At 41.4% G+C, this 72,089-nt stretch overlaps 1 protein-coding gene and 1 pseudogene across 1 annotated transcript; one reads left to right on the top strand and one right to left on the bottom strand.

Annotated features, from left to right (window-relative positions):
* Positions 1–26,040: 26,040 nt before the first annotated feature.
* LOC141430886 (uncharacterized) lies at positions 26,041–27,965 on the top strand (the record flags this gene model as incomplete). The annotated part of the gene is made up of 1 exon (XM_074091751.1): positions 26,041–27,965. A coding segment is annotated over one exon (543 nt), but the record flags the coding sequence as incomplete, so codon positions are not given.
* Positions 27,966–50,593: 22,628 nt separating this feature from the next.
* On the bottom strand, positions 50,594–52,628 carry LOC141431405 (potassium channel subfamily K member 6-like; annotated as a pseudogene).
* Between the last annotated feature and the right edge of the window lie 19,461 nt (positions 52,629–72,089).

Here is a 72,089-nt window from a genome sequence, read left to right as displayed (position 1 = left end):
AGTGAGGAATCAATGCGAGCACGCAAGCGAGGGAGCAAGCATGCATGCAAGCCAGTATGCAAGTAACCATGCACGCAAGCGAGCATGCAAGCAAGCATGCAACCAAGTATGCAAGCAAGTATGTATGCAAGTAACAATGCATGCAAGCGAGCACGCAAGGAAGCATGTATTCAAGCAAGCATGCAAGCAAGCATGCAAGCAAGCATGCAAGCAAGCATGCAAGCAAACATGCAAGCAAGCATGCATGCAAGCATGCAAGCAAGCATGCAAGCAAGCATGCAAGCAAACATGCAAGCAAGCATGCAAGCAAGCATGCACGCTAGCGAACATGGAGGCATGTTACCAAGCATGCATGCAAGCAAGCTTGGAAGCAGGCATGCAAGCTTGGAAGCAGGCATGCAAGCATGCAAGCAAGCATGCAAGAAAGCATGCACGCTAGCGAACATGGAAGCATGTAACCAAGCATGCATGCAAGCAAGCATGCAAGCAAGCATGCACGCTAGCGAACATGGAAGCATGTAACCAATCATGCAAGCAGGCATGCAAGAATTCAAGCAAGCATGCAAGCAAGCATGCACGCTAGCGAACATGGAGGAATGTTACCAAGCATGCAAGCATGCAAGCAAGCATGCGCGCTAGCGAACATGGAGGCATGTTACCAAGCATGCATGCAAGCAAGCTTGGAAGCAGGCATGCAAGCTTGGAAGCGGGCATGCAAGCATGCAAGCAAGCATGCAAGAAAGCATACACGCTAGCGAACATGGAAGCATGTAACCAAGCATGCATGCAAGCAAGCATGCACGCTAGCGAACATGGAAGCATGTAACCAAGCATGCATGCAAGCAAGCATGCACGCTAGCGAACATGGAAGCATGTAACCAATCATGCACGCTAGCGAACATGGAGGCATGTTACCCAGCATGCATGCAAGCAAGCATGCAAGAAAGCATGCACGCTAGCAAACATGGAAGCATGTTACCAAGCATGCAAGAAAGAATGCACGCTAGCGAACATGGAAGCATGTAACCAAGCATGCATGCAAGCAAGCATGCACGCTAGCGAACATGGAAGCATGTAACCAAGCATGCATGCAAGCAAGCATGCAAGCAAGCATGCACGCTAGCGAACATGGAAGCGTAACCAATCATGCACGCTAGCGAACATGGAGGCATGTTACCCAGCATGCATGCAAGCAAGCATGCAAGAAAGCATGCACGCTAGATAACATGGAAGCATGTAACCAAGCATGCAAGCAGGCATGCAAGAATGCAAGCAAGCATGCAAGCAAGCTTGGAAGCAGGCATGCAAGCTTGGAAGCAGGCATGCAAGCATGCAAGCAAGCATGCAAGAAAGCATGCACGCTAGCGAATACGGAAGCATGTAACCAAGCATGCATGCAAGCAAGCATGCACGCTAGCGAACATGGAAGCATGTAACCAATCATGCAAGCAGGCATGCAAGAATGCAAGCAAGCATGCAAGCAAGCATGCACGCTAGCGAACATGGAGGCATGTTACCAAGCATGCATGCAAGCAAGCTTGGAAGCAGGCATGCAAGCATGCAAGCAAGCATGCAAGAAAGAATGCACGCTAGCGAACATGGAAGCATGTAACCAAGCATGCATGCAAGCAAGCATGCACGCTAGCGAACATGGAAGCATGTAACCAAGCATGCATGCAAGCAAGCATGCACGCTAGCGAACATGGAAGCATGTAACCAATCATGCAAGCAGGCATGCAAGAATGCAAGCAAGCATGCAAGCAAGCATGCACGCTAGCGAACATGGAGGCATGTTACCAAGCATGCATGCAAGCAAGCATGCAAGAAAGCATGCACGCTAGCGAACATGGAAGCATGTAACCAAGCATGCAAGCAGGCATGCAAGAATGCAAGCAAGCATGCACGCTAGCGAACATGGAAGCGTGTAACCAAGCTTGCATGCTAGCAAGCATGCAAGCCAGCATGCAAGAAAGCAAGCCAGCGAGTATGCAAGCAAGCAAGCAAGCAAGCATGCAAGCTGGCATGCAAGCAAGCATGCAAGAAAGCAAGCAAGCGAGTATGCAAGCCAGCAAGCAAGCATGCAAGCGAGCATGGAAGCAAGCAAGTCTACAGAAATCTAGGCTATCTAAATATAATGATGTAGAAAACTTATCTGTTATAATTAAATTCTGGTGATGATGCCGCATATGATGAAATTATTAATTTTCACTACCTAATATATCAGAACAGATTTTTTTGGGTACTTTAAATATATATAATATATATATTAATTTCACCAATGGTATTAATTTCACTTTGCCATTTGCGCAACACAATCCAGCGGCTTCATTTTTGTACTTCAATGCCTTACAATATGGGCAAACTGAGTTCATAGATCCAATAGCAACGCATTGGTAGGCAGGCACTGTAGTCAATTGTAACATTGTAATTGAAAGCAGCTCGATTGAAACTTACAACATTATTAGCTGCATTCAGCTCATTACGCTCTGCACTGGTTTGTGCTATCCGAATCCTTTCAATTTCATTTCGCTCTTGACGTTGCTGGGCTGTTCGATTACTCTGATAATTAGCTTGGTTTGTAGCATTTCGAGTTCTTCGACCCAAATTGCTTCGGTATAAATAGATTAAATCAAAACACAAAATAAATCAACCAGTCAATGTAAATTGAGGAACGTAAACAAATTTGTTTTTAAATAATTTATTGAATCAGGCGTTACTTTGCGGAGGTCCATATCAATGAACTAAAATAATTTCCTTGCTCACCCGCGACCTTACGATAGCTAAGCTTATGCAAAATATGCGTGTTCATGCAGTTCATCCACCTCCACACTGTAAGAACACACACAAATCACACAAACCCATCCATCACCACCACCACACTACACTCGTAAGGTCGCGGGTGAGCAAGTAAATTATTTTAGTTCATTTAAATTTGTTTTTGTTATTATTTAGTAGGTAGTATTAAGGTACTCATGTCATAAAACTCATTTACTCGGCAATCTTCGTTCCACTTTAAACGAAAAAAGTAGTGTACGAAAAAAAATGGAAGAAAACGTCCCTATTTCAGACACTATAGGTCCAAACATCTTCCAGCCAAGCAAGCAAGCATGCAAATGCAAAATAAGGGGGATTAATAAAACAAAACGCCTAAATAAAATTGAGTAGCAAACATTCGCATCACTCCGCATTTTACTAAAACCCACAGGTGATGCATTAATTACCGCACTTCCATACTCGCATTTTCTTTTTCCCAGCAATTTTTCCAGTTTTTCTCTTCATAAAAACCTTCCCTAGACTTTAACGATGATATGAAAAAAAAAATAGCTGAATTGGTCCAGCCGTTCTCGAGTTTTGCGCTTAGCAACACATTTTACGATTCATTTTTATTTATATAGATGGTAAATTACACGCACACATATAACACACATATTGGTTATTAGTGTCGCACAAACGTAGCTACGGTACACGATTGAGCTACAAACTGTCCTCGGAGAAACAGAAAAAAATCGTTTTAAAAAAAACTTAATATGAACCGACTTCAAACAATAAATTCTGAACATTTTTAAAGGAGTATTCAGTCAACTCTGCACAATCTACCCAAAATATTTTCGGTCACGTAACTTTGGTTTCATACAAAAGTCATAATTTGTGCAAAATTCATTTTGAGTCGCCGTGTCCCGGTCCCGCGCGGCACAAACTGGACTTTTGTATAAAACCGAATGCGGCAGAAATAACGCGAGTCACAACTCAAAAAAATCACGCTCGTGTTGCTGCACCCTTATTGCCAATTAAGGTTTTTGAAGACGACTGACATTAAACCTAAGCGTGGTAAAGAGATTTCTCGGTCGACTATTACAAGTCCTCAGATACAGTCAGCCAGGGTTTCGTGCAAGACGATATTCGTGATTTGGAATGTGCAGCAAAGCTTCGCATTGGATTTTGGTGAGTGCACTTTGAATATCCTCCAACAGGTATTCCCGATACGACTGTAGAGTCCAATTATACTAGCCCTAACTCAAAATTACAAGGTTAAGTCTGTATAGAAGCCGTGGTGGCGTAGCTCATTAACCACTTCAAAGATTTTGTAAATTCATGTGCAAAATTACATTTCAAATTTGCAACGAGCTTTACGGAGAAGATATTTTCTTAAAGGATCATAAAAAGAAAGAAAAAAAACAAATTTATTGCCACAAAAAAATACTAAAATAAAATAACATACATAGAGGTGCAATAAGGAGGGATGTTTTGAATTTTCCGCGGGATAGAGAACGATTCCCGAACATTGGCGACCGTTCATCAATCATCGTACTTATTAAGTGACGTTTTATGTCAAATAAATACTGCACTTTTATGCACTTAATTAGTTTACGTATAACGACTGACAAACGTCACATAAGTAAGTAGTGTGTGACAACGCTCTACGGAGCCGAAATTAGGCGAGTCTCTTTCCAAAGACCGATGTACCATCTTTATAGCCGGGTACTGTACCGTATATTTATTAGATTGTGTCTTCAATAGCTACGATAGAAGCGACCTCTCACATGTGGCCAGCCTTTTCGGAAAGACCATCATAGCCAAAGAGAATGCGCCGCAAGAAACTTGCCAGAAAGTAACTTTTATTTTTTTTTGCGTTTTCGGTCGTTCTTTATGTATAATCATTATGGTTGTATTCAAATCTAGGTTGAATGGGCATTTATGAGCCTATTTTTGTGTATATATAATTACAAAGAAAATACATATACATATGAATCACAATAAAACATTAAAGATTAAAAATTAAATTAAAAAAATACAAGGACGTATGGGGTATCAAAACAAATGAAGGGTCCACGGAAAGAACATGCCTAGTCACTTTTTTTTAAATTGCAATTTTAACTTCAAAATGCAGAGCTCCCAAAGTACTATGACTTACCATTGAATTAAATAATCTGGAAACAATATATATATTTTTTTTTATTTTGATAACTCAAAAAGTTGCTTAGGTGACTAGACACGTTCTTTCCGTGGACCCTTCAAATGGGGATGGAGTAAATCAAAACATTAAATGTTAGACGATAGATATACGTTCAGTGGAAATGTAGAATGCTTCCACCTTCAAAAAATACTAAGGGTTCTCGAAGTATCGTGATGGAGCTCGAGAGCCCTCCCGGCGCTCCACCTGGCGGCTGACGATTGGGCACTTGAGCGCGCCAACATAAAGAATGATTAACCACTAGATAAAATATCAAAGATCTAAAAAGAAACGCTTGAATAGTTTTTCTAATTCAGTATGACGGTGATTACATTGAATTCGCAGTTTAATTATAAATAAATATCACAGGACCATTAACCTGAAGTAAGTAATGTTTCTATTAGGAGCAATGGATAATTTGGTCTGCTTTGGACCAACCAACATCGGCTGGGTGTTGATGAGTATCAATAAATTAGTGCGTATCTTTTATATTACGATGTGTGTTATAATTACAGCCGTAGTGCCCTAGTGGTTTGGCCTATGGCCTCTCAAGTAGAGGATCGTATGTTCAAATCCGGGCTGGCATCTCTGAGTTTTTCATGTAAAATTTACTAAATTGACACCAGTGAAAGATATTTGAATAAATAATACGAATTTTTGTTCACGGGTCTTGGATGTTTAATATGTATTTAAGTATGTATTTATCTTTACAAGTATGTTTATCCGTTGCCTGTGTCCATAGTACAAGCTTTTCTTAGTTTAGGACTAGGTCAATTAGTGTCAAGTGTCCCATTGATATTGAATTATTTATTTATTATTTCACTCAATGGTGTATATGAAATTCCCAATCCACATTGGGCCCGCGTGGGAACTACAGCCCAATACATACTGAGAGGAGGCCTGTGCCCGGCAGTGGGCCGTATAAAGGCCGAAATGATGATGATACAGAGTCACTGTTGACTTTCCTTACCAGCTCCCATTTAGCAATGTCCTGTAGCGAGCCAGTAGCCCGGGGCCCTCCGCATCGATCGAGGACCCTCGGCCCGCTGTAATCGTGTTACGCGTGAGTGTCTCGCGTCGAGTGCTAATACAGGTGGACAAACGTTATCGCCGGTAATCAAATGACTGTTGCTACTCGTGTTTTAGAGAGAGATGAGAGATATATCGGTGACCGACAGAGCTTGAAGAATTTGTAAGTTGATGTGGTAATTGGCAGGTCACGTCGCTTTAGCAGATAACCATTAGGAAAGAAAGTTTTTTAAGTGGCCATCATGCATCAAGTGGAAGATGCGGCGTCGTCAGGACTCTCACTAGGTGAGCTGACAGCTTGAGAGCTGGTTGTCGGTTCAACACCGGATATTTTCCAGCTGATGATGATGGTAGAGATTCACATAACGCCGGACAGTGTCGTTCCTACCGTACCCCGGCTCAACATTTCTTGAAGAGAACTACCCGCAACCCGCAATACCAAGTGTGTATAATTGGTAGAGATTCAGATAACGGCGGGCCGTGTGGTCTACCGTGCCCCGGCTTAACATCTCTTGAAACCCGCAATGCCAAGTATAATTGATTAACATCTGAGCTCAGTTTCTCTTCTCGTTCATAATTCTAAGCGTGTTGCTGAACATGCAAGCATGCTAGACCATTTAGATAAACGAACATGAGTGCTAGACAAGCACTGCAAAATATTTTTTCACTCTCGCATCGTCATCAGTTCACCTAGGGGAGGGTCTAGCGTCTCCAGTTTGAGGTCACCACTCCAGAACTTTATATCTTTCGTACAAAAGTATGCAAAAAGTATGTAAGTTATTTGTGGCATTCCTAAGGGGAAGCCTTTGTTCAGCACTGGACGTCTGCCGGCTGATGATCATGATACAAAAAGTAAAATAGAAGTTTTAATCGTTCCCCGTCCGTATCACAACCCTGCTCTAGCGCGGTGTATTGTGAAGTTTAGCCTATTATTTTGTGTTTATTGACACTCAATGTTTCAATGGAGCGTGGTTCAACAAACTTGTTTAAAAACATTCTGCATACTGTAGCCGTTTTGTGACGCGCACGCATATCTAACCCGACATGACCCCATTCGACCAGTTTAGTCTACTCCAACCTGCTACAAAATTATGCAAGTAGCATTACATTGAAGCGCTCGATTGGTCACTTCAAACTCATTCTCTTTACGACCTGGCAATGTAATACGATTTTTTCTTGTTGTTCTAAACTCGGCTTAGAGAAGTATGAACTTCCAGAAGTTAAATTACTCTTCTCTGCATACTTCTCTAAGCCGAGTTAAGAACAACAAGAAAAGTAGTGTAAGTACTTCAAACTCATTTTTTTACGGCTGGCAATGTAATGCGACTTGCACTATGTTCTTGCTGTTTTAAACCTGACTTAGAGGTATGCAGAAAAGAGTATATTGACTCCTGGAACTTCTGGACGTTAAATTATTCTTCTCTACGTCATCGTAGGCTCTGAGCAAGTCCTGACGCCCGTTACTTGAGCAAAATATACCACTTCCTATTCAGGGTTTATTAAATTGTGCATTAATACAAATAAGTAAAAAAGTTGGAAAAGCCCCGACTTTGTCACTTCAAAGATCAATATCTTAAAAACTGCTAAACCGACCTTTCGATTTCAAATTTAAAAAAAAAACGCATTTAAATCAAATTAAATAATTTAAGAGCTACAGTGCCACAGACAGCCACGCAGACAGACACGCAGACACACATAGTGGTCAAACTACGCTAAAAACTCTCCGGTGGCGAATGCACCAGTCCCAAAACGCACTATTAGTCAATACACTCTAATTTCGAAAGCCCCTCTTCTCATAAGAAACTAGGCCCAAAACACCATATTTCCAAAAAGGCTCATTCTCGATTTACACGAGAACCATTGAGAACTAGTCCCAAAATACACCTTTCCCAAAATACCCCAAATTGTGTTCACCTGTAAGTGGCGTAATACTTCATTCTCATAATGCATAGTTCTCAAAACACTCTAGTTCCAAAATACCCTATTTTTTTTTCTTTTATTTTCGAATGACTCTTTGAAATTGCTTTCAGCAGTAACCGTTACCCGTTTACCTTTTGAAGTTGATTAAATTATATCTAAATATATTAGAATTATTTACCTGAAACACAGGGAATCCTAGTTCAGGCATTTCTTGTAAATATTTCTTTTACAGTATGTTTTAGTTCTTAAGTTAAATATGATGTAAAATGAGTTTTTGAATAAATTATTATTATTATGATTATGATTATTATAAACTTATAACACCCTGGTGAGCAATTCCCAGATGAGTCGGGCATGCTGCCGAGACCGGCTCGGCAGTATTCTATGAGCATTCTCCGCCTCCCCCGAAAAAAAAAAGACTTTTAAGACCCCTCTTTTTGTGTCGGGGGTTAAAAATTAGGGTGCCCGCAACGTGAGACAGTGTTTACTTTTGACCCTGGAAGTATACAGTTGCTTGAACGACTAATTCTGTGTCATGCATGCACATATTATTTGAGATGTCAACACATTATTCATCCATTAACATACGACAATAAAATTATAGTGAAGGGGCTCAATCCTTGGAACCACAGCTGTGAAAACAACTAATAAAATGGAAATAAATTTGAATTTTTATTACGAGTAGGGTTGGCAGTTGGAAGTACTATCTCTAATTTTAATTTATTGGCTTCATAAATCAGACCCTGACACAGTCTGATGTTTTAGCCGTATGCAATATTCCAGCAACTTGGTAAATACTAATGTTTGTCTAAGTGAATTTCGCTGTTCGGTATTCAGCATATAAAGTAATTGATTGTGTATCGCAGCTCCGCTCTCAGCCAGTTAGTGTATCATCCGACTAATACAGTTTACGGTCAAGCTCTTCTCCTTGTCTGCTTCATATTAACCTGCTCTTAATTGGTATTATTATCTGCGTTCCACTGCTGGGCCTCCTCCTCACCTTCACATCTTCCTATCCCGAGCTATAATTGGCCAGTCTCTCAGCTCCGCGTCCGTGCGGTCAGTGCCGGTCATGCGATACCACCACGTGGCTTTGTGATCTTTGAGGGTGCAGTCGGTAGACATGCCCGGCTCAGACCAGATTAACCTGCTCTAACGCGCTCTTCAACTTTACTAAAGAACCACATTTCACACCGTGAACGCTAAACTTTTCAGTAACAGAGAATAGCCGGCGACACAATCACTGGCGCCCACTGCTACAAATACCACATATAACATGCTGACGCGAAATTTTCCATCCATTAATTTTCCAAAATAATAACTATTTTATGTCCTTTCCAGAGTCTCAAACTGTCTGTATACCAAATTTCATCTAAACCAATTCAGCGGTTAATGCGTGAAGAGGTCACAAACACATAGACAGCAAGTTGACAGAAAGAGGTACTTTTGCATTTACAATACCAATAATTACGAGAATTGTGTCAAAGCATTTTATTACTATAACAGGGGCACCTACAGGCACCTACATCATAATTGCAGCAGTAAAGTCGATCCTTAGTTCAACGTTCAAAGTTCAGAAATTAAGTGGACGACTACACACAGGAATGAGAACATTAAAACATTTCCTGCGGGACTGCTCAATTAACAGAGACTCGAAGCGACAATGCGCTCATGAAGTGGACAGTTTGTAGCCGAGAGGCGAGGCAAGGCGAGGCTTATTGTGGCGACGCCGCCCGCCTTTCCGAACTCTCGCCGATCGGGACACTGATTAGAATCAAAAGTTTTTTCCAGTTACACAGGTTACTACTTCTATAGGTTCTCAATTTTACAAAAACTATCGCATCTGCCGCTTCGCCGGCTCCCTCGGCTCGCGCTCTGTACGATCACAGTTCTTCCTAACCACTCCTCCTCGCTTTACTCGTCGTTTTACTTAAAGGCGACCTTCTTAGTTAAAATTAGTTGGAAAGATTAGGAATCTATTGAGTCGGGAGTCTGTTGTGTTGAAAACCTGGTCAGACGAGGATCTGTAGAAATGGAAATCAGAAAGAAAAAGCTGTAAAGTTGCAAACAAGCTAAATCAATTTACTGAATCAGGCGTTACTTTGCGGAGGTCCATATCAATGAACTAAAAGATTTTCTTTAAGACGTATTAGTCTAACAACTGGTAGCATGGTGTACGGTTGTGTCACTCTGAAGATGAGCTCTGGTTGAGTTCGAAATGCGTCAGTGTAGTGTGGTGGTGGTGATAGATGGGTTTGTGTGATTTGTGTGTGTTCTTACAGTGTGGAGGTGGAGGAACTGCATGAACACGCATAATTTGCATAAGCTTAGCTATCGTAAGGTCGCGGGTGAGCAGGGAAATTCTTTTAGTTCATTAAGCTAAATCAAGTCATGTTAATCCCAGTTAAGCCTTGCAAAAAATGCACGTTGCATTACATTGCAAACGTAAAGGGAACGAGGTAAGAGAGATGTTACTTATAATGCAACTTGCAACATACGGTATTTGACAACTCCTGAACTTATCATGCCTTATAATATAATATGCCTTAGCTTTTGCTGGCGGCTTCGCCCGCGTGGAATTCGGTTATCGCGCGCTGTGCATTTTTCCGGGATAAAAAAATATCCTATGTCACTCTCTGGCCTATAAACTATCTCTATGCCAAAAATCACGTTGATCCGTTGCTCCATTTCGACGTGAAAGACTGACAAACATACACACAAACACACACACTTTCGCATTTATAATATTAGTATGGATTATGAAAATATAGATATACAGACAGTTTAGCAAAGAAAAAACTTAAATCGGTTAAAAATTAGATATTAGTGATTTTTTGAAAAATCGATATACCTGTCTCTTTCTCAAACGCTTTCCTTTATGCAGCAAATATGGCGCTATTTGTGTGTGAGTGTGACGTCACATGCAAGTATGTCCTTCTCTGTCTGAACTTGAATTTCAAGCATTTATTTTTTTATTTGTAAAGGTAGCTTACAAATTGTTTTTCTATTCGAAACAGGCATTGTGTAGTTTTAATTTATAAAACATATACAAAATAGGCAAATACCGTATTCTTCTTAAAGGGCCTTAGCTGGGCTTTAGGACGATTCGATTTCGAGGTATTTGATTTTTTTTGGTATCCTTTCGATATCGTGAACAAGGTGAAGTATGTGAAAGAAATTGTTACTGCTATTTTTCATTGCGATATTCTATTTAATTGAGGTAGAAAGGTTTTACTTTAAACAATATTATTGGGTATACACGACTAATAACAATCTTCTCAATAAATTTCAGCTCTAATGTAGCTTCCATACATATTTTATTTGGCTTTATATTACGTAACTACGAATAAGAATTCATACTGCAATACAACATATCAAGGAATGACGAGGCAGTAAAGGTCTAGCAATCTAGGGTAAATCATTTTATTTAGACGCTAAGTTTAGCTATCGTAGGAATCATTTTCCGGTGACCTGTCTTAACTTGATCCTCGAGGTGACAGTGTAGGACTTGAGACTTTAGGTGGTAATGATACCGCTTAGTTCTGATCGGTCGTTGGTGTTCGATTGCCTCGGGGCCCGCGCTGCTGCCGAGACTAACTGACTGCCAATCGTGAACGAGAAGCGGAATCGGTGACCCATTTATAGAACCTGACTTACAGGAATACTGAATGGTGATGTTCAGTTCGTACGAGCTAAGATATGTTAAGTAGTTAATTGACTTTTCCTGTGACTTCGATCACTTGAGTTGTTAGATTAGAAGCTTGGATTATAATTTCGAAATTTAACTATACTCGTAGATACCAAATGATTGCTATATTTTTTTTTAATTTTATCAAACGTTTATTATTTGAAATAGGTGATATAATGCTTTGAAATTATAGCAAATGTTATACCAAATGGAAATAAATTAATAAATGCTATATGGGTTATGTTATTACATTACACATCCCTAAGTAAAATACCACATAGGCGTTTTTACCCTGATATTTCCACGGGAACTGAATAAAATGCTAACCGCCAAAATTTCAACCGCTTGGATTAGATACATGAAATTTTGCGCTGCTGTTTTTTATCCAACGTTGATATAATTTCTGAGAATTATCTCGGGACTTTTCATAAAACCCCAAAAGCCGCGGATGTAGGCTAGTTTATAATATTAGTACATAAAGGGGCTGTTTCACTACTGAATGACTAATTTAATTTGACGGATAAATTTAATGTGATGCCGTCTCCGTCATTTCGAACAAAACAAACAGAGACGGCACCACATTTATCATTCAATGGATGTTGAATCAGAGGGTTAATCCTCTAAACAGGCCTAACAAGCAGTTTTTTCCAGACCCACACCAGTGAGATTACATATACCAAACAAACGCGTAATTACATAAAGCTATTAAAATGAAACGAAACGGGTTAAATATTTCATCAGTCCATTGAAAACTTTTAACGGCTATAGGATCACAATTACACCCATTAATTTGCTTATGACCCGCTGCGCGCCGCTGTTTCGCACGCAAATAATTCGAACAGTATTTATAGCGCCCATCCATCCCCGAAGCGCATAATGGCGCAAAGCCTTTTATATCTGAAGTATTCACGCGTTCGAATGTAACATTAAATGAACCCTTTGTAACGTCGGTAAAAACGTAACCATTATCTAAATGCGCGGCGCGGGCGCGGCGCGGCAGCTCGCGGCCCATTTGTGCGTAATGGACGCGCGCCTTAACATCGTTAGCGCGGGTGGCCGCTTCCGAAGCTCCGTCGATGCAGCCAGTATGTTTGTTACTGGAACTTGACAGTATAAAGAACTATGTTAATTTTAAATATACATACAGTACAGTACAGTACATCCGCACGGGTCCGCGTGGGAACTGCGGCCTAAGTCTTCTCATTCTAAAAGGCTTGTGCCCCGCAGTGGAACGTACTTATAATAAGTATAGGTACCCATCACTTCTATAATCAACTAGAGTTGCACGCGTAAACTGTTCCATCTAGTTACTAGATATATAAAAACGTAACTATAATTACCTAGAGCAAATGTACTTAAATCTGGCAAGCGTACTATTTCCGTAGTGTTCGACTTGATAAAATAAATGAAAAAAGACGCATTTAAATTTGTGTTTCATTAATTTTAAGATGTAAAATTAAATTTCAAAAATACGTAAACTTTGAATATATTTTTAAGAGTGCGGTGAGCTCTAAACTAAAATCACCAGTTTCTCAACTATGAAACTGAAATGCGTCCTTTTGAATTAAGACGGCAGAATATTAGTAGGTCATCGCCACATTTCTAACTTTCCCGCTGCCAAAGAGCACAAGTTTTTATATTTTTATACGTTTATTTTAAACAAGCATTAAGCTAAGTAAAAATATCTTATTAAAATTAATTATCTCTTATTTTTTTCCTTTATCTTTGACCCTGACCTTTCAGCAGCTCGCATATCCCCGGCCAGTCTAAACAAAGCTTTGCACTAACTCGCTTTATATCGCCGTACGTGCCCGTCTCCCATCTCATTCAGTTAACCGAAGTTCAGCAATGAAATAAAGTTTTGTACGAGCTGTTAATACCTGCGAAAGTTTTCATCTTAGCAGCGTAATGAAAAACTCGCGAACTGCTAACTTGTGATGGAGGTTTCGTGTCGATCTTTCAATCATAGTGTTTATCGGCTTCGTTTTACAATTATGATCAAGGATCACACTTTGATTAGGACCATTTTTTGCGACAGAGAACTTGTCAAATATGTAACTGAAAAAAAACCTTTACAGGAGAGTTCGGTCACACTATAAACCTATTATAACCTAGTGGTTGAGATTCTAGAATTGTATCCCGATCCCGAGAGTTCCTAGCTTAGGTGTGTGTTATTCCAGACCTTCCAAAGATATAATACAATGCAATACAAATATTCATTATTGTTCACCAAAAGCAGTACAGACCTAATATTACAAAATTAAAAATAAACAGGTAGACAATAGGCGGTCTTATCGCTAAAAAGCGATCTCTTCCAGACAACCGATTTCTTAGAAGTTAATAAATATGAACAGAGATCTATATTATACAAAACTAGCTGTTGCCCGCGGCTTCGCCCGCGTGGAATTCGGTTATCGCGCGCTGTTCCCTCAGGAACTGCATTTTGCCGTGATTAAAAGCCCATAAACTATCTTTATGCCAAAAATCACGTCGATACGTCGCTCCGTTTCGTCGTGAAAGACGGACAAACACACAAACACACACACTATCGCATTTATAATATTAAGGATGTCTTTCTAATTCTAATCCGTCCAGCAGTTTCCGCATGAAGGAATAACAAATTCACATACCTACACATACACGCACTTGTAAACTTTACAGTTTAGCGTACATCTTTTCTGCTAACCGCTGGCTCTGAAAGAACTAGTCGCTTTGAGCACCACCCCCTGGCGCGCGGCGAGGGGGGAGTGACGCGACACTTCCCAGGCGGAGTGTTAAGTTATCAGGGTTAAAGGCGTTTTTGAGCGGGAATTAAAAGTCGCACGCCGCGCCATTGTGCCGCGCGACAATGCCGCGGCGCCGCGCGCTAATATTTTTCATTTTTTACGAGAATAAAGACATTATTGTGTTACGGAAATGATGGTGTAAGCGCCGGGCGGGAAGACGGAATTTTTGATGAGTTGTTATTACTTCATAACTTGCGTTCGGCCGCCCTGATTCCCATTGTTAACTGACCTATTAATTAAAGCAGCGGCGGTAGACCGTCCGCTCCAGGAACGAATTTACACGAATTCTACCTTTAGTGCTATCTCGTAGCCAGATTTGGCAGCTGGCTACGAAATGGGAAATATGCTTTCTCATCTTATAGCTAGCTACCAAATGAGAACGATTTTTTCATCTTGTATCTAGCTACCACCTAAGTACTCACGTCTATTGCCCCTCGGAGCAGCGCTAAGTCTAAAAAGGTGTTTCCATACAAATTTATAGGGAATCAAAACCTATAAGATACTTCCATTAGTCCTAGAAAGGTATAAAATGTGAGAAAAATCTGAAAATATTTTTTTTATTTTCTGTCTGTTGTCAGTTACTAATCTAAAATAACAACACACTGTATTTATGTATTTTGCTTAGGAACAGACTGCTAGCACTATTCATTAATACCTACAAATTTTTAATAAACACTCGGTACAGTCTAACTAGCACTCGACTGCTTTTTATTTATTACGCAACACATTCGCCGAAATGACGTCGTGTTTTGTTAAAATCAGCCGCAGAACTTCGGTTAACGCCCGACCAATGTTCGGCAAATGTGTTGAGAATAATTGAAACAGCATTGTAGGCATCACGGCGAACTTCAGTCGCGTAATTGCGCCAAAGTGCTTAGACCCTCGCTCTCAAATCGAACAATTTCTTGCTGAACTGCTCTTGTTAAACATTAGAGCTAACTTAGGATTTTCCGATTGCAGTTTTATATGCATAATGTAGTAGACATCTTGCAAACGCAAGAACAAGTCTTCAAAAGAAACATCTACACAGCGAGCACTCACACATCGCCGGTGAACGTGGGACTTCTACCACCACACTCCGGTGGCGAGCTCCATGCCGGGCACATGATACATTGCTGCTTTGGCGAGGTGGAAATAAATTTGATAATCAAATTTCTCGTACTCGTGCAGCAATAGATGGATAAGCTTGTCTAATGATATGTTTCCAAGTCGGCTGCTAGGATCTGAGCTCGTTATAGGAGAGCCGTGGGTAATAACGGATATAGTCAATAGCGGTAAGTGAAAAGATCCCACCTTATTCCAGCGCCGCAATCTGCAATAAAATATACGACTTGTTTTGGTTTTTACATTTCAACATTTTGTTATTGGCTAAGTCTATTACATTTTATAGGAAGAGACTAAGAGCCTGTCTCACCGCTAATTATGAAGTTCGTGTGAGTAACAAATGTGATGTAGTCTCTATTTATTGGAACATACATAACAAACAAACACGGTATCACGATATCTGTCACATAAAATTTATCAATGAGTACCTAGTGAAACAGTTCTTAAAACTTAAGTAACAGTATACACGGTGATTTTCATTCGGTGATTAAGAGTTTAAAAATAATAATAACTAGCTAAAATTGAATTCAACAGGCGAGGGCTTAAGCAATTACCCTATTGTTTAATTAATCATAATGAATTACTCGTATGTTATTGAAACCATAAACTATCGGATACATGGTTATCCTACATTAATTATTTTAAAGTGAAGTAAATATCGTCTGAAATAAAGTTCAATTTATTTTATTTTTTATATATCTATGGGGAATTCCCCGTAAGTCGTAGATCTCTCGCGTTACACGTCACTGACAAGGACAAATTAACGCGTGAACATACACTTAGTTTTCTTTAATAAACTTTTATTTACATAGATTTTCGGGCTCGCAACGTTATGCTAGAGAAGTTTTAAACCCAGAACATTTAGTACCGACTGTACTTGTTTTGTTCCGCATGCAAAGAGGACACCAGGAGTACAGACAATGCGAGGAGCTCCGCGGGACAAAGCCGCGAGATAGCGCCTTCCTTATCAAGCGCGATTGTATTGTTACTACTTTCACAATTCGTACTCGATTTAGCAGTAGCGGAGCGACCCTCTTGTTTGCAATAAATGGAAAAGGTTTTGTTTTGCGTAGACAGTACAAAAGCTACAAAAGTCTTCGCGGCAGTCTCTTGCACAGCCACTGTATTCTGGGATACTCTCCGGTTTCACATAGAAAATGTTATATATCAACTACTATCTGTCAGTGTTTCGTCACTATGCAATAGATAGAACGCTTCCCCACAGGTATCATTGACATATTTAGATAGAAATCCGAATTTCCCGATGGAAAACCATTTTGCACTACATCTGTCTCCTTCTTCTTCTTAGTGGGACACTCTTGTCAGTGGTCGAGGTTGCGCACACGGAGTGATGTTCGGTGGGTCGTGGACTTTTTCCAGGACAGCCCTCTTAGCAATGTGCTTCCATTTCTGTCGGTTAGAGGCGTTGCGAGTACACTGGACCATGGTTGACCATGGTTGGACGTGCCCTCTTGCCTTCCACCTGCCCCTGAACCACCAATCTCTCCATTGAGTTCTCATTCCTGGAGATGTGACCAAAGAACTTCAGTATTCGTAATTGCACAGTCGACGATGCCGATCTTTAATATGAAGCTCTTTGAGGATAGAAACATTGTACAAGCTACATCTGTAGTGTGAATATTTTCGTCAGCAATAGACCGCTTGGTAGATGGATGTAGCGGTTGTCAAGCGCCATGTCGAATGATTTCCGAAGTGACTCAATAATTATCGGTGATTCTATCATCACCACGCATCTTTAGTCTATTCGTCATCATCTCTACCGATATATCCATACAGTCACGCTATAACCAATATCTAACACAACAAAGCATAGTAAAAGAGAACAAGTACGCACACTCCGACCCTTTAGGAGACTTAACTGCCTACTCCGGCGCAGAGCTTAGGGTTGTCGATGTCTATTTTAGATTAATTGATTACCTACCGGCAAATAATTTTAGTATGAAAGTTAACTTAGACTTGTCTAGAGAATAAAGATTCTTTGCCGCCCTATTATTATTATTATACTAAATATAAAAATATTGTTTATAAATTCGCCGAAGTGGTGATGGCGACTGTGTACATACTACTCATGTTTCCTACACATAATACTATAACTATATTGTTTATAGGTAGGTAGGTATCTATTATTATTTTATGTTTCCTTGCACGAAATTATCACACTATACTTATATACTACTAATTTACAACTATACCTAATACAAAAAATACGTAAGTACGAGTACGCGAACGCAAAAGGTGATCATCTCGCGAAGCGAGCGCAAGACGAGCGAGCTAAAGTCGAAACGCACGGCGCCGACGGCAGCGCAGCCTTGACTAAAGAAAATTTAATCCTCCTTAAATTATCAATGTGTGCGTGCGGCGGGTGCGTGCGTACCGGCGCCAACCAGCGCGCACACATTTAAGCCGCGCGATCTACTTTTGTCCGTAGTGAACCTACTTGTGCTCTTTTACTGCAAAAAGGCGTGCGTAAATATCTGATACGACTCTATTTCTAGGGCCGGTAAGACGTGTCAGATATTTTTGTGATAGATATAATTAGGTTACTGTACCACTGCAGGGCACCTCTCAGAATGAGAGAACTAACGTAGTTCCCTCGCGGGATTGCAGATTCGAATCTTCGCCATTATGTTCCTTCACAGTAAAGCTCGTGGTGAATCAAATGTAATTTGGCACGTAAATTCCGAAAAGCTCAGAGGTGCAAGCCAGGATTTGAATACACGATCCTCTACTTGAGAGACTATAGGTGAAACGACTAGGCCACTAGGACTCTATTAAAATACTAGGCTGTTGCCCGCGACTCCGTCCCCGTAGAATTCGTTTATCGTTCTCCCGCGGGAACTGTGCAAATTTTCCGGGATAAAAACTATCCTATGATCTTCTCCGGGACTAAAACTATCTGTATATCGAATTTTTATCTAAAATATTTCAGCTGTTTAGACGTGAAGAGGTAACTTACAAACATTCCCATTTATAAAATTAGTGGGATTTCAATCCATTTCCAGCGCTTGGACTTTAAGCCGCTGTCGTATTCGTATTGAAGATCTAACACACTCCTACACAAGTTATCAAGAAGCAAAGCCGTATTACCAAGAAATAGAGTTGAATTTGGACTGTTAGTGTTAGCGGTTGGTATAATTAGTGAGAGCAGCCCCTCGGATCGCGGCGTGTCGAGGACACGGATCTCACGTCGAGGGCCCACCGAGAGCGGCAAGGTCGCAAGTGGCGGCGTCTCCGCCGGGGATGGAACCTTATCGAACGTGCTAATGCGGGGCTGAGGGCCCTCGTGTACTACGTTGCAGTTGTTCGCTGACCAAGCGGCGACTGGGTGTGCGGATTGTATCGGGGGACGCGCTTCGCTTCAGCGCACTAAATTATGTATTCAACGATGTCTAATTTAACTGTCTAAGTATTTTATTCAATCAAACACACCCACTTATTATACCATATATAGCGAGATGTCGTTTACAAATTTCTTTGTTTTTTAACGCCTAATTCAAAAAAGGTGTTATACCTAAGTTTGACTCCAATGTCTGTCGAACAGTCTGTCTATCTGTCTGTGGTATCGAAGCTCTCAAACTAGGCTTTCCAGTTTGTTACATGAGCGAGTTTCCTTGATGGTTTTTAAGCTATGTTTCATTAAAATCTGTTCAGCTGTTTTTGAGATATTTACACTTTGAAACGACAATCTCTGACCCATAAACTATCTCTATGCCAAAAATCTTGTCGATCCATAACTCCATTTCGACGTGAAAGACGGACAAACATACAAACACGCACGCTTTCGCATTTATAAATTAGTATGGATTTGTATTAAATAAAAGTTTGTTCTTTACTGCCCACGTGAAACATATTAATCATCCAAGACCTGAGAACAAACATTCGTATTATTCATGCAAATATCTGCTCCAGCCGGGAATCGAACCGGGGACCTCAAGCTTCGTAGTCACGTTCTCTATCCACTTGGCCATCCGGTCGTCAAACGGTGGTCGGTCGGTATTATTATATTATTACTACAACAAACTGAAAATTGATTTCGGATTTTGTTGTAAAGACTAGTATTGTCTGGACACAAATCAAATTTTATGACTTAGTGTATTGCTGTAAAAGTTATAAACTAACTTTTGTTAACTCCAAAAATTTGTACACTCAGTCTAGCCATCTACGATAAATACGAGCGAATATAATGAGCAAAAATATTCTTGTTTCCAAGAACCCATCTCCGCTCTCATTGCCGCAATTTGTGTACATTTACATAAAAATATCCTCTCGCGCGGGAATATTAAGCCTCGACTTATGTCTGCTTATTATAATTAAATTATCAATGGAGCTCGAAGGAATAATGAACTGGTAACGAGGGCCGGTGGCGGAGTGGCGAGATAGCCGTGCCGAATGCAGACGTGCCGAATAATGTTTAGCCATCGGGTGGATTCAGAAAGCACGACTACAGACGAAGTGCCAATCATTGGTAGTGTTCAAGTGTTCATGCACTTTATAGTCCCTGTCAATTGAAGTTCTATTGAAGATAAAATCAGACATGAGGAGGACAAGGGTCACCAACAGCCAAGCGAATTAGCTCGTTGAAGTGGCAATGAGTAAGCCAGTTCGAATGAAGACCGTGGATTGGCAAGCGCAACGTAGAACGTCCACCAACGAGGTGGACGGATGTTTCCTTCAAGCTGAAACGCCTGGACGGATTTTGATGAAATTCGGTATGTATATAGCTTGACGTCTGGATACAAACATTGGCTACTTATATATTAAATATTAGATATTAAACACGGCGAGCGACGGCTGTATGTTGCCTCTGGTATTGAGAAAATGCTATCTCCGAGTAACTTTCAAAAGGTGCCCCGGTAAAAACATGAAAGATAATGGTCCCAAGATACGCTCGGGCTTAACATTACACAACTCATTAGGTAAATAAAGTGGTTCCCCTTGTTTACGCATATTTTTTTGTCATAATTCTATTTTGCATTATCTGTTGCCCGCGGCTTCGCCCCCGTTGTATTTTTTCTGTATTTTCTTCCATAAAAACCTTCTTCTGACAGTAACAAACACAACAAAAAAAGAGTTAGCGAAATCGGACCAGTCGTTCCCGAGTTTTGCGCTTAGCAACGCATTTTAAGATTCATTTTTATAGATAAAAATAATCTGTTTACAGTTACAGTATTTATTTGTGCCGAAACTGTTTTCGTATAATTATATTACGTTGAATTCTTTTACGCATAACGAAAGTAAGCCGAATGGGCTTTACGCATAAATTAGTTACGCAGAAAGTTATTTACTAAAGCTTTTTATTACCTAAGCTTACTAACCTAAGCCATACTACTCTGGAAACTGTAACCTAATTAGTAGTGGGTGGCAGTTATTTTATAACGCGGGGACATGACATGTAGATTATGGTTTGTTTTTTAATGCGGGGGCTCCGCACTCAGAGACTTCGCCTTCCCGTTCCCCCTTTTTATGCCCAATATAATTATATTGTTTTACCATTTACCGATTTTATATGTACCATTACTTACACTAATCAAGAAATGGTACTTTATTTATTTTCGAACTTATTATGTTTAAAAATATTATGCGTAATTACTGGGATTTTTACTTTAATTACTTTAGACTACCAAACTCCTTTATAGATATCACTAGCTTTTGCCCGCGACTTCGTCCGCGTGAAGTAGTAACTTTGGAAAGTATTTAATTTATTTAGGGCACCTATTCTGCCAATAATAGCACATAGAAACTTCTACGGTTTACTGAAAATAACCTATTTTAATACATTGCTTTATATCTAAACTATTTTTTTTTGTTCTTCCATTCTTTGGTAAAACATAAATATTTTGCGGGTAGCCACATTTTAGCAATGCTACGTGTATTCTACCCTGCCAACACAAAAGGACTAATTCTTCATAGTGAGCTCTTGAGTCTTGACATCTTACGTCCTTTATTGTAAGTTAGGAGGGTAGGATTATAATTAAGACGGCATTCTTACTAAGCATAGCTACACATATTTCCGATAAATATACTTGTAGCTACCTTTTGCTGGTAAAGTCTATAGTTCGGGTTGTGTACTGGGATGGAAGAGATGCACAAAGTAGGTAGCTAATATTCTTTAATAACACACATGTATGTTATAAGAAAAGTTCAGAAGGCGGGCTAACCAGGCGGGAGTCGGGGCGCGTTGGTAGGCGCGTGGCAAGTAAGGTGGTTGTGTACCGACTGGCGTCCGTTGGCCGCGGGCCCCGCGTGGTTAGCTAAAATGCTGATCACACAATATGTGGCAGGGGTGTCGCCACATCACTCCCCCCCTTCTTTGAGAAAAATAAAATGTATATACAAAAAAAAAACTTAGCCAAAAATAAAAACAATTGACAACTTGTAACCTCTTTTCATGACTGACTGTACTCTTATATTGTTACGGTAATGCTGATGCAAATAAATCGACGCTGCGCTCATGTTTACGACGTTTGTAATATGATCGCTCTGTGCCCGCGCTGACGCTGCTCCACTGCTATGCAACGTGACTGGGCTGGAATGCGGCGCTTGTAGGTCCCGCTTGATCATGCTCTGACGAGAAAGTCTTCATGCCATACGCCTTTGCGGCTGTAATGACTTCATGAGCGACCTCTGCGTGTAATGGCATGACTCCCTGCGACGACACTCGACGGTGCAATGAAGATCCTCTAACCACACGCTTTGGCGGCTGTGATGGCTTCAAGATGGATTTCAAATGACACGATGTCCGGCGGCCATATATAACATCCTTTAACCACACGCTTTGGCGGTTGTGATGGCTTCAAGATGGATGAGAGGATGAGACGACGTTCGGCGGAAATATTTGCTGATGTAACGCTATGTGTATGTGTAAGATTGGTCCGGAACGGTGCTATCTTGCTTTTGCCGCTATCAGATAGCAGTTCGGTGGTCTGACTGCTCGACTGTTGAGGCTTTTACTTCTGAGGTCACTTTGTGGTTTCACTGAATTTAACCGCCTGGTTAGCTCACAAACGAATATAGTTAGCACGTGTTCGAAAACGGGGTCACCACTGTAACTACCTTTTGCTGGTAAAGTCTATAGTTCGGGTTGTGTACTGGGATGGAAGAGATGCACAAAGTAGGTAGCTAATATTCTTTAATAACACACATGTATGTTATAAGAAAAGTTCAGAAGGCGGGCTAACCAGGCGGGAGTCGGGGCGCGTTGGTAGGCGCGTGGCAAGTAAGGTGGTTGTGTACCGACTGGCGTCCGTTGGCCGCGGGCCCCGCGTGGTTAGCTAAAATGCTGATCACACAATATGTGGCAGGGGTGTCGCCACATACTTATAGTCAATTTGTTTCGAATTCCTTACAAACTTTCATCCCCATATTTTCAAGTATGAAAAATGTCGAAATTTGAAAAGAGCTGGAACAAATGGTTTTTAGGGTTCCGTACCTCAAAAGGAAAAAATGGATCCCTTGTAGAATCACCTTGCTGTCCGTCCGTCGGTCTGTCTTGTCGCTTTATCCCGTAAACGTGCGGAGTATGTATCGAGTTGAAATTAAACCCTAAACTCAGGTCAATAGTCCCGGAAGCTGTGAAAAAATCGAACTTCTAAGTTAACGCAATCAAAAGCTACAGTCATTAAAAAGGTGTTTCCATACAAATCGCCTAAACAGAAAAAGTTATAGGGTACTTCCGGCTGTCCTAGAAACTTCAAATTTTGTATAAAGGTAGCTCTTATAGCAAATTTTATTCCCCTTATAGCAAATAAAGTAAGAAAAATCTGAAAATCATAATTTTTCATGTCTGACTGTCTATGTCAATAAGCCATCTAAAATGACCCCACATTGCGTACATTTTGCTTATGAGCTTAGAATAGGCTCTGTTAACACTGGATATTCATAAATACCTATGCACGGAACCCTTGATGCGCGAGTTCGAGTCGAATTTAACCGTTTTTTTTTAGTCTCTATCGAATACCTACCACAAAGATTCATCGATTTATCTGTGATAATGACGACGTTCCATATAAATTTTCATCTCCTATTTCAGCCCCTCGCAGGTAAAATTTTCAAAAACCCTTGAAAGAATACCTACTTATTTATTTTTCAAAGTGCCCAAATGCCAAGTTTCATAAAGAACCATTGATTTATCTTCGACAATGTCGACCTTCGTATAAACTTTCATCCCCTATTTCACCCCCACACAGGAAGAATTTTAAAAACGGGCGAAAAAATATCTGTTTATCTCTTATCACGTGCCCAAATGCCAAGTTTCATAAAAAAACATCGATTTATCTTCGATGATGACGACCTTCCATATGAACTTTCATCCCTTATTTCATCCCCTCACAGGTCGAATTTTCAAAAAAAGCTCAAACAAATAACGACTTATTTCTTATTAAGTGTCTAAATGCCAAGTTTCATGGTTTTATTTTCGACAGCGACGAACTTCCTCCATATAAACTTTCACTCCCTATTTCAACCCCTTAAAGCAAATTTCATCCAAATCATAAAAAGGTTATATATTACTTTTACACTTGATTACTTATCTGCTCTACCTCGGAGGCTACTACAGTACTTAAAGATGTCATTTAGATGTTTGCGACTGCGACGAGACCTAGTATCAACTTAGTCGCGCAACGTGATCATTTCCATCTTCTCTTCTTTAACTTAAGTTAAGAGTTATACTCTTGTCAGTGGAGTATCTTCCACACATTCCTCCTTTGAACCATCCTCTGGACCTCTTGATACGACGCGACGCCGACTTTCTCCCTATCTGATTATTTCCATCAATGCTATATTAATTCTTACAAGCCGTGGGTCGCGCGGCTCGGCCGCGGTCGCGGTCGGCAACATCGCAACGCCTTAACTATCACACTATCCACACATCCTCGTAGTGTAATGCTAGAATAGACATGGATACACTTAATCACAGAGCGGGTGGCCGCCCGAGCGGCAGTCCCGTTCTCGCCGGCTTGATTTATCGCGACGCGCGACGCTCTCCCCATCCAATATTTTCTACACGAACCATAATGTTTTACTCTAAGGAGACCTACCTCTTGTATTTACAAGACAGTATACTCGTACCTCTAGTTACAAGAAAATTGTGTCGCGCTAGATTTGACCGCGAATTCGTCGCAGATTAAAACTTTGTCGTGAATCTTCGTCCTCTTTTTATAAAACCGGCTAAGCGTGGGTCAGATACACGATTGCGGACCAAAAATTTTTTTTTATGCAAATTGAATTAAATTAGGGATTAAAAGGATTAGGAAGGGAAGGGGCCAACAAACATAGAATACCCTCTGCATAGATTTTTCTTAGAACAGGGCTCTGTCAAAACTGGAAATTATAGACACGGTTTATTAGTCGTAAACTCTCGATATATACGAGTCCAATTCGCACTTGTCCGATTTTTTTACTCTTTTGAGTGTTGTTTTCAAAAATATGTCAAACATTGGCCACGAGGTAAATGATACACACAGGCACTGATGTATTAAACTGCACACAGGCAATGGCAACAGGCCGCTCGATCAACGCTCGAATTTGATTGGGTCACTACGTCGATGGCATTATAGCACTTGCAGCGACAGCGAAGTGAGGCTTTTAACGGCATGCGACAGAGGGCGCTGACTGGCATTAAGAGCCGCAGCGTGTGGTGCTTTTTGCAGCGATGCAGTTATAAAAAACCGGACATGGACATGGAGAGAGAGCGATCCGTACGATAAAATAATTTAATAATAATATATTGTTACGTTCGTGGGGTGGGTTCGTGATTGAAAAGCACTTTTAACACCGATGAATAAATAAGAGTAGGATTTATTTTCACACTGTTACTTAACTTTACAAAACACTTAAAAACAGTTCACAGTAATTTCGCACTCTAAAACTCACTTACAAGTCGCTTTGATTCTCTTCGATGTTTATCGCTCGGTATCGCATTCGAAACTCTCCTCCGCCGCAACCTCACCCGGCTTATATACCCCCGGTGAATCGGTGTCATCGGATAGAGGGTGGCCTGAAACGGACTGAAAACATGTTTCAGGCGCCTGAAAACAACGGTAACTTGGGTGAAATTGTGATAAATTCATATGTGATAGAGCATCCTCTGAAACGGCCTGAAACCGTATTCCAGCCTACTGAAAACGCCTCCAACGGGTCGAAAAGCATGATCAAAGTTTACCACCTAACCCACCGCCGTAACACTATTTTTTCAGGCGCGCTTATAGAAGAATTTTCGGTATTTGAGGGGGTGAAGCAGACGACGCGGTGGAGGCGAATGCGGGGCGCCTCGCGCGTCTGTCACGCAGCCCGTTGACGGCCTTATTCTGTTTGTATCCGTATTCTGGTTAATGTAAATTCCGGATTTTTCCTTAAAATTATTATTACACATTTTTTTGGTTTAATTAAAAAAATCTTCGTTTAATATGAATAGTCTTGGTAATAAACAAATTATTTATGCCTCTTCATGCCCACAGTTTCATTTGTAACGTAGGTAATGGATAGACATTTAGACTGAATAGGTCGATAGATGGATATGATGAAAAGGATATAAAGGTAAATCGTTAGAAAATAAAAATATATATTTAGAGAAATGCAATAAAGCCCTAGAGGAAAGGGTGCAGGAGCTGGAGACTCGAGAGAAAGAAAAAAACTTGGAGATTCACGGACTAGACACACAAAGTAATGAAAACACAAAATCAATTGTACAAGAACTCGCACAGAAATTAAATCTAAATCCAAAGGATGTGGACGACGCGCAAAGGGTAGGACAAGAAAAACCGGACATTACTAAACCTAAAATTGTTTTGGTTAAACTTCGATCCAAAACAGCTCGCGATAGCTGGCTGCAAATAAGAAAGCAAAGTAAATTAACCAACAATAAAATCTACAGCAATGGAAGCGATAAGCAAATATTTATCAATGAAGACTTGCCGCGGTACAAACGCCAACTGCTGTGGACAGTGAGAACTTCACTAAAATCGAAAGGTTTTCAATATATTTGGGTACAAAATGGTAATATTCTGGTGAAGAAAAACAGCGAAGAAAAAAAAATCTATAACATAAGATCGGAAGTTGATTTAAAGAGGATTGACGAATGCAATTGATTGATTACCTTGTGCATTTGGCGCGTCGGGACACACTGGGTCATTTTGTATTAATATTATAATGTTCGATCGAGCTGAAGTGTTTTCTACTGATTTTGATTACAGAAGGTATTATAACATGAAATCATTAAGTAAGGATTTATGCCAAAAGGAGTGCATTCACATTATTCATTTGAATATTAGGTCATTGCGGAAACACTTCAATGAACTCTTGGTGATATTAGAAGAAAACCAGTATAAGATAAACATAATAGTATTAAGCGAAATAAATATTAAAATGGAGGAGCTATCTTTTTACAACATACCTGGATATAATTCATATATACGAACAAGAGAGACTGAAAGGGGCGGAGGCATATTAATATATGTAAAAGAAAGACATCATTTCAACGCACAAAAATTAAATATGGACGCGGTAGAAATGCTTCATGGCCAACTAAAAATGGGAAAAAATGCTCTGCATGTAATCGCTATATACAGACCCCCTAGTAAAAATAAAATATCGTTCATGGAACAACTAGACAACGTTTTAGGACTTATACCAGCAGCGGATAGCATTATTGTGATCGGAGACACAAACATCGATTTATTGGGTGATGTGATTAATCCTACTACCACGAAATATAAAGACACCCTGTGTGGTTCCGGCCTGCAGTGTGCAATACCGAGCACGGAGATAACGCGCGAGGCGATTGTGGACGGGCGGCTCGACGCGTCATGCTTGGACCATGTGTGGGTGCGAGCGGGACGAAACATCGGCGGCCTACGGTCCTACGTACTTGAGGCGCACGTCTCCGACCACCATGCTGTCGGTATAGTACTGGACATGTGCGTAAGTGATAACACAAAACTAAACCATATTGATAGTGCGCGAGAAGTTATTAGCGAAAAACTCTTAAAGCAAAAATTTGACGCGTATGATTGGTCGTCATTTCTTAGTATCACATGCCCGCTTACGATGTATCGAAATTTATGTAAAGTATTTAACAACTTTTATAAAGAAAGTACAATTGTTGTAAAAAATAATATAAACAGTAAAAGAAATAAACAGCATTGGATAGACAAAGAGTTGCATTTAATGTTATTACGTAGGGACTATTTATTTAGAGTATGGAAGTCACAGCCCAAGAATATGAACAAAAGGCTAGAATATACAAAGTTTAGAAATAAGGTAAATAAATTAGTAAATGAGGCAAAAGATAAATATAGAAAGTCGGAAATATTAAAATGTAACGGAGATTTTAGAAAAATATGGGCAAATATTAATTCATGGCTGGGCAGAAGTAAAGCTAACTTAGATGATGTTATATTAAGATACTTGGGAAAAACAGAAAGTATTAGTCGGATATGTACAAATTTCTCGAACACGTTCACACAAGAAATAAGGGAAATAAAACATGTTTGTGATGTAAAATTTTTAGATAGACATAAATATGTGAAACCGTGTGATGTAAGCTTTAGATACAGAGCGGTCAGCGCAGCAGATGTAGAAAAAATCATAAATGAGTTGTCGAATGAAAAAGCACCGGGGCTAGATGGTATACGGGTAAAAGACCTTAAATATCTGCGCGGTTGGGTATGCCCTATTATAGCTAAACTAATTAACGATAGTCTCACTCGTGGTGTTTATCCTGACGTGCTAAAGAGTGCAATTATACGGCCAATATTTAAGTCTGGGAATCATCTAGATTACGCAAATTATAGACCTATCGCTATTTTGTCTGTTGTAGATAAAATCGTAGAAAAAGTTATTGTCGGTCAAATCAGTGGATTCTTAGAGCGTCATAATATACTTTCAGATTCGCAACACGGTTTTCGTAAAGGTCGCAGCACTGTCTCGGCTCTAACGGGGTTTGCCGACCATGTAAACAAGTGCTTAGACTCGGGTCAACAGCTGATAGCTCTATTCATAGACTATAAAAAGGCCTTCGATACTTTGGATCACGATATTTTACTACAGGCAATGGATGAATGTGGAATCCGTGGCCCCACGAACAAGTGGTTTAAAAGCTTCCTGACGGGCAGGAAAATACGCACGAGCATCGCGGGGGAGACGGGGAAAGAGGCGGCGGTGGAGCTTGGAGTGCCGACCGGATCCGTTTATGGTCCCGTGGGGTATGTGATGCATGTCAACAGTGTCTCAAATGTGGTGAAATGGTGCCGAGTATTCATGTACGCTGATGACATGTGTCTAGTGTATGCTGCGAAGGATATAACGGAGGTGCGAAGGTGCATGCAAGAGGACTTCGAGAATATCACTAAGTGGGCACATGATAATGGAATTATTTTAAACTTCGAAAAAACCAAATGCATGCACATTCACTCGCCGTATAACCAGGTTGCAAAAAAGGTGACTAAAGATAATTTGGATATAATAGGGCATACATACGACTGCCTACATGCAGACAAAAATAATTGTAGTTGTGCTGAATTAAAATATGTGGAAACATTCAGATATTTAGGTTTAAACATTGACAGACATTTTAACTGGAAACCGCATATTAACGATGTGTGCAATAGATTAAGATCTGTGCTAGGCAAATTCTACCAATTAAACAGAATATTGAGTAAAAGAACACTAATGGTTGTCTACTATGCTCTTGCCGACTCACTTATTAGCTATGGTCTGGTTGTGTATGGGAGAACATTCAAAACATATATAACAGATATAAGAAACTTACAAAAAAGACTGATAAAATTTTTAGTTAGTAAAAGGATTAAGAAAGACTGCGAAAAAGACTATGATAAACTATTTTCCTTATGTAAAATTCTACCCATAGATAAAAAAGTCACATACCTTTTAGGATTAGAGCATTATTACAGTGATATGTACAAATTATTAATTAGTAACAAATATAACACAAGGAGTGTAAGAGAGAAAAAGCTCGTACAGCCAAAAATGAAAAACTATTATGGTAAAAGATGTTCACAGTACCTGGTACCAAAATTATTTAATAAAATTAGCTTATTAAGACAAAGTCCTAAACTAAGTAAATCTATGTTAAAGATCAGACTCAAAGAATATCTTCTAGACTTGCCTTGAATGTATACCTTCTATGTAAATACCTGCCATTGCGAATCTGCTAAGTACCTACCTACCTAGTTTATATTATAGGATAAGTTTGATAGGATAGAAGTGCATGAAAACTGAGCGCGTCTCGCCATCAAACGTAGCAGTTTGGCGAGAATATATAATGTGTAGTACCTAAGTTGTAATTTGAATATATAAATAAAAAAAAAAAAAAAAAAAAACAATACAAATAAGGAAACATTTTTGAAAATATACATATAAAAAAATTGCAGTTGTAAGTATTGTGTAAGTATATTTTAAATATTTTCTAAAATTGTAGTTTTCACTACGTACAGCGCCTTAAATTCTGTCACCTCCTCCCACCCAAATTACTTAAACCACAAATATCTTTCTCTTTCTTGAAAACTATTCTGTTTTTTTATTTTTTTATTTGATACTTCACACAATATAGTGTACATTTTTTAATCATTAAATTACCCAAGTTCCATTAAGTAATGAATACCACAACTCAATGTAGCGCACACATAGTTTCAATGCTGAAGTTGTATCGCAGTGGTTTTTTTAAATAAATAAATAAATAAAAATAAAAAGACATTTATTGCCACAAAAAAAAAAATACACTGAACATAACAAAATACAAAAATAAAAAACAACCGACACGTTACAAATATGTGGCAATAGGCTCAGGCTCAGCATTCACATGCTGCCGGTCGACAACCGGCGGCGCTGATTTTCAGCCTGCGCCCGTCTCGCGGCACGTTTAACACAGTACGGGAAGGGTAAACACACAAAAGTATTTATATATATAAAACAAAAAAAAACAAACCATTAAAAAAAAAAAAAAACACGTAAGGGAGGTTTAAAAAAGAAGAAAAATGGGAGATCTGGCAATTCTGTTCTAAGAGACATTCCTAGCGGGTTCTTGTGGATTTTTTGGGGTAGCATCCATTTCCATCTAGGTTCCAATTTGCACTGAAATTAGCATCCTCCTAATTTTTTCCTTGAAAACTGGGAAAGACATGTTGGTTCGCAGCGGGGGAGGAAGATCATTCCATATCTTAGAGGCACGGAAACGAAAACTTCCTCTAAACCCCACGGACCTATGTTTAGGGATGATAACTTTGTTGGCGTGCATGCTCCGGACACCCCGGTCGCGTCCCGCCCTAGGCCACGTAAACTTGTCATACAAGTATTGCGGTCGTTGTGTATATATTATTTTATGCACCTGAGTCGTCAGGTGCAAATCCCGTCGGGCCGACATATTCAGTATCTGTCTCTCGTTCAAGTAAGGCGTAACGTGCGCGCGCCTGGGCACCCCAAAGCAAAATCTCATGCACGCATTTTGAACACGCTGAATAGCTCGCGCCGACTTTGCCAAGAGTCGAGGCCCGTACACCGTATCACAGTAGTTGAACTGAGAGAGAACCAAGGCCTCAACTAGTAACTTACGCACCTCTTCGGACAAATACTGTCTCAGAGAGTAGAGGACTCTCAGTCTGTAGAAGGCACTTCTTATTTTTAAGTTTACGTGTTCGACATAACGCAACTCGCTATCCATCACAAGACCTAAGTTTCTGGCTACATCAACTCTTTCAATAGATTCCTGATCCAGTTCTATCCCTGGATCCATTTCCTTAAGTTTCTTGCACTGATCTTTTGTGCCCAGTATCATATACTTTGTCTTGGATGGATTCAGTACAAGTGCGTTTTTTAGCGACCACTGATATATGGCGCTCAGATCCTCTTTGACCAGGCGTTCCGCAGCTTATCGATTTCCACAATTTTCATATGTCACAAATCTGTTTTTAACCTACCTATCTTAACCCATTTTCCAAGATTATACGTAAAAAATATCCTGAAATAGCGCAAATGACATATTTATAATAATATCATCCCATATCATCAACGCCATAATATTAATTATTGCCATCCCCAAAATCTGCCGGGAGATAGATTTGTCATAGTCAGCAGGGCTACTACGAAACTCGAAGTTCGTGTAGTAGTGCGGTCCCTCTCGCTCTCGTATTAAATAGTATAAGTGTCAGAGGGACCGCACGACACGAACTTCGAGTTTCGAGTTTCGTAGTAGCCCTCCAGGAGTTGTGCAGACAGTTAATTTCTTATTTATCTTTTGGTGTGGTGCGCCACGGAGACCATATCTCTGCCCTAATACGCAAGAGCAACAAAGCTTTTTACTCAAGGCTCAGCAATACTTGTGTAGCAATCATTGTGTAGAATATCCAATAATTACAATGTTTCTCCATTGCTAATACGCTGACCTGTTTTTACTTCATTCAATGACGCCCAATGGCCCGGAATTCACAACACCCGCAGACCCGGGAACCGCCCCAATGGAGTTACTGGCCCTGCTGATTGATTAAAACGGAACATTAACATTTAAGCCCCGTAAATACACACACTTAGTGTAATGAGCAGCGCGGCGCGGCGGCGGGAGAGCACTGGACGCGGGTAGTTGGTCGCAAGCGGAGTACCTACAGCACGGCCGGGCAAGTAGCTCGGGCCTCAAGGACAGCATACGATTAGCTAGAATATTTGTGAGGAAAGCTAAACCATGTTGCTGCAATGCTTTTAGGGTCAAGTATTTTTCCGGCCTTCTTTCGCTTGAAAAATAAAAATACAACCAAAAGTACTTACCACCAGAAAAAATAATAATTCAGACGCTTTTCTATGATTTCACCTCCCTCCGAGGCATCATCAGTGGATGTGGACACTCCGACAGTCAGTTGAATAATGACCTAAACCTACTAGCGGAAGAACAAAGTAAAAAGTTATAGTTCACTGATACATCATCATCATCATCGTGCTGAACAAAAAGGCCTCCCGCTCTCACTGATACGGCTCCCCTTTAGGTACAGGTACCTCTGCATAGTAACGCCTGTATCAATCAATTATTCATAAATTTATCTACATGAGTTCACAAAAAAAAAATCGCTTTCAATATCCAGACACGGTATCAGAAGCTCTAATACACAGTATACAGCTTACATTACTCGAGCTACGCTGAAATTCAGCAGACATATTCCTTGTGACTTACTCATTTATTTATTTATTTTTAGGTATAAAAATGAGAAGTCACAACTACGGCGATATATAGACTAGTGAATATTTGATGTTAAACGTTCTGTAATGGCTGACGTACTCATACGGTGTAACCGCGCTACGTGCCTCAACCCTCTCAGACGCGGTAGAGCTATATACTCGTAGAGCGAGTGTGGTGAGCCGTGTTTTTCCAGATGATTGCTGGTCGCGCCGCGGCCGTCCCGCGCGAGCCGCTTGCGATGCGCCGCACGCGCCGCGCCGTGCCCGCCCCACCACACAGAAATAAAGCCTGCCTGTAAAGCTGCCTGTCCACTGGAGCGGAGCGAGGCAGCAGAGCAGTGAGCGAGATAAAAATCCACCAATTTGGGCTCCACAGAAACCCAGGACGGGAAAACGTAGTGTAGGGCGTCCTGACGCACGGTGGATGGATGACCTTAAGAGGATCGCTGGCGGCGGATGGATGCGAGGGGCTGAAGACAGAGTGTTGTGGCGCGCCATGGAAGAGGCCTATGTCCAGCAGTGGACTGCTGTAGGCTGATGATGATGATGATGAGAAACCCAGCGTTACTGCACATAATGTGCGGCAACACATGCTGAGTGGAGACCCTTTTTGGTATCCTGCCGTGTCACCAAGTAACATAGTTTAAGTGCTAGTTTTAGTCTTAGTTTTAGGTGGTACTTATGAAGCCAAAATAAATCTTTCTTTCTTTCAATAGAATCGCATAAAATCTCTGCTCTTATTCAGTGGACAGCGAATTGGTAACTAGCTTAAAAATTCATACAAAACCGGCAAGCGAGCGAAAACGCGGAGCGAGGAAGAAGAGCGGAGAAGCAAGGCGATCACACGTCAGGCACTTGCCTTTCAACACCTACGGAAAGATTATGAGCTCTTCCTATTCTAAAACCGGCCACGGTACGGACTAATTACATGCAAGGGATACACACGATGGCGTTTCTATTTCTTCTTAAATATTTGTTCTGTGGCATTCTCACGATTCGGCCGTACCTACAATACCCGGCAGACGCGACCACGCCGCGCGCGTGACCGCTTGCGGAATGCAGAGGGTACACTGGCTTGTCCACACAAACATTGTGATGCAACACTTTTGTAACAAAATTCCAAAAAATATTACCGCTCCTAGGATGCATAAGTGTTCCTAGCCTCTGGAAAAATATAGAAAGTGCATGTTGATTTGGGTATTTGTAACATATATATAAGGAGGAGGATTCATATATAAGGAGCTTGCTACTCTATCGTATTGGGTAACTGTAATGATAGATGTAATGTTTATTAGAAATAAATAAATAAATAAATAATAAATAAATATTATTATGTACCATCAGCCAGCTAAGTGGTCTATCAATTTTTTAACAAGTTCCTATCAAACAAATATGTCGCTAAAGTCGAACTTTCAAGTTGACAGACACGTCAATTGGCATTATTGTTTTATGACATGCAAACGATTATCAACTTTAGGGTGGTAGACCACATATTTGGAAGATGGTGCAAAGTCTAATACCGATCGACATTTAAAGCTGCCGTTCCTCGATTCTTTGGACTACGACTATCGAAAAAAAAAAACAACAAAAATGAAGAATGCGTTTAACCACAATCAACCCTGTTTGTAAGCGAAGACATGGACTAAGACAAAAGGAAATACTACGTACGACAAAACAAGGAATGGAACCTGACATTAAGACCATTTGTATAGAAAAAAACCTTGTTTTTGCAAAAATCTTTATTTTGAATTTAAAGATGAAGCATGCTTCAAAAAACTTCACTTAGCAAATCATTTTAAACACTATAATATATATGTACTTCGTGTGTGTTGTGCCACGGTCAGGGCCGCTTATTTATGCCGCGCCGCGGGCCGCTCTGCCATGCAAATGAGGCTGGACGAGCCGCGTTTATTTATAGCGGGCCCGCGTTGAGGCGCCCTGCCGCGCCCCCGGCGACTTGCCGTTTATTTACTGCGCTGCGGTTACATGCACGTTACATGTATCAACGTTGAAGGGCTTAGTTCACACGATGTCAGTGAAATCATGCCAGTAACATGACGTTGTGGCGCTCGATAGATCACTTGTATGTAACTCGTAATGTATAATAAATAATACTGGCAAGATTTTACGAGCATTGTGTAAATGCGCTTCGAACGCGCTTTCACTGACGCAGAGTAAGTAGAATGGTTATGTATTAACTTAACCTTGTTTTTTCACTACCACACGTGCTAGAAATAAATTGAAAACTGTCACAGATGATTTCTAATTGAGAGGTTTTAAAGGAACATTACTCAATATTTATTGAATAGGAGTACAAATCACCCGTTGAGCAGCTAGCGAGCGAGTGCGCTGTTTATAGCGCAGAATGGACGGTAAATGGCCCGCGCGTGATCGAATCAATGTAGGTACACATCGAATATATCGCGCGCCGCAATCTCGCGGTCCCGTCGGCCGCGCGATCCAATCGCGTGCTTTTAAAGCTGCTTCGACTTTGACTTTGACGCGGGTGCGACGCCGCGACGCCGCGCGTCCCGGGGGAGGCCTTTGACGACGTTCTGTGTTATTTTCATACGCGCCGCAGTGGGCACGATAAATACAGTAAGGGCTAGAGCGGAGAGCCGCACTGCGAATTTTCACCGCGCGATATTTATTCGCGCGAATTATATTCCGTGCTTTACATATAATTTCTTTGCGATTTTTTTACCGCTAGTGCGGATACTCGTATAAGATTCAATGTGTTACAGAATTCCGAGAAAAAAACCGCACGGTGGAAATTCCCAGTGCAGACAGGGCCTAATCGAACCGGCGATTTTCAGGCATGATTTCGATATTTCTGCTGCGACGGAAGTTCGCTGTGGTCCTTTTTTTGTTTCTTTCGTATTTTCTCTATTTGACAAGTTAGTATAAAAAAGGTATTGCCGTATTGTCCACATTTGTGTACTTAGCTTATTAAAATAGACGCTTTTGTTGAAAAAAAAAACTTCACGTTAGTAGGACAGCGTAGTTTGAACGTCGCTAAAGTTTCTTTACTTAAAGTTACTTAAAGTTTTCTTTGTTTTGTTTTCAAAATGTTACACTGATTATTATTAGTATTAAATGTAAAATTATTCATAAACATTAATGTAATATTGATTAGGTATAATTTAATTATCTCCGATTTTATTTATTGTATAATTATTTAAATTCATAAGTAATAAATTTGTATGCTGAAAGGCAAGACATGAAGGACAGGACATGAAATTATTGAAAATCTATATATTCAATTTAACAATTGTATATAGGAACTCATGCTTGACATATAAATTATCTTTATCTTTAGCGGAAGTTAATTTTAGCATCTTAATCCAAATCAATATAGTAATAATGTGAATGTGTATGTCTGTTTGTTTGACGGATTATAATAAAACTTGGTATAGGACATAGGATATTTTTATCTTTTAAAATTGTAGTTAGCAGACGAAGAAGGGAGCAACAGCTAGTTACTATTATATTTTCTGTATGACCGCCGCTGACATAAGCATATAGATACAGCAATAAACCGGATTTACAATGAGCAAGCCATTTTCAGTCCAATGTCGAATAAAATCAAGTGTCTTGCGCTTGCCTCGCTAGGCGGCTCTCTCAGTGGGAACCCTTTGGAACCCTTTGGCCTTTCGTTTTAGTTAATATTGATATTAATATTAAATTTAGGTTAGTGTACTGCATCGCATTGGAGTAGTGTGTCAGCGACCCACTTTGTTTTGCATTTTATATCGCGGGTCAACCGCGGCCCGCGAACCCCCCCCCCCCCTACCGTACCCCCTGGCGTGTCGCGCTCAATGAGCGGCGTCTTCAGGTCAGGTGGAGCACTCGGCCCTGTCCTTACTTAGGGTGTGCTACTGTCGAGGTGAGCGGAAACGAACGAAATGAAGACATACTGAATCGACTAATCACTTTAGCCGAAATCCACATTCGACACGATGTTATTAAATATAATATACTGAAATACTTAATAATCAAAAAAGAGCAAGTGGGTCACCTAGTGATCAGGATGCAACCTTGCATCAGAGGCGTTGCCAGCTTGGTGCCTTCTCTTACCTCATGCACCAGTAATTTCACAAGCTATCTTAGTCTCGACGCCGTACGCCGTAACATAACAGCGCAGACTGCTGCTTGGTAACAGGATTCGTCAGTAAAATGGTGGTGGTGATCCGGACTAACCTTGTACAAGGTCCTACCACCCGCAAGCATTCTAAAGCTTTGATAGATCTCAGTCAGTCAGATCCTTCTACTAATGTAAAGTATTAGCCGGTAACAAAATAGATACGTTTATTTTACATGTACTTAGGCGCAAAAGCTCTTTAACGAATCACTTTTCTATACTAAATACCAGCGCTTTCGGAAAGACTATAATTGCCGAAAAGAATACGCCGCAAGAAACGTGTCAGAAATTCATTTTCTGAAACAAGTTTTACGAGCACGGAATAGATTGTACAGTGTACGTACATTTTTGATCCGGGTGTTGCGTCTAAATTTAACTAAAAACATACCGCATCAAGTATTCATAAAGAGTTATTCCGCTCGCTCAGACAGGCGCAGGGCGACCAAATCGGCGACTAGTGGCCGCTCGCGTATAAAATGCATGAGGCTTGACCCTCCGATATTTCCCCGAGTACGTCGTTCACACCAACTCTAACAAAACTGCAATACGTTTCTAGTGGGGCGGTGTAAATGCCGGCCGCGGTGATAAACCTCCCGCAGAATCCGGGGCGCGAGTTGCCAAGTGCTTCAATCAAACACCGTTGTATATTAAATTTAGAGTGTGATTTGTAGAATTGTAGACTTCCTTGGAAGTTAACTTTGCCGCTAAGTGATTGGATGGGGCCCAACTTATTGAAATGCAACCTCTGGCATTAAAGCTTGAGTTACAGCGCGGCGCGCGGCTCGGAGCGCCGCCGGTATTCCCCGCGCGGTAATAAGGGTCTTTTGAAAGGTGTGAAAAATAGCCTACGCATTTACAGGCCCCTCGGTATTTGTCTCTTTCTAACTAATAATCGTAAGTGCGTTAGGAAAATTGGTGCAGCACGTTATACGTATAATTTATAAGTACATTGGCACCGAGCCGAGCTGTAAGTTCTTTTTTTTGTTAAATTGTTTTTATGAATTATTGTCATTGGTTGTTTAGTAAAAATATTTTATTCACTAATAGTGTAAATTCTGCTTCAAATTTTGATGATTCATGGGTGAATGTGAAAATCACATTAAACGTATTTTTAACAGAATGCAGGCTTTCCTCTTCTCGTAGAAAATGTCAAAGTTTATTTTTTTAATTTGAAGCTAAAGCTGAAGGTTTTCAGGTAAACGCGTAGTTCCCGCATCAAAGTGCGTACATATTGCTTTGAACAGCCGTATTGTTCGTGTTTCAGTCTCGAGTGTATTTGCTCAGGAATGCACAAGTTCGTTATTACGTTTGTACGCCGCAGACCCCAGCACTTGCTAGCTACGGCAAAACAGTTTTGCTTCAAAGCTCCGTTAGCCAAACTGCGAAGGGATAATTATGGCCTACAGATGCTACGAAAAATCCTAACGATCAGACTGCACTGTTCATTGGGTACCGTTTATCATATCGTGTGTTTGAGAAAACTGTACAGTATTGTACATTTTTTTAAGGTAGTATTTAAACGCACATCAAAAACAGTCCTTTATTATCAAAAAAAAATCCGAATTCACATCAAAATTACTAATTGCACAGCAAAACACTCCACACAAAATATTACGTAATAAACTGCAAATTATATTCGTGGCGTACCACTATTTATCTTAAATTAAAGCTTTTTTATTATTGCACAGCTAATAATGACTAACGCACCTCATTGCAAAGAACTGAATTTCACAATGTCAAGGACTTTAATCCCTGACCCACACCCACCACGAAACCATTTTACAGTGAACGTCATAACTGACATCGCATTAATTAACAAAGAAAATCGTAATGACTTTTCCTTTGAAAAGGTTCCGCAGTGGGTCAGGAATTAAAGTCCTTGACTGTACAACAGCGCAGTGAAAAGAAATACGGTTTTTTTTTACAAAGAGCTTATAAAAAATAGGAGTAACATTTGTCGCAGACCGTAGTTTCCCGTTATTCCCGAACAGATAAATCTCGGCCCGATTTGTGAGACGACAGCGTCCGCGCTAACCTGCGCCGTATATTACAAAGCAGGGGGGCGTCTGACAGTGATGCCAGAGCTGTGGTAAAATCCACAGATCTACGAAATTTAAATCTATAGAAACTATTGAGGAATGTACGAAATATCAGACTATTTTCATAAAAAAATACTAATTATAATAAGTAATAATTTAATTAATTTAATCAGACAATTACATCCACTTTGTTAGTAAAAAAACATACAAATAACTTATCAATCTATTGTTAGTAAAGTTATAGTTAAATTAATATAAAAATTATTATAGTTTATTAAATATAAACTATTTCAGCAGATACCTAGGTTAATTTGATTGAACTCTCGTAATATTATTACTGATTCTGTGCTCTCGTGTAAAGATTAATTTCAGAATTTTCGATTCGATACCACGTAAATAATAAGCACTGATTTATAACGTAAATAAAAATACTCAAATACCGCACTAAAAAAACCAGAAAAATAAAAATATTCACAAGTTTACAACAATCCACAAAATCGCTACACAGATTTACAAAAATCTGTACTGGCAACACTGGGCAAGCTGAGAGACGTTTATATATAACCACGTCGTTTAGCCATTGTCATCACGATCTCTTTAAAATATTTGTATTTGTATTAACGTATTTGGAACTCTTTGATTCGATGACCATTGTGTTTATAATTATTAAGTTGTTCGAGCTGTTTTTGTTTGTCTGTCTGGAATTGTGTTTCGGTTGAGCTCATTCATCAGATATCCCGCGGAGTTGATTCACAATGGACGTGTCTGCTGTCTGGTGACGTTAACTGAGCTTATTGTTGTGTGAATCAACTCACGCGTGGAGCAGTTAACACTGATAAGGAAAGCTGTGTACGCTTGTGACTAAATTATGACAAGGAAGAGTAGAAAAAAGGAACAATATTTATAGATAGTAAGATCTTGTACAAAGCTCTCCCTGGTCGTTACCACAAATAACTCTATCGTGCTTAGAACAGCACTGCTATGTTCTGGCGTGGAAAGTGAGACGAGGTACTCTGTCGCCTCTAGACCTCTAGGCTAGTAACGTAAGCAGTAACGGTATCTACAAACCGTGGAGCCGTGTAATAATACATAAGGGATCCCTGTATTTTATTATAATAATTGTGTCTGTGTTTCACCGGTGGTTTTCATTTAAAAATGTGACATTTAAGAAGAAAAGGCGTCTCATTTTAATTACTCGTTCATTATGATCATACACTTAACACGATAAAGTCTTCGGTTAGGTAAATGAATTAACCTTCTTAGTTTTTTAGGGTTCCGTAGCCAAAATGGCAAAAACGCAAACCCTTATAGTTTCGCCATGTCTGTCTGTCTGTCTATCTGTCCGTCCGTGGCTTTGCTCAGGGACTGTCAATGCTAGAAAGCTGTAATTTTGCATGGATATAATATGTAAACTATGCCGACAAAATGGTACAATAAGAAACACAAAAAAAAACTGAACTGAAAAAACCCTGTAGTGTGGGGTATCGTTGGATAGGTCTTTTAAAACCGATTTTTCGATTCAGTGCTTTGTTTACGAAATATTCAACTGAAAAGTGAAATTTTTCGCATTAAAATCGAGCGTTCCGCCCCCCCTTTAAAATCTAAACCGGTAGGTGGAAAAATTAAAAAAAAATCAGGATGGTAGTAAGTACATCAAAATTTCAAAGAAAACTATAACGGCTAAGTTTGCTTGAGAATTATTATTATTAGTAGTTTATATTTAGAGTTTCTAGAGTTTATAGTTTATTATTAGAGTAAATAGCAGCCTAAGGTATAAAATATACCTAAACTTGGAATACTCCGAACAAAATACGAAATCCGTAGAAAACTATTACTTAATTGTTTCGTAATGGCTACGGAACCCTACTTTGGGCGTGTCCGACACGCTCTTGGGCGTTTTTTTTAACTCTTACAATTATACAACAGAAGTATTAATCGACAGTTCGAAATACGAAAGCTTCGCGCTCTATAGGTATTACGATGTTGGCGCCCGCAACCCGCAACCCACGACCGCAACCAGGGCGCGCGACCCACTGCTCTATTCTGCTTATACAACAAATAGATACGCAGTGGGTTGCACGACCAGAGGCCGTATTGCCTTACGTTTTTTATGCTCGCGATCGCCATCAAATGACAGTTTTTGTATGCGAAACGTTAAGCATGGCGGGCTCTGGTCGCGGTCGCGGTTGCCAATATCGGAAATAGTTAATTACTGTTACTACACTTTGCACATAAATGAGCTTGAGCTTACATTATTATTTACGGCGGTTTCATCGTCGCTAGTAGGGACTAAAGCCGCGTCCTATTCTCAAACCCTCGCATACTGCTGTAGCTCTACTTCTTTCTCTATTATTCGTCATAATATCATTTGTCAACTGTCACGATAAATTATCAAGAAATGGTTGACACAAAAAGAGCGAACTTCGAATGTCGTTTGCAATCCTATTGCTGGTAATATGTAAATAAAATGTTCAGCGACATCGCGGGACCGGTTTCGTTTTTCCACGGATTTTTCCATCAAATCTCCGTTTATCAAATAACCCCCGTAATGCCGGAGGCTGAAAACGAACAGGAAAAAATAGTTCATGGGAAAACGACGTTGGGGCCGCGGCCCGCAGCGGCCCCGCCGCGCCATCCCTCACAAAATGCGGTGGCAGGTGCATTTGTAGTAACTTGTAATTCTGTGAGATGGCATTGTCGTGTGTAATACCGGACGGGTGATATTTTCACAAGACGCGACTCAACGGACGAGCTTCGACTTGGCGCAAAGAAAAATGCTTTATTCCAGCCGAAAATAAATCTACACTGACAAGACTGAATTTTTTGTTAAATGAGAGTTTTATGAAAGTGTTTCAACATTGTTGTTTCGTAAACTAAATTTGCTTCTGATTTTTACTTTTGATAGAATTCCGTCGAATGAAATTGAAAGAAAACACTTTGCAGAGCGTCTGCGGACACGTAGGGCCCGGCTAGTTACTTGCCCATTCTGATTATTACTATTTCGTTATGTAAGTAGGTATTATACTATTTTTAGAAGTCTGTGTGTTAAAATCAAAAATGGAACTTTGTCGTTGTCCTTCTGTATTTTTTTGTATTAATCTTTTTTTTTAACTAAGTGTCAAGTCAACATTACTTCTAGCTGTGCTTTGTTTGGAAAATACTTATCTTTTTTAGGGTTCCGGAGCCAAAATGGCAAAAACGGAACCCTTATAGTTTCGCCATGTCTGTCTGTCTGTATGTCTGTATGTCTGTCCGTCCGCGGCTTTGCTCAGGGACTATCAATGCTAGAAAGCTGTAATTTTGCACGGATATATAAGTAAACTATGCCGACAAAATGGTACAATTAAAAATTCAAAAATAATTTTTTTAGGGTACCTCCCACAGGCGTAAAGTGGGGGTAATTTTTTTTCTCACCCAACCCTATAGTGTGGGGTATCGTTGAATAGGTCTTATAAAACCATTAGTGGGTTGCTAAGACGATTTTTCGATCCAGTGATCTGTTTGCGAAATATTCAACTTTAAAGTGCAAATTTTCATAAAAATCGAGCGTCCCCCCCCCCTCTAAAATCTAAACCAGTGAGTGGAAAAATTTGAAAAAAATCAGGATGGTAGTAAGTATATCAAACTTTCAAGGAAAACTATAACGGCTAAGTTTGCTTGAGAATTATTAGTAGTTTATGAGTAAAGTATGAAATATACCTAAACTTGGAAGATTCCGTATAAAATACGAAATCCTTAGAAAATATTACTTATTTTTTTCGTAATGGCTACGGAACCCTATTTTGGGCGTGTCTGAAACGCTCTTGGCCGGTTTTTTATTCGACTGGACGGCAAACGAGCAAGTGGGTCTCCTGGGGATTTTAATGCAAACTTTTTTTCTGGCTACACTTTTGTTGACTGCACTTGCATTCGATTATAAAATCAACCTGCAAGACTTTAAAATGGTTCACAAGAGCTTGCATGAATAAATTTAATGAAAATAATGTCACTTGTCTTTATCATTAGGTACTGTCCCGTTCTTATACAGGGGCCTTGATTTTGTAAACATTATAAGTATAATTTATATTTTTTTTTCATCACTATCCCAGCCTGTATATGCGTACATCATACGTCCCACTTCTGAGCACAAGCCTCATCTCCGAATGAGAGTTTTTTTGGTTTTGTTTAATCGTACTTATACTTGCCTCGTACACATTAGTCGAGTTAGGTAATGAAGCAGCAGAAGTGGATGAGCGGGTACGGTGCGCAAAATGATTTACACACGTATCTACTGCCAAGGGAATAAGAAAATGTTTAAATAGATCATTTTGAGCACCACAAAATTTCTACTTCTGCTGCTGACTGTAGTCAGCCTCCTCCTCCTCCCAGGATTAGCCTCTTTGTCCAAATGACGGATTCAATAAGCGCATTCCTGCGCGGACGAGGGTCTCCGCTGGAATGCGGCACTCGTTTGACGCGGGCGCTGCCGGCATCACCCCCCCCAAACTGAAGCCTAATAATAGCACTTTAGCCGTTCAACTGGAGAACGAAGAATCTGCTTGCAGCCGCTTAACATCTTAACAGGGAGCCTTGTGTTCATACGAGCGAGAAGGAATCTAAGAAGTGCACCTCTGTTTATCTTTAACTCTTCAATTACATTTTGGATCAATAGGTACCTAAATACATAAAATTTAAATTAACAAAAATTTAAAGTCGAATGTGTATATAAACCCATATTTATTTATGTTCGGTTCATTATTGTCAGGATAAGGTTTGTGTTAGCCTGTAGTCCCACAAAAAATAATAATAAATAAAAAAACTTAAAAAAAAACAGTTTTTTACCCAAACGGGGGTCAAGCTACGGAAAACCAGGTAGTATAATATTATAATTAAAAAAATCTATGGGTACAGTATTATAGTACGATTGTTTATTTTTATATCTTTGTTTGCCTACAACTTTAGAGTATTTAATGGTTCAATCAATTCCATTTTATTTTACATTCCAGCATTTACCTTCTTTGATCTTCAAACGGTATGTTTACATTATAAATCTAGGGATATTTCCTTACTAATGTTGTGAAGGTAATGGTGTGAGTGGTGAGCTTGTCAGCTCATACGCAGTTATTTTCGCTCGGCGCTGAATGCCGAGTTAAGTTTATGGCCCGGTGCCCTATGCCGGTGCCTATCCATTGCACCGGCGCTAAGCAGCTTTGCGGGGCAATGTGGCGGCACTGTGCAGGCCCGTGCAAAATTGAACTTCGTGTCTTGCCGTCCCGCTCACGCTAATATTATTCACTACGAGAGTGAGACGGTACGATACGAACTTCGATTTTCGAATTTTGTAGTAGCCCCCTGTTCATTTGTGCCGTCGTGCATATTGCATTACGGCGGCGACACGTTTTATTGCGTTGAGTGAGTGAGTGAGCTGATCCGGCCGAGAGGCGGCTCAATGTTATGATAAGTAGTCGTCGCGAGCGTTCGTGGTACACTTGTGCACGTCACTTACGGACTTTTTTGTGCTCAGTGTTATGACATAGTTTTTGTGCAGGGTACGTATTATAATGTATAAATTTAAAATACATATCGGTTGAAATACATACAGTTGAAATACCGAAAATTATAAAATATAATGCATCAAAATACATAAAGTTATTTGACATAAGTTCTAAACGCATAAGCTTGAAATGCATAGTGGTCAAAATATATAATGGTTACAACGCATAATGGTTCTTAGTCATATGGCACAAAATGCATATTTTCATAATGTATACGTTCAAAATCTATACAGTATGTTTTCTATAATGGTTCTAGACACTGAATTTTCGCAATTAGAAATGCATATAAGTATTACAATTCTGGCACTTGTTTTGGTCATAGTTGAACCTAACACGCTCCTCCTCGCTACGCTCGTCGTCGCACCTAAAGTTACTATTCAATTATTGATCAGACTTTAGTTTAAAATGCAAGGTCTTGTTAGACAATACCGATTACGATCAGTCGGTATCTTATAGGTTAGGTTAGGTTAGAGTTTTGTCCAGGCGCGAAGCGCCTTTACTACCCTGAATAGGAGCTCCGCGAAGCGGAGCTCCGTCGACTTGTCTTACAGTCCTTAATTTTTCAGAATTTTACATGTAAATACAACCTAAGTAGACTGGAGATGAAGATGAACCTAGGCATTATATAGTATGTATTTTGACCATTATGAAAAACGTACTATAGGAATTTTAATTGTTATTTCTTTCAACTATTATATATTCTGATTGTATATATTCTGAACATATACATTGTGAACTTAGTCATTTTAATTTTATGTATTTCGACCAGTATGAAAAACGTGCTTTATGAATTTTGATTAATATTTATTTAAACGATTATATTTTTCAATTTTCGTTATTTCAACTGTATGTTTCAACCGATATGTATTTTAAATTTATACGTTATAATACGTACCCTTTTGTGCGAGTTGTGCATTATTTGATGTAAGCACTAGCCGTTACCCGCGATTCGTCCGCGTAGAATTCGGTTTTCACTATTCGCTGGAACTTTGAAATATTTCTGAGATAAAAACTATCCTATGTCGTCGGGACTCAAACTACCTGTATACCGAATTTGACCTAAATCGGTTCAGCGGCTTAGACGTGATGAAGTAACAAACAAACAAACAAGTAAACAAACAAACAGACTTACAAACTTTCGCATTTATTACATTAGCGGGATCTGGGTACGGTCAACGACTTTAACTCATGGTGGCCCATGGAGCCTTTTCAAAGGACAAGTCATTACGATTTTCGTTGTTAATTAATGCGATGTCACTAAATGACGTTTACTGTGAAATAGTTCCATATGGTGGATCATGAGTTAAGTCCTTGACCATACATTAGAATAGCACTTGCATAAAGTGTTGGTTGAAGTACAAACCGAGTACTTACTGTTTAATCAAGTTTCTAACACTACTTTTAGAAGGGCATAATAAATACTCCAGAGACATTCTTTGTGTCAAGCTCTGGTTTTTTTAAATAATGCTGGAGTCTTGCGTTTGTTGAACACCACAATATTATAGTTGGCAATATATAAAACAGGATATCAGAGTTTTATGCTTTAATCTGTACGCCATTTCACATTAAGCAAATGAATTTCAAACTAAACAAATGGATTACAGATATTTTGAACTAAATTTCGATATTTGAATTACCTTTTTTACCCGTGTGGTGTCGGGTTAGATTAACACCTCTCCATTTTTTCCGTGGATGTCGTAAGAGGCGACTGAGCGACAGGCTAGCAACCTGTCACTATTTTGTACCGTTTTTGTCAAACTTAAAACCTAAAATTGCTAAGTGGCTCCGAAGCGGTAGCGTTTTGTGCGCTCTGCCTACCCCATTTCCCCTCCCCCTTCTCCCCCTCCATCCTCACCCATTAGCCCCCTTTTAGGCCGGCAACGCACCCGCAGTCCTAATAATGCTGTAGGCGTCCATGGACGGCGGTAATTAGGTACTTACCTTACTTGCTTAGGTATAAAAAACCTGATAGTGACGTCCAATTAGGCCAATTACCGTCGACAAAGGTCTCAATTTACCAGTGGAGGCCGTGGCTCCCGTTTGATGACGCTCCAGTTTCCGTCGTGTGGCGCGGTTTGCGTATCCGTGGGGGGAGGGGGGAGGGGGTAATTAATACCGCACAGCTAACACAGCACGGCCCGCGGCCCACGCTGACTGAGCCCTGCGTAAGGCCTTCCGCATACAAGGCTACGCTAAACTTCTATCTACCTGTCGATTTTAGTTTAGCAGTCATAGAACTTTGTACTTATCGTAGTTTACGCACTATTTAGATCCGATTTCACCATTCAATTTCAAGCTGACTTGCACAGATCCGTTCAGGGATAAGCCTGTTTTTGTGTAACCTTTGTGTAATTTTCTTTTTGTACAATAAAGCATAAACAAACAAACAATTAATTCTACGACTAGGTACAGTCAACAGCACCAATATCTAACACAACAAGCGTGCATAAATATCTGATACGACTCTATTTCTAGGGTCGGAAGGACGTGTCAGATATTTTTGCACGCTCCGCTGTGGCAGATATTAATGCGGTGACTGTACTCCAGTCCGTATTTTTACGGATTCGGGTCGGATTCGAATCGTTGTAGTGCGTAACCGCTCTTAGCGCCAAAGATGGCTCAGAACACTAGCCTTCACCCGCGGTTTGGCTCCCGTGGACCAGTAGATTCATGGATACCAAAAATTACCTCGTGGTCTAAATTTCCAAGAATACTTGTGCCAAATTTCATGCCTCCATACTTCTTCATCATCATCAACTGATATGGGATGATTCCAAGCCTGTATATGTCCCACTGCTGGGCACAGGCCTCTCAGAATGAGAAGGCATGGGCCGTAGTTCCCACGCGGGCCCAGTACGGATTGGGAACTTCATACTTAGCGGTTGAAAATTCTGCATGAGTTTAAAATCAAATCGTTTATTCTGTAAGTATGCCGCAAAGGGTGCTTCTACATACACGTCACTTTTTTAAACTACCAGTGGTTTCGAAAAGACCATCATTGCCAAGAAGAAAGCGCCGCAAGAAACTTGGCAGAAAGACATTTCGTTCTCCAAGCTAAGGCGATCATACAACCGCGATCATACCGTAAGAGTTAATGGTTCTTGAACACGTGATAGAGGATTTAATATACATAATTATATGGATATAGATAAAATATTGTACTTATGCAACTGTACGTAATTCGGCCTTAAAACACTCATGTGACCTATTATGAAAAGCTACGCCTCGTTTCATAAACCCACACTCGTGTTTTAAGGACCCCTATTACGATACAGTTGCATAAAATACTATCGTTTCGTGGTATTTAAATATTAAAACTTATACAAGCAGCATTGCGGTATCATCAATGATACCTATTTTAATTCAAACCTTCTCTCCAACGTCCATAATCTCGCCGCGGTGCTTCCAGTCGCCGAGGCTGTATTACGATGATATTTACTCACCGGTTCTAAAGCTCAACAATTACTTAACATTTAGTTCCTCACTTACAACAGAACATGGCGAAAGTTAGAATATAATAAGACGAGGTAAGGTTTATATTGCGTTGCATTTCATAAAATCGAGATGTCTGTGTTGAAACGAGAGCGACGGCCTGTAATGAAGTCCTTTCAGATGTCCGCGCCACTTCGCAGATACCCCCCCCCCTCCTCCCTTCTTCTTCTTCTTATACCGCAGATATGTCTAGCGGATTATATTTAACTCCCCTCCGCAGATTGCGATACAGAAAGACTATACAACTACCCGTGAAATCCTTTTTCAGTCCGACCAAGTGGTGCTGCATAAGAACTTTCATTGATTTACAATACAATGGCTTAAAACCGAAAATGCGTGTGCTCGATACAGCTGCCTCCGCTCCACTCCCATCAGTGTAACCATGCCTTTAAGGCCGATGCACACTAGATGCGTGTGCGTGACGTGAGACGCACACGCACCTGCAGGGCTACTACGAAACTCGAAACTCGAAGTTCGTGTCGTGCGGTCCCTCTGACACTTATACTATTTAATACGAGAGCGAGAGGGACGGTACGACACGAACTTCGAGTTTCGATTTTCGTAGTAGCCCTGCTGTAGTAATGTATGAAACTGTATAGAAACTACGCACGTCACGCATCTGGTCTGGCATCTTTCTGTATTATAGAAAGAATGTATGAAACTCACGCACCAATTCCAGCGCCACACGTCACGCGCGTCACGTCATTATATACCGAAACTTCTTTTATATATATAGATGAGATCTCCGGAGTACCTGAGCGCGGCTCACAAAACAGATTGCTTCGCGTCCCCGATTGCCGCTTGTCGCAGTCACGTCGGTTCCCATTCACGGCAGACACTACAGGACTTAATGATTTGTTTGGTTAGCTCAGCTGGCGTTGTTAAGTTCCAACCGAACTATATTCATTACTAGCTATTGCCCGCGGCTTCGCCCCCGTTGTAATTTTTCTAAATTTTCTTCCATAAAAACCTTCTCCTGACAATAATGAACACAAATAAAAAATTATTAGCGAAATCGGTCCAGCCGTTCCCGAGTTTTGCGCTTAGCAACACATTTTACGATTCATTTTTATTTCTACAGAGAGATGGTAAGTTTACGAGAGCCAAGTAAGTATTTGTTATGTATGAGCGTAATCAGGGACTCCTCTGCAGAATGACAAGAGACAAGTAGTCGTTTGCGTATCAGCTGATTTTAGTTGGGCAAAGGTAGTTAGCATTTAAAAAAGTTCAACTGATTCCGTATTTTAAGCAGCGTTGTGGAGAGCATGCGATAAAAACGGTGCGCATACGGTGCGTCACTGCGATTCTGTGCCGTCACCGTTTTTTAAGCAGCGGTGTGGTCGCACCTTTACATTGCAGCGCTCGATTAACTACTTACTACTCGGTCGCTTCACGGCCTCGCAATGTAATGTGATTTGTAAGATTTTTCTTGCAGGTCTAAACTCTGCTTTACGTCGCAATAATAAAAAGTACCTACTATATATTAATGTTGACACACATGTGAGAAGCGACGCGTAGTAAAAATTACTTGCTAAGTTCGTATAAATCTACCAGAAAACTAAGCACTGCTAGCGCGCCTCACGTTTGCTCGCTCTATTTAGAGTTCCGTACCGTTCCATTTACATTGCCAAGCGCCGTATTTCATACCAATGATAAATGCATGTCATAATGCTCTGAACTTATAGGGTAGGTTTATAGAGGGCCCTTAATCGGCGAAATAAATTTATAGACAAAGTTTGGCTACAACTCAGTCGGCAGCGGACGACAGCTGAGTGAGTTGTGGCCCAACTGTTGCAGCTAGTTCTGTTGATGCTCAGTAGGCGCTGCGAAACAAAGCGCGAGATGTGTCAGCGGGTCGCCCCCCCCCCCCCCAGGTGGCGGGCGGACGGTTTACTTTCAGCGGACTCCCGCGGCTCGTTCAGTTATTTAGCGACCCGGTTTCTTGAATGACGAGCACAGCGCGACTGCATTCAGCGCGCCTCATTGTGGAAATACTAAATGACATACATTTTGCAGGAAAAGCAAACTTCAATCCCGAGCTCGTCATCGTTCAGGCGAGCGGCCGAAGGAGGTATTTTATTTCGCGTTCCGGCCGAATCATTCCGGACTCATCAATCACTAGGTAGGTAATTCTATAATAGAAATCTGGGGCGTCAAAACACCCTATCCGTCGGTCGGTAATTATCGCGTCCCCGTCGCGACTGGCAGCCGGAGAGGCGGTCGGCCGCACCCGGGATGGTTCAATAAAACAAAGTGTCGAATGTAAAACTTTATATTTAGTATATAACAAATCCCCCCCAACGGTCCACCCCCGCGCATCGTCACATGAACACGTCGTGCTGCGGCGCCGGCGCCTCCTCGAACGTGACCACCTTGTCCTTGGGGCCCCCCGCCCCCCCGCCCCCCCGCCCCGCCCCCGCGCCCCCGCGCCCCCCGCCGCCCGCACGCCCAGCTCGCACAGCTCGCCGCCCACCGCGCTCAGGTTGAACTCGCTCAGCGAGCGCGGCACGAAGTACTCGACGCAGGCGCCGCCCGCGCCCGCCGAGCGCCGCCCCGCCCCCCGCGCCAGCGCCCCGCCCCGCCCCCGCCCCCGCCCGCCCGCGCGCCGCCGCGGCAGCGACCCGAAGCGCGCCGGCAGCGCCTCCACGCGGAACGACACCTGCGGCCGGCGCTCGGGTGCGGGGCGGGCGCGGGGCGGGGCGGGCGCGGGGCGGGCGCGGGCGCGGGTCAGGAGGCGGCCAGCAGCGCGGCGCAGTGCACGGCGGGCGCGCGCCCGCAGCGCAGGCCCCTCAGCGCCGCGCGCAGCTCGTCCCGCAGCAGCTCGAAGGCGGCGGCCACGACGGCCACGCCCACCAGGATGTAGGCGCAGCAGGCGGCCACGGCGGCGTCCCTCGCGCGCGCGGCGCCCGCCTCCCCGCGCGCCGCCGCCGCCCCCGCGCGCCTCCCGGGCCGCAGCGCGCCGAACCCGATGGTGGCCAGGCTCGAGAACGAGAAGTACGCGCCGTCCAGCAGCGACCAGCGCTCCGTGCGCGCGAACAGCGCCGCGCCCAGCGCCACGTACAGCGCCAGCAGCGCCAGGCTGAGCGCGGCCGGCACGCGCCGGGCGGGGCACGCGCGCGCCGCGCCCAGCGGCCGCAGCTCCAGCGCCGCCTGGAAGGGCGTCCGCTTGGGGGCGGCGGCGCGGGGCGGGGGCGGGCGGCGGCGGCGCCAGGCGCGCCCACAAGCGGCGCGCGCCGCGGGCCAGCGCCGCGCCCAGCGTGGCCAGGTACAGCAGCACGAGCGGGATGCCGAGGCCCGCGTACAGCACGGCGGCCGCGCGCCCCGCCGCCGACGCCGGCGCCACGTCCCCGTGTCCTGCGCACGCGCATCGTCTCACTTACGACTCACAAATTTTATAGCTCTGTGATAGTCGAGCTCCACGGCGGCACCTGTGTGCTGAGTTACTTTGCGAGAACAAATTCGGAATACGGAAATTTGCTTAAAAAACTAGTGACACCGACACGAACTGGCTCGAAAAAATTGTAATAGGCGAGTTAGTTCTCCTGCGTTTCATGATTCCCAGATAGTATGAGTCCCAGCTTCTAAAGCTGTGAAGCGGTTCCGTCGTCATGTCTTCTACGCTATCAATATAGACGGACATATTGACGAACTGAAATTGATGTCCTCGCTATTTAAAGACTATGTTGGTTCCTTAACACGCTTGTCGCTTTTGTTAGCATAAAAGATATGGTGGTCAAAACGTTTCACCGCCAGTACCCGTCAACAAATTACGGTATTAGTTATCTTAACTAAAGGTCAGAATACAGATTCCAATAGGAGACATGTCAGATGCTGATAAACCAGCATGCCAGTTGCTTACATTCTGTGTAACAATACACATACCTACCTGTAGGTAGTCGACAAGCACGCATAACTCCCTTCCAACTCTCCCATGAGGGCAAAAAGCACAAGAGCTAAAATCCCTGGTATGCTTTATGGTGGACGCGAGCTACAGGCAGAATTTCGATACGTAGCTTGCTAGCTAGCCAGTTAGCTCGTTTAGTTTTTTTGAGTAGCGCCTACTTTTAAGCCTTACATTATTTAATTGTCATTTTGCAACGCATCCACTCGAGCAACCTGAGCTTTGCGCGTCGCCCTAACCCTTCTGCGTAACTGGGAGTTAAGTTTTTTCACCGCGAGCAGAGCCAAAATTTGCACTTTCAAAGGACCATCAGTCCGAGCATCTCGTTTAGCGCGCGAGGACGAGAGTATTGGTTCGCTTTGTCTGAGACTATTTCAAGTCGAGGCAGTTCAAGTGGATACGTAGCAATGAGTTCGGTCGCCGCGTACGGTGGGCTCACCGATAGTGGTGATGAGCGTGAGCGCGTACAGGAAGCTGGTGGAGAACGTCCAGTGGAAGCCGTCGTCGAGCGCGGGGGCGGGGCCGGGGGGGCGCCCCGCCCCCGCGCGCAGCCCGGCCGCCAGCCCGCGCTGGAAGTCCAGCAGCTCTTGCGCCGCCAGCCGCGTCCAGTTGTCCTTGTACAGGATGTTGAGGTCCTCCGTCAGCGCCCAGAGGCGCTCCACGGCGCGCGCGCGCAGCCGCCCCGCGCCCGCGCCCCGCCCCCGCCCCCGCCCCCGCCCCCCGCCGCCCCCGCCTCCGCCTGCTGCGCGCCGCCGCCCTCGAGCGCCAGGAACAGGAAGCCGCCCAGCAGGTTGTAGCCCAGCACCAGCGCGCACGCGGCCAGGCAGGCCCGCGGCGAGGCGCCCCCCCTCCCCCTCCCCCTCCGGCTCCCCCTCCGGCGCCCGCGCAGCCGCCGCAGCAGCGCGCCGGCATCTCACCGCCACCGCATGGCGCCGCCACTCCTGGCGCCGCGTCCCGCGCCTCGTCCCTCCTGCGACACACAGCGCACCGTCACACGATGACCCGATCGAATAGAACGAAACGATGGGACGAAATTAAAGTTTTATTTCCCTTAAACACAGTATTAACATATATTATTATGTTATGATATGTATTGTATTGTATATTATAACGATACTTAACATTAAGTACATAGTCTTGAACTGTGAAAGCAGCGTTTTACATCTAAAAACAGCTGGTCTACGAGTCTGAGTAGTAACTGGTCTAAATAGCAACTGGTTCTACGTAAACTGTTTTTTGTTGAAAACTTGAAAAAAATGGGTTTAGTCAAGTTAAAGTTGCGTCAAGGTTCAAAGCGCCTCAGCCACGCGGAATAGGACTGTAAATAAGTAGTTACTTAGACCAGCTGCTTTTGAGACGAAATAATACTGACCCCTTCTCGGTTTTAGAACGATCTCTTCCAGGTAACCCATTACAATGGAAAGAAAGTAATTAATATAATTATGTGATTGTAGGTAATTAGATACTGGGTAGACAATACAAAAGTGCGAAAATCTAATCATCATCAGCATCATCATGTCAGCCGAAAGACGTCCACTGCTGGACATAGGCCTTCCCCAAGGCTCTCCACTCAGACCGGTCTTGTGCTTTCCGCATCCACCGCGACCCCGCGATCTCAACCAGGTCGTCGCTCCATCTTGTTGGAGGCCTAAATAGTAAATTCTAATAAACAAAGTAAACTGCGTAACCGCTTCGACTCGGCTCGAACCGTTTCTCGACTTCTTGAGCCTGATTTTCTACATACTTGTAATTATATTAAATGATATTATAACGGATAACTCACGTCTTAAACCGAGTTTAGCTCGACATGTTTCGCACGTGCGTGTTGCGGCGGCCGCCGAGTCGCGTGCTCCTGAGAGGAAGGGCTACGAAATAGCCCGAAACATGTCGAGCTAAACTCGTTTTAAGACGTGAGTTATCCGTTACAATATCATTTAATATGAGTGAGTCTCACGGTAGTTTCATGTTCAAAATACTCGTTTTTATTAATTACATTCAGAGAGCCGAGTTCTTTCTGCCAAAGCACACACTCACGGCGGCCGGCGGCCGGCAGCGATCAAAGCGAACAAACACGGCGCGATCGCCGACCCCCGTAATTGCGGTGTAAACTGAACTTGCCGCTTCATTATAAATGTTGAAAAGTTTTCTTTGACCGCGCGGCGGAAGCCCGCAGCCGCTGCAGCCGAGACAAAGTAATCATCCCCCGAACTCCGCAGGAAATGCTAAAACATAATTCCCATTTTTGGCTTCATATGTGTAGAGTTCGGAGCCTGCGAACCCCGCCGCGCGCTTGCTCTTGTGTAAACGTACCCTTATATAAGCATAAATCTACAGTTGATTGCCTTTCGACCCAACTGAGAATCATACGAGTATTTAACACTATTAAGACACATTTCGACTGGTAATCATTTTGAGAATTCATTATAATCTTCAAAATATTTCAATTTCCTTTCACTCAAAAATAGGCGTCTTTATTCGATATTCTTTTTCAAAATCTTAAAAAATGAAATTAGGTGCCCAGCCTAGATCTCTTACAAAGTATAAGTTTTAGTATTCCATGCCCCTCTTCGCGTCCTCGTAGATTGTTCCATGTCAGTTTTGCTCGTACCACTCGTACTAACTACACTGAACACACTTTTCTCAGACGAGTCCCATTTGCGAGTTCGCTTGTTACTCTCAAGAAATTAATTTAGTCAGGCAACATTTTGTATAGTGTTTTTATCAATATTTTATCTTTCACCAAACGGCCTACGTCCAGCAGTGGACGAACATAGGCTGATGATGATGATGAAACCTAGTTTTGTTGATTTTTAATTTATTTAAGTAGGTACTCACATTAGTTTTAAATTACTTTTAGTACCTATCAATATTTATGAACCTCGAGATTTTTATATATTTTTTTGGTTTACCTGTATACTCATTAATGTATGACTGTATGTGTTCTTAAAATAAATAAATTTCTTGAGAAAAATAACAGTGAGTGTCCAAAAGGAAAAAAAAACTTATAAATTTCATTCTCTGTGATTTAAGAATACCTGCTCAATAACATTAATTGACAGTTAGTTTATCTCAACAAAAGTTTCACTATAATTACAAAAATTATAATAATGGAATTATGGACCTTAAAATATGTACACGTCTGATATTTAAATCAATGAGATGAAATATTAGGTGGGTACTTAGGGAGTTACAGTGACAAATTAAAACGTTTGTTGTGGTTTGTTATTTAGTCCAACATCTGGTAGTATGATGTACGGTTGTGTTGCTCTGAAGATGAGCTCTGGTTGAGTTCAAAACGCGTCAGTGTATCGTGGTAATGGTCATAGATGGGTTTGTGTGATTTTTGTGTGTTCTCTTACAGTGTGGAGGTAGAGGAACTGCATGAACACGCATATCTGTCATAAACTTAGCTTATAAGGTCGCGGGTGAGCAAAGAAATTATTTTAGTTCATTGATATGGACCTCCGCAAAGAATTTCCTGATTCAATAAATTATTTAAATCAATGAGGTTGCTCTCACACCAAGAATTATAGTAGTCTAAACCGGTGGCTGGAAATATTCGAAAAAATTCAGTAAATATATCAAACTTTCAAGGAAAACTATAACGGTTAAGTTTGCTTTAGAAATATTAGTAGTTTAAGAGTAAATAGCAGCCTAAGGTATAAAATATACCTAAACTTGGAATATTCCGTACAAAATACGAAATCCTTAGAAAAATATTACTTCATTTTTACGTAATGGCTACGGAACCCTATTTCGGGCGTGTCCGACATACTCTTGGCCGGTTTTTAATAGACCTTTTTGATTCACGACCACGACTTTGACGCAGTACTTTGGAGGCGCAGCGCCGCGCCGCTTAAACATCGATCAATGAATGAGAAATAGAAACATTTGTTTAACCATTTTATCTGCCATGGTAGCGGTCGTGATTAAGCCACTTTTACAATGGATTAAGTCTAGAATATAAAATCTATCTTTAATATTACCTAAGTGCTAATCATATGATTTCACCGTAACCCACAGAACCATAACCGCGACCAAAAATACTGACAAACATTCAGTGCCTGCCCCAGCCCCCTGTTCCACCTATCCCTACCGCTATATCCCCCCTGATAGAGATACGTGGAACATTGTTCCTTTCTTCGCTACCGGTAGGGATAGATGTAGAGTTGTGAATAGCGCTCATATTCGAGGCTTAAAGACTCGAACCCTTAAGACTCCAGAGTCTTAAAGACTCGACTATATTTGACAATTAAATAGGTTTATTTTATGTGTATGGATGCAAGATACCGTCTTTGCAGTCGTTAAGCCTCGAGAGTCTTTAGCGTTGGAGTCTTGAAGCCTCGAAATTAGCATTTTTCACAACACTAGATAGATGGAAATAATATGTCCACTTATCCCTCCCAGCCCTCACCGGTAGGGACATGTGGATTTTTTTCTAACCATCCATACTAGCTAATAGCTGACCGTGTGGTAGGGACTTGTGGACTTAACCATTGTTTTGCTGAAAAGGTGGCCCCAACCTTGTCCTATTGTAACCAATAAAAAGGTGGCCCCAACCTTGTCCTCTTGTAACCAATAAAAACCAACCTTGTCCTATTGCAATGAAAAGGTGGCCCCAACCTTGTCCTATTGTAACCTTGTCCTATTGTAACCAATAACCTTGTTTGTAACCAATAAACTTTTTTCATTTTTATTTTATAATTTGATGAATGATCTAACACTCAATTCTTATAGTTTCTATGTCATTCATCACATCAGTGATGACCTAAGCATGTAAAAACTTCGATTGATACGGTATAACCTGCTGCACGAGCCAAGGATGGGCGCTGCTGGATGAGGTGGGGGGGGGGGGATAGTGCGTTGCCTCTCGCGCAGCTCCACGACCGACTGCTCTATAAATGGTTTTTGATGACACGTGATGCAGTGCAATACTGCCTCACCGAAATGCAATTTCGACGATATGCGATATGCAATTGAATTGTCTTTTAACCATTTATAATTTTCGATTGTGTGTTGGCAGTTTGAACTTTAGGGCCTTTTAAACTATAGGAGTGTCCAATTGAATCTAAATCCAATCGAACGTTTAGCCAAAAAGAGAAACATACCTACACGTACACTCACAAACTTCAAATCAGGTCTTTCGAGTATGATGACCAAGAATTTCATCATCACCATCCCAGCCAATTTAAGTATGTCCCACTGCTGGGCACAGACCTGCTCTCAGAATGAGAGGGCTTGGGCCGTAGTTCCCACGCAGGCCCAGTGTGGATTGGGAACTTCACACACACACACCATTGAATTGCTTCGCAGGTTTGTGCAGGTTTCCTAACGATGTTTTTTACACTTGCAAGCTTGCTTAGATGTTTGCTTGCATGCTTGCTTGCATGAGTGCTACATGCTTGTTTGCGTGCATGCTTGCTTGCACTATTTATTACATAAATACATGCTTGCTTACATGCTCACTTGCATGCTTGTTTAATTGATTGCTTCTTTGAAATGTTTATGATTTACGCAAGCGAAGCCACGGGTAAAAGCTAAAAGCATAAAACTGTGGTCAGACGGAGCATGTAAGAGTATTGCAGTTGTGTTGTGAGCGTGTCTTTACATAAAGAATCATTGCCATAAGCATGTTACGCTGTTTATGTCTGTAAATATTTAACAATATAATTTTGTCGGAGTGGAGCCAGACGTCGGGAATGCGTAATGCGTGTCTGACTTGCCGCCGCGCACCGACAGCACGGGACTGGGCCGAGGTTTCTAACCGGTACCAACATTACCGGTATTTTAAACAAAGAAAGAAGAAATAAAACATTTGCTCACAACACAAGACACAACAATATTTACGATATTATTACATTATTACGATAGTATGTACCTAGTTATATCATACTAGGTATGTATGTGTCATTTTGGTTGTGAATCGGACACTGGCTCAGCATAATGCTGCGGCGTTAAAAACGCAGCAGCACCGCCGGCGCCGGTGACCCTCTGACCGCTATAAAATATATATTTAGTTTCTCTAGTTTTTTAGGCTACTGCTTATTTACATGCAAACGTTGCAAGTAATAAAACATAACCTAACCAACAAAAAGTTGGAAGACCCCAGACTTTGTCACTTCAAAGTTCAATATTTAAAAACAGCTAAACTGATTTTGATGAATCATGTATAAGTACCATCGCTAGAAAACCAGATTTCAAATAAAAAAACCGCATTTCAATTGGTCCACCCGTTTAAGAGCTACGGTGTCTCAGATAGACACACACAGACACACATAGCGGTCAAACTTATAACACCCCTCTTTTTGCGTCGGCGGTTAATAAAAGCTTGTAAAAAGGTTGAATACGTCTACGCTAGATTATTTACTTGACGCATAAACACGTATTTCAGCAGAGTTATATTCAAAATCCGGGTATTACTACACTTCATGTCTAATTCGCGACAGCAGCTTTCTCACATTACGCATTATTTCGCAAACCGACTTATGTTTAATTCATGCGGCGAAACAAATACGCGCCGGCCGCGCTCGGGGCGCTGCGTGCTCCGTACACGCGTTATTTGTGCCGGCTGTCAGTCTGTCAGCTACGCCGTAGCCTCGTAGCACCTCGCGGCATCGTAGCAGCAGCTGCTACGGGCCGCTACGCGCGGCATTAGCATACCGGGCACTTTGTCCCGCGAAGCGACGCGGGAGTGCCAATTTATGAAGCCAGCAGCGAACAAAATGAGGTCGCTCGCCGCTTGTTTATTTCCTTAATGTGTACTTACTGTTTTCACGATTATTTACTGTTATGTGACATCGATTGCCTCAGTGCCAGCGAGCCGAGGGGCTTGATTAGACCGTTAAAGTGATTGCGTCACGCCCCGATGGTTAGTTTACAAGCTCTGCCCGCCGCGACGGCGAGGGCTGATACCTCTAACAAGAGAATTTGTACGAAACGCTCAGAGTGCAAGCTGACGCGCATGACTTCTTCGATTTTTTTAGTATGCTCTGACAGCGCGAGATTTACTTAAAACCTAACCCGTGTGCCTCATCTGACTTTACACCCACAGATTAGCATTCGAGCTTCGTGTCATGCCGTTCCGGTTCCGGTCTCACCAATAATATTTAATAGGAGAGTGAGGGAGACGTTTGGTTATATTTGTCAGTAATTCGTTTGCTCAAACAAATCTAAGTGTAAACACCCCGTCCCACCTTTTTCGTTTTTATCAAAAAAAATGAGAAATAAGTGAACGAGTGCTCGTTCGTCGCCGCTCGCCGTGAACTCACTTTGACCCGTTATAGGGCTGATAAGCTTCTGTTAATTTACGTTTGTTTGTTCTTATTGGTCACTTAAGAAATGCTTCGCTCTGGCAAAGCAAATAAATAGAATAAAAACATAAATTTGAAATATGAGTAAATATTTTTTTATTAATAAATAAGGGTTTCATAATGGAGTCGTACTATCAACTGTAATAGATCAACAAGAGAAAGAGTAAATGAAATCGATAGAAATTTTTGTAAAATTATTTTACTGCTAAAACAAGACTACATTTTTTTATTAAATTTGCCTTTGTCGAATAAATAAAAGTGATGTTTTCAAAATACATAATACGGGAAAGATTATTTTTGAAATCGCTAGCAAATGTCAAAATATATCAAGAGCTTTTAAGTTTAAATTGTCCAACAGACTGTGCGATTGATTTTTAAGCTTTGAAAAAGGAAGAGAGGTCAGAGGCCGTATTGCCTAACGTTTCTGACGCACGCGATCGCAATCAAATGACAGGTTTCCCACAAAAACTGTCATTTGATCGCGATTGCAAGCGTCAGAAACGTTAGGAAACACGACCTCGGGTTGTGCGACACCCGTGTTTATTTTAGATATGTAATAGCTAGATGCTTACTTATTACTGGGGAATTATTTTCCTGGTTATAATGTCGATACTATTATTGTTTCATTAAAAGTTCTTGCAGGAAATAAAAAAATAGCTCTAAAAATTTATTATTATAAATCAAATATCGTTCGTTTTGCTTGCTGCGCGTGTGGTTGGCCGTGTCAGTTGTCAATGTGAATGCCATGTCAAATATAACGCCCTTGTGTTGGTAACGCTGAGCTAAGCATAAAATGGTCGCGTTCACAATTAAACACGGTCCGTTCGCACGTGCAGCGTGCAATGACTTCCTCACGGTCCCACCGGAAGACCAGCGCTGGCGCTCGAGCCGGCATTATGCTGAGGTGGGTCCGTTTCGTGATAGATGCTTGCTTACATTGTTAACTCGTATGCCTGTCGTTTACGTAACTGTCACGAATAAATGTTTTTTTTCTTTCTTTCCTTCCTAATATATTTATCTTGTCGTTATTTTAACTTAGCTGCCTATAATCCAAATCAATCATCAAGAACTATCGACTACGAAAAATGTGCGAGAAACATCTTAGAGAAAAATTCCATCGCGTCGCTGTCACTTCACGTTCGAACTTTTGCGTAAAATTGCCAGCAGACACATATTTACTCGTAATGACAGAGTATTAAAGTACCTAGTTTAAAGATATCTTTGACTTCGCCAGAACAATTCGTTAAATAACAGTTTCACATGTCAAGGCTTTCCGCAACATCGCGAGTTGAACCTCTCTCTACTCCATTTTAAATCAACCTGAATAATGAGCAGAGACACTTTCACTCTCCTGATAGCCACGTTAAAAATTACATTACAAAGTTTAAAATAGACTTTAAATAAAAAACAAAGCTCGAGATCAGTCGAACGCCGACGTCCGGAGACGGACGCGAAGAATCCATCTTGGAGTTCCGGATGGAAATTACCCGAGTTCCGCGCCGACTACAAAACAAATGTCATGCGGCTTGAGCCGAGTTTAGAGTTTAGACTTGCAAGAAACAACGCCTGTTGGGTTTCGTTGTTGGTATTACCCTAAATAATATAGAATTAATTTGTAGGCACTTGAAATCATCCCTATCTCCCTTCCTTTTACTTGTCTTCTCTGTCACATAACCGTGTGATATCTACGCAACAGCAGCGCCTCTAGCGGCCGTAAAAGACGGCTGTCTTCAATTTGCAATGATTTCGATACGAGCTGCTGTGCGCGTACTCTCATGAAAAAAAAATTCATTTAAATCTCTGAAAACCCGTGTAATATCTACAAAATATAGCCATAAATCCTTCATAAACTGTCTGTGTGTGTGAAATAAAAAGCGCTTTTGGACATTGGTGCGGTGATCGAGCTTTTGCAAGTGGCTCCAGTGCAAGCACGAGGGCAAGGACTTCCTGTAAGTGTGCATGGTTTTCCTTATACTCCTTATACTCCTTCAGGACAGCTGCTTTTCATCGTCCTGGTCAAGCTCCAAAAACAGCTGCCCCTTTCCTTAAGCATTAAGTGGCTACAATTGATAATAGGTTGTCTTCCTCTGAACCCTTATAGTATATACAGTACACTCCCCAAATCCAACAAGCATTAGGTGACTGAAAAGCACAAGGAAAGTGCACCGCAAAATATTTCCCTTTTCCCACTTTGGTGTGATATTTGTTTCTTAATTTGAATACAAAAATAAAAAATAAGATTCAACACACCAACGCCAACAAAAATAAAAAAAACCGCCTGAAAAAAAAGACAACTAAAAAGTAAATAATAATTATGCACTACCTAGCTGTTGCCCGCGAGCGCGACTTCATCTGCGAAGAATTCGTTTATCCCTATCCCGCGGGGACTATGCTGATTTCCCGCAAAATTAAGTAGCCTAAGTTAATTTAGCATAAGTACCTAGTACTTACTTAATATTTTTTTTATCTAAGCGTCGTCGGTATGAGAGGACCGCTAAGGTTAATACTTTAAAAATACTACATATATTATGTACTTTAGTTTTCGGTTAACCTTAGCAGTCCCCCGACACCGACGACGCTTAGATAAAAAAAAATTTGCTGAAATTAGACCAGCTCATTAATAATAGACCCCATACTGTTGTACCTAATTATTTCCATGCATTCCAGAACATGGAGGAGAAACCCTACCATAAGACTTACCTACCACAAGGTCGCGGGTGAGCAAATAAATTATTTTGGTTCATTATTCGATTATGTCAAACTTTACAATTTTAGTAATCGAATTGGCTTGTTTGTTACGGACGTGTAGTTTGGATGACAGTGCAAGAACAGTAACAAAATGTAGTCAGGAAAAAAAACTTGTGTAAGCTACGTGTGTAAGAGATATTGCTAACCTTCCTTGAATAGAATCTCCTGTAATTTAAAATCACGATAAAGGCAACTAAATTGAAATAGCTCCGATGAAAAGCGATCTATTCTCGTGGCAACTGCTCACACATCGACAGCGTGATGGATCGCCGCCGGACCCGGCTCGGCTCCGCCGGCTCTAATGGAGTCCGACTCTATCACGTCCTGTCGGAGCCGGCCCTCTTTACAGAATCGCGTTTTAACTTCAATTGACATGAATAGGCGAGTTTTATTCCTCACCCACTTAGAGCGATTTCCGATCCGATCCGAATCCGATCCAAATCCGTGAAAATATGGTCCGAAGCAGCCGTAGAACTATTCGTAGTTTACAAACAAGATCCGATTTCACCATACAAATAGTTTTATGAGTACTCCGGTCCGTATTGTCACGGATTCGGATCGTTTTAGTTTATAATGTTCTTACTGAAACTAAGAGCGCTGGTGTTTTCCAAACCAATTGACGATCGCAAAAATAATTGTAACAAAGATGGGTGACACTATTTACCGGCACGGATAATACCGACATGACAATACCGACCCGATATTTCGTGTATACGCCCATACAGCAAGTGCAGGAGGTTGCAGGTGGTAGGACCTTGTGCAAGGTCCGCCCGGATTGCTACCACCATCTTGCTTGCTAATCCTGCCGTGAAGCAGCAGTGCTTGCATTGTTGTGTTTTGGCGTGGAGAGTAAGACAGCCGGTGAAATTACTGGTACGCGAGATATCCCATCTTAGGCCTCTAGGTTGGCAACGCGTCTGCAATACCCCTGGTGTTGCAGATGTTTATGGGCGGTGGTGATCTTTTAACATCAAGAGACCCATTTGCTCGTTTGCCATCCAGTCGAATAAAAAAAAATACAAACTGGTGTCAAACTGACAAGAATTTCTATGGGCATGTACACAAAATAGCATGTCGGTATTTCCATGTCGGTATTGTACGGCCGGGAAATAGTGTCGCCCACAAAGATCAGAACCGACTCCAAATTTACTGAAATACATATTTGACTAGGGCCAATCCTGCTGGCTCGTGCTGAGACACCAACTTCAAACATAGGTAAAGCTTTGACTATAGGGCCAATCCTGCTGGCTCGTGCTGAGGCACCAACTTCAAACATAGGTAAAGCTTTGACTAGGGCCAATCCTGCTGGCTCGTGCTGAGGCACCAACTTCAAACATAGGTAAAGCTTTGAATAGGGCCAATCCTGCTGGCTCGTGCTGAGGCACCAACTTCAAACATAGGTAAAGCTTTGACTAGGGCCAATCCTGCTGGCTCGTGCTGAGGCACCAACTTCAAGCAAATGAATAGAAAACCTACATAGATGTTTAGTTATGTTGGAGTCGGGGGGTTGGGGTAATTTATGGGTCCTATGTTTTTTCGCTTTTTGGTGTAACTAATCTAGGTTACTATAGTTGTTTAATGCCAAAAGCTCGCCACTTTTTATAAAATAACTATTGCTCTTCCCGATGCAGAGAAGTTAATTATGGATCTAATCCTCCAGGTGCTTCACCATCAGTACCTGCACTTCACCATCCATTACGATGATAATAAATTGCTTAGTAACTGTGTTTAGGTTGGTAATAAAATCTCAACCCGTGAAATACTTATTATTGTGTAGTTTCGGGAATCAAGTTTTTTTCAATTTTTATTTTCATATTAAAAAAAATAGAAAAAATTTTTGGTGACAATGGGACTCAATTGAAAGTATAATAACCTTTTCAAATCGATTTATAAATAACTGAGTACTGACGTAACAAACTTAAAAAAACCGAATTGATAATCTCTCCCTTTTTTGAAGTCAGTTAAAAATAGACACAATATACCGCCGATTAAAAATATATTATATACCTCGGTGAGTTTCTTGCCGAATTTTTTTTAACAGAGGTTTTCCGAACTTTATATTTTCACTTCGACTTTGATTATTTTTAAGAATTTTTAGCAACGACTAAACTCGGTAAATAAGAGGCTCGCTAGACTTACACGCGAGCGCGCGCCGGGCTCCGGGCGGCCGGCGACCGCTCGCAGACTTTTGGATTTTAATTCGTTCCGTAAAACTCCTCAAACTGCACTCAACACTGTACGACGCACTCTCAGATCACCAGCCCGTCGATCCGAACAAGAAAACACAGCACAGGGAACTTGGTTCTTCTCGCGCGTGTGTAGCGAGCGTGAAAGTTGTCGCGTCGAGCGACGTGCGGCGCAGCGCGGCCGCGGGCTGTCGGCGCCGCCGCGGACTGCCGCCGCGCCGCCGCCGCCGCCGAGCCGCGCGCGCCGCCGCCGCCGCCGCCGCCGCCGCCGCCGCCGAGCCGCGTCCGCGCCGCCCCGCCGCCGAGCCGCGTCCGCGCCGCGCCCGCCGCCGCCGCGCCTGCGCCAAGCCGCGCTCTCGCCGCGCCGAGCCGGCGACCATCCACCGAGCGATATTCGCTGCACTTAGTGACCTATTCGCTTGAATATTTTTGTGTGCGAAAGAGATGCACGTCATTTCTAGCGAACGACGGAGATGTCAATTAGCGCAACGGCAAGTGCCACCATAACCCCCGCTTGTTCGCTTGGATTACTTGAATCTTTAACAAGCTTTCATTTAACTTGGAAAATTATCAGACCTCATGAAAAGGACTCTGCATTCACATCTACGTATTAAATTCTGATTTTGTCTGGTTTACAGTTTCGGGGCCGTAAGAAATTAAGTGAGTGCTCTTTAATGCTGCGCCATGCAATATTTACACGGTGTGATGGCGGCCACGAGCGTTCGCGCTAATCTCGCAGCTACAAGACGGGGCGCGCGGTGTTACACGGTGTAACGGCGGCCACGAGCGTTCGCGCTAACCTCGCAGCTACAATACAGGGCGCGCGGCGCGTTACACGGTCTGACGCCGACCGCGAGCGTTCGCGCTAACCTCCGGGCAACAAGACGGGCTCGCGGTGTGACACGGTGTGACGCCGGCCGCGGGCTCCCGCGCTAACCTCGCATCTATAATACGGGCGCGCGGCGCGTTACATGGTCTGTCGCCGGCCGTGAGCGTTCGCGCTAACCTCGCAGCTAAAGACGGGGCACGCGGTGCTACACGGTGTGACGTCGGCCGCGGGCTCCCACGCTAACCTCGCGACTGTAACAGCTATCTCGCGGGCCCCATTCAAGCCGCGATCTGGCGAGATCGCCCCAACACGAAATAACGTTATTCAATTCATCAGAAAGTCCTACCTAGTACGATGAGTAATCTCCTCTTTACTCGTACCATCCATTACCCGGGATCCGACCCGTGTTCGATGCTCTCCATGCAGTAGCAGACTATTCGGCAACGACTTTTCGATATAGAATTTTTAGCCTCAGAACAAATTATGAATACCTATTATTGAACTATGTAAGCCTTACTAATATTATAAATGTGAGAGTAACTCATTTGTCTGTCTGCTTTTATGTCTGTCTGTTACCTCTTCACATTCAAACCACTAAACCGATTTAAATTAAACATACGGAAAGTTTGAGGCCCTGGGAAGGACATGATTTGTGCCCGGGGGTACCACTGGGGGCACGCGACGCGATAAACAAATTCTTCGTGGATGAAGTCGCGGTCTACAGGTATTTGGTATTGAGATAGTTTTAAGAGTCTGGGAAGGACAAGATAGTTTTTATCCCGGGAAAATATTAAGTTCCCGCGCAGCTGCGATAAACAAATTCTTCAGTCGCAGTCACGAGCAACCTAATTAAAAATAAATCAGCAAAGTATTATTTATTACGGCTTGTGACTCATATTTTCGGAGTTTGTTTTACTTTAATTTATTATCACTATTTGGTTTCTCTAAATTCTAGTTTTAAGGTTAAGCAGAGCTGTCAGTCAAATCAAAGTGTCTCATTGAGTGACAGTGATATGACTGACATTGACATTCGGCGTGGGCCACGGATGGGATATGACATTCGGCGTGGGCCACGGATGGGATATGACATTCGGCGTGGGCCACGGATGGGATATGACATTCGGCGTGGGCCACGGATGGGATATGACATGGCAATCGATAGATTGTCCGTGTCATATCGACGTCGGTGGTCTATGCCAATGCAAATTGTAAGTGGTTAGTGTTTTTAATGTTTTGTTATTTTAGTTCCATTGTGTGTTTTGTTTTTGTTTATTTATTTTTTTATTTGTAAGTAATTAGTTTTGTATTTTGATTTTATTGCTTTTTGTTTGTTATTTTTTAGGAAATTTTGTCGCCTTCCGTGAAGTCGCCAAGCGGTCACAGCGGAAGACCAGCGTTGGCCTACACGGCCAACACTATGCTGAGCTGGGACCGCTTTGCGATTTCGCATTATTGTAGTTTTTTTTCTTTTTCCTTTAATGTATTTTTATTATGTTTTGTACGAATAGCGAATAAATATTTCTATTTCTATTTACTAAATAATCAACGATTTAAATATATCACTTTGGGACAGCCCATGTAGAAGCGCATGTTCTAGACAGAACCCCACAATTGCAAAACGTTATGAAACTTGTGAAGTGAGCGAGAATTATACGTCAGATAGATCATAAAAAAATATCAATATATCTTTATTTCATATTTATAAGTAAGTAGATTTATAGTACCTGGGGCGTCCCTTTATTCTAAAAACCGGCCAAGAGCGTGTCGGACACGCCCAAAATAGGGTTCCGTAGCCATTACGAAAAAATTAAGCAATATTTTTGGGTCTCTTTTGTTTCCCATAAAATTTAAACTCCGATTGTAGCAATCCATAACGTTATTCATCATAATTTTTGCAAGTCATATTATCTTAAGTCATAACATTAAACAGTATAAAGTGAAGTTCCGATTTTCGCAGGTCAAAATTATTGTAAGTCATAAAATTGGTTAGTTTAAACATTCGATGTCCATATAGTTATACCATTCCATAATATTAAAGGCAATAAACTAGTTTATAATAATTTTTGTAAGGTCTTTTTTCGCAGGTCATAACGATTGATAGTCACCTGATAAGTTAGTCATAACATTTAACGTCATAATGTTAAATTCAATAAAAACACTCATAATAATTATAAGAATGAATTCAATTATTTATCAGAAAAATGAGATACATAATATTTTAACTACCAAATGTATACCTAACTGTAGTTGTATGCATAATAATCAAAGTTCTAAACTTTTTTTATAGGAACATCGAGGATCAAAAATCATTTGTGAAGCAATATTATCCGGGCTGCTATAAAAAAATAACTAACATCGAAGGCTAAGGCGGGAGCTACGCTCCGCTCCCGCCTTAGCCTTCTAAACCTAACCTATCCGAGTCGCTTCTGCTCCGAACCGTCTTGCTCGCTCGCTTCGCTCGCTCGCATAAATCAAATTATCTTCAACATAATTTCTATTAGTCATATTATCTAAAGTTGTAGTTAAATTAATAAGCAAATTCAAATGTATGCCTGGAAATGTCTCTGAGTAATTATCTATATGCCTATCAATATTATGGATTTGGTTTCTTAGACCTAGACACTTTAGGCATTAAAACGATATGAGTAACAACCATTAGTACGGTGAAATATATGGCTTAAACTATTTCTGAATAATTATCGTTAGATCTTTGAACGTTATAATTAAAAATGTATGACTTTTGTGATTATAGAATTTAATATTATTTGTCATTAGTATTAGAGCTAATAAGCATTATACTGAACAAAAATTATGACTAGTGATGTTTATGTTTATAAATTATATGGATATCAATTTCTGACCATCTAACTTCTGAACATGAAACTACCGTGAGACACACTCATATTAAATGATATTGTAACGGATAACTCACGTCTTAAACCGAGTTTATCTCGAGTGTGCGTGTTTCGGCAGCCGCCGAGTCGCGTGCTCCTGAGAAGAAGGGCTACGAAATAGCCCGAAACATGTCGAGCTAAACTCTGTTTAAGACGTGAGTTATCCGTTACAATATCATTTAAAAAAAATGTTTTTATACTATTAGAAAAACCAGACATTTTAAATTACAAGCATGCCATTATACCACGACTTATCATTAAGTAATTAATATTTTATGATACATAATTTAAGATCATCTTTTTGTTTTTTTTTTCAAGTTATTTTTGTTAGTTCTACAAGAATCCAACGAAGCTTGTATTAAGTAGGTACACTTGTCTTGTTCTAACTTGCCAAGAAAAGGGTTAAAGCTATGCCAGGTTCTTGGATCGTTACAAATTGTTGTGCTTCGTGGTTAACATATTTATATACGTGTACTCGTATTTTCAAAATCTTATGAAAGTAGTAGTCGCACCTGTCAGTTGAGTGTTGAAATAGGACCCTGGTGTTCTGTTGAGACCTGAGGTAGTGTCTGTGTGCTCTTAAACAAGACGTTGACAGTGCTGTGCGTTTCCCAATTGTTAATGTCTAGCTCTAACAACTGGGAAACAGTGTGGGTGACACTAATTACCGACACGGATAATACAGACATGACAATACCGACCCGAAATTTCGTGTACACACCCACGCCCATACAAACTGGTGTCAAACTGACGAGAGTTTCTATGGGCGTGTACACAAAATAGCATGTCCGTATTTCCCTGTCGGTATTGTACGGCCGGGAAATAGTGTCACCCAAACAGTGCCACTGGACAAGTACGCAAATTCTATTAATTAGTTTATTAAATTTATGCGGAAGGAGCTAGGAAGATTCAGGACGGACATTTTAAGATGCACGTTATAAGATGTTTTGTATTTGCTGCGAAAAGTCGGTCTCGTTGTCGGCGACCGATCGTAAAATCCGCCAGATCACGAAATTCCTAGGCATATCGTGAAATGGCGCCATTTCATGAATTGACTAAGGGACATCCGCCATATCGTTCAAAACTCACCGTCTAGTGACGTTTAGGCAGATCATGAAATTCCTAGGCATATCACGAAACGCCGCCAATAAATAAAGATACTTTTACTTTGACTTCATGATTTGGTCAGTTTAGGCAGATAATGAAATTCCTAGCCATATCATAAAACGTCGCCATATCGGTTCTGGCACTTCGCTGGCCGCTACCGCGGCACGCTCTCTTCGCTCGCTCGGCTCGTGCGTTGTGGTCACAATTCATACTAACCACTCCTCGCTTCGCTCGTCGTACCTGGTTTTTAGGGTTCCGTACCTCGAAAGGAAAATACGGAAGTTAAAGTATTAATCTTAGCGGTCCCCCGACACCGACGACGCTTAGATAAAAAAATATTACAAGGTACTTATACTAAATTAACTTAGGCTAATTTTGGGGGAAATCAGCATAGTCCCCGCGGGATAGGAATAAACGAATTCTTCGCAGATGAAGTCGCGGGCAACAGCTAGATAGTGCGTAATTATTTTTTACTTTTTAGTTGGCTTTTTTGGCGGTGTTTTTGTCGGCATTTATGTTAGGGCGTTTTTTTTTTATTTTTGCTGGCGTTTTTAGGTGTCGGGGGTTTTTTAAATTTTTAATTTAAATTTTTTATTTCATGTTTTTTAAACTGGTTTTTTTTTTATAATGTACTAGTGTGTTGGATATCCTGGCTGCAGCATCAGCTCATCGTGTTGCCACCATTGGATTGTATGTAGAATCAAATACTGATCAAAAGGAATCAAACACGACGTATCTGCTATTATTTTTTCAAGAGTATACTGGTGCGCTGGATATCCTGGCTGCAGCATCAGCTCGTCGTGTTGCCACCACTGCATTGTATGTAGAATCAATTAATGATCAAAACGAATCCAAACACGACATATGTGCTATTATTTTTTATAGAGTGTACTAGTGTGCTGCATATCCTGGCTGCAGCATCAACTCATCGTGTTGCCACCATTGCATTGTATGTAGAATCAAATACTGATCAAAAGGAATCAAACACGACATATCTGCTATTATTTTTTCAAGAGTTTACTGGTGTGCTGGATATCCTGGCTGCAGCATCAGCTCGTCCTGTTGCCACCATTGCATTGTATGTAGAATCAAATACTGATCAAAACGAATCCAAACACGACATATGTGCTATTATTTTTGATAGAGTGTACTAGTGTGCTGGATATCCTGGCTGCAGCATCAGCTCGTCCTGTTGCCACCATTGCATTGTATGTAGAATCAAATACTGATCAAAAGGAATCAAACACGACATATCTGCTATTATTTTTTCAAGAGTATACTGGTGTGCTGGATATCCTGGCTGCAGCATCAGCTCATCCTGTTGCCACCATTGTATTGTATGTAGATCAAAACGAATCCAAACACGATATATCTGCTATAGTTTTATAAAGAGTGTATCTACTAGTGTTCTTGATATCCTGGCTGCAGCATCAGGCCGAGAATTCCATAATCCAGCATAGTTATATAGCATACATGGGTGTTTCAAATTTTAGGTCCCAAATATGTTTGAAAGTAAAGTAAATACCCATTATGCGTCTAAGATTCCTACCGCAGCGAACAAAAGAGCTGATGATCTTGAAACGGTTGAACCGATTGTGATAAAACATGTCTAGCTCCTGAGCCGGCATTATGCTGAGGTGGGTCCGTTTCGTGAATGGTAACTGCTTTCCTTGTCTGTGTTATTTATTTATGTAATCGTTCAAGTTTGTTACTTTTCCGAATAAATGTATTTTCTTTTTCTAAGATCCATCGCCAGAAAACCAGCTTTCAAATAAAAAAACCGCATCCAAATCGGTCTACCCGTTTAAGAGCTACGGTGCCACAGACAGACACACAGACATAGAGGCATACAGACACAAAAAGCGGTCAAACTTATAACACCCCTCTTTTTGCGTCGGGGGTTAAAAATTGCGAAAACCTTACATTTTTAGTTACATCATATAATAAAAATATTTATGTCGGCGGCCGATCGTAAAATCCGCTAGATCACGAAATTCCTAGGCATATTGTGAAATGCCGCCATTTCATGATAAGCCTAGGAATTTCGTGATCTGGCGGATTTTACATTTTACTATTTCATTATTTTATATCGATAATATGGCACATTTATTAACTACGTATTAAAATACAATCTTGAAAGTGTGTCTCATTAACATAAATGTGTTGACATAAATAAATAAAGAAAATTAAATATTCGTGTACCTACTGCGTTAGTCTTAGTCACCTGTCTCATCCGCGACGAACACCGAGAAGCGACACCGAGATACAGGAAACTAAAGTACATAATATTATGTTGTATTTTTAAAGTATTATCTAACCTTAGCGGTCCCCTGACATTTTAAAATTTTATATTCTATAATAGAATGATGGCATGAGAGATATTTAACTACGTATTAAAATACAATCTTGAAAGTGTGTCTCATTAACATAAATGTGTTGACATAAATAAATAAAGAAAATTAAATATTCGTGTACCTACTGCGTTAGTCTTAGTCACCTGTCTCATCCGCGACGAACACCGAGAAGCGACACCGAGATACAGGAAACTAAAGTACATAATATTATGTTGTATTTTTAAAGTATTATCTAACCTTAGCGGTCCCCTGACACCGACTACGCTTAGATAAAATAGTTATTTGTGTCACGAGGGAGCAAAATGGTGTATTTACGGCGAGGGCGTACATTGAATCTAGAATCTAGCGAAGGATTCTACAATAGAATCCTGAGCGTAGCGAGGGATTCTAAAGTAGAATCCTGGGTGTAATGAGAGATTCAAGTGTTAACGCCCAAGATGAAAATAATTTTGCTCCCGAGTGGCTCATACAACTTGTCACACCGAGCATTAAGAAACCTGAAAAAAAAAAAACTTAATATTATTAAAGAACAACCAGCATAGAAAATGGCGTGGCTTTACAATTATCAACTTCAAAAAATGGAATTTGCAATAAAACACTTAGAAAAGCCTTGAACAGAAAAGTTTCACTTTGCTCCCTCTCGTCAGGGAGGAAAAGTTACTTTTCAGAAGGAGAGGTGTGAAATAATTATTTTTTCTACCGCAGCGAACAAAAGAGCTGATGATCTGGAAACGGCTGAACCGATTTTGATAAAACATGTCTAAGAAGCATCGCTAGAAAACCTGCTTTCAAATAAAAAAAAAACCGCATTCGAATCGGTCCACCCGTTTAAGAGCTACGGTGCCACAACAGGCAGACACACAGACATACAGAGACACAG

The sequence above is a fragment of the Choristoneura fumiferana genome, chromosome 9, assembly GCF_025370935.1.
Source record: "Choristoneura fumiferana chromosome 9, NRCan_CFum_1, whole genome shotgun sequence".
NCBI lineage: Eukaryota > Metazoa > Arthropoda > Insecta > Lepidoptera > Tortricidae > Choristoneura > Choristoneura fumiferana.
The sequence above is the reverse complement of the archived record's forward strand: the minus strand, read 5'-3'. Positions and strand labels throughout refer to the sequence as shown.